The sequence below is a fragment of the Bufo bufo genome, chromosome 2 (assembly GCF_905171765.1).
Source record: "Bufo bufo chromosome 2, aBufBuf1.1, whole genome shotgun sequence".
Lineage (NCBI taxonomy): Eukaryota > Metazoa > Chordata > Amphibia > Anura > Bufonidae > Bufo > Bufo bufo.
In genome coordinates this window covers 343,579,249-343,651,337 of record NC_053390.1, presented here as the reverse complement: position 1 = coordinate 343,651,337, position 72,089 = coordinate 343,579,249, and positions in this window count along the sequence as shown.

The window sequence follows — 72,089 nt, the reverse complement described above, 5'->3', positions numbered from 1 at the left end:
AAATCTAGTTTCCTCTGACATCATGCTCTTTACCAGGTTTCAGGCCTGAGCTATGGAAGGGATGCCAATTTTGCTGTGGATGGGGCCAGTACTATCCCTGTCACTGGGCAAACAGCATGGGTAAACTTCTGAATCAACCTCACCTGCACATGCACCACAGAGGGATAGTTCTTGACTTGTTCACTTTAGAAGTGACATTCTATCCATATCCCAAACTGGAAACCTGGTAAAGGATGCAACATTGGTGGAAGCTGGATTTTAAGAAGACGTGTCATGTGACTGGATTCCCGAGAGGCCGATCCATGCAACTTCGAAACAGTAAGTTTATTATAAATGTCCTCCTATAAGTGTCTTTTGTGTAATTAATGTGGCTTTGTGGAACCAACTGGGTCTAGGAAAACCCCTTTAAGTATAATTTGAATTTAGTATGTATTAGAGCAACTGGTAAATTAATATCTTTTGATATATACACTCACCTAAAGAATTATTAGGAACACCATACTAATACGGTGTTGGACCCCCTTTTGCCTTCAGAACTGCCTTAATTCTACGTGACATTGATTCAACAAGGTGCTGATAGCATTCTTTAGAATTGTTGGCCCATATTGATAGGATAGCATCTTGCAGTTGATGGAGATTTGAGGGATGCACATCCAGGGCACAAAGCTCCCGTTCCACCACATCCCAAAGATGCTCTATTGGCTTGAGATCTGGTGACTGTGGGGGCCATTTTACTACAGTGAACTCATTGGCATGTTCAAGAAACCAATTTGAAATGATTTGAGCTTTGTGACATGGTGCATTATCCTGCTGGAAGTAGCCATCAGAGGAAGAATACATGTTCTCATTCTGTTTGCGCCAAATTCGGACTATACCATTTGAATGTCTCAAAAGAAATCGAGACTCATCAGACCAGGCAACATTTTTCCAGTCTTTAAAAGTCCAATTTTGGTGAGCTCGTGCAAATTGTAGCCTCTTTTTCCTATTTGTAGTGGAGATGAGTGGTACCCGGTGGGGTCTACTGCTGTTGTAGCCCATCCGCCTCAAGGTTGTGCATGTTGTGGCTTCACAAATGCTTTGCTGCATACCTCGGTTGTAACGAGTGGTTATTTCAGTCAACGTTGCTCTTCTATCAGCTTGAATCAGTCGGCCCATTCTCCTCTGACCTCTAGCATCCACAAGGCATTTTTGCCCACAGGACTGCCGCATACTGGATGTTTTTCCCTTTTCCCACCATTCTTTGTAAACCCTAGAAATGGTTGTGCGTGAAAATCCCAGTAACTAAGCAGATTGTGAAATACTCAGACCGGCCCGTCTGACACCAACAACCATGCCACGCTCAAAATTGCTTAAATCACCTTTCTTTCCCATTCTGACATTCAGTTTGGAGTTCAGGAGATTGTCTTGACCAGGACCACCCCCCTAAATGCATTGAAGCAACTGCCATGTGATTGGTTGACTAGATAATTGCATTAATGAGAAATAGAACAGGTGTTCCTAATAATTCTTTAGGTGAGTGTATATATATATTTATTTAATGCATCTTCAGAACATTGTGTAATTGCTGTGTTCTTGATTTTATGACATGTTTGACCCTTTTATACTGTATTGTATTACATCAAACTTTGACTATAGTTATTTTTGTAAATATTATGCAGGTTGTCATTGCTTTAACACGTGTGCTGCATTACAAGAATAATTTCTAGGGCACTCTAATTTTCAAATATTTCCATTTGTCTTAAACTATACTCAAGAGTCCTTTGATATTCCCAGTACTTGACCGGACTGCACTTTAGCAGTAAATTGTGATATTGTTATGTATCTTTGGATTTCTAGTTTTCTGAAATGCACATTTTAAATTGCTTACTGGTATTTATTTCTTAAAATATTCTTGATTTCCTCAAATACTTGAATTTATATTTCAGTCAAAGAATTGTTTCATATGCGCCTAATCATAATTACTGAAATGATATCAATTAACCACTTAATATATTTTATTTGTGTGTAGTTAAAATCCATATTGCCAATTAACTAAATGGTGACAATGTGCCTATGCGACAGCAGGATGGAAGCAGTGGGAGATCTGCAGCCAAATGCAAAGGGGTACACTGTCTGCTAGTCAGGAAACCACCTGTGAGGAACACACTAGCAGTGCACGGGTTCATAAAAGCAGCAACAGGCAGGCATCATGCAGTGCCCTACTCGACAGTGTGGAAATTTTCTACCAAGTCATGGGGGATGTTAGCGTAGCGGTATGCAGGATGTGTAGAAGTTGAGGCGCGCACCCCACAGCCCCTCTCCAGCAGTCAGGGCTCGTCAACATCAGCAGAAGGAAGCTGTTGTTCCTTCCCATCAACTACATTGTCATATATTGCTTCTGATGTTCCTTCTCCTCATCACTTGTTTTGACAGAAATCGATCACCAAGGTGATTGCAAAAAGAGAACAGTATCTGTGCACTCATCCAATGGTGCAGAAGCTGAACCTGCACCTGGCCAAGTTGCTGGTACCACAGACCCTCCCTTTCCATAGAAGTAGTATGTAGTAGAAAATGGAAATCATTCTTTTTTTATTCACCCCTTAGGGGGGCCAGGTGTCAATGATGACCATCCTTATCATTTGCTGGCTTTACTTCTTCCAAATCACCCTTTACAGTCTCCATGTCTGAGAAAAGTCAGCGAGATGCAGAGAGGAGGAGCTGGATTTTTCTGATGACATATCATCAGTGTTAGATGCTGTGGGAAAGTAGGAAACGCAGATGGCAGAAGAATGGTCTTCCACCTGTAGGGTTGGAGAGCGTTTGGAGTTGGTGAAGTGGTGGTTCACAACTAGGTGTGGGGGGCTTTCTTCTTCTTTCACTCCAGGAATGCCCCATGACTAGGGTTGAGCGAACCCGAACTGTAAAGTTCGGGTTCGTACCGAACTTTAGGATTTTTGGACCCCGAACCCGAACATTTTCGTAAAAGTTCAGGTTCGGGTTTGGTGTTCGCCGCTTTCTTTGCGCTTTTTGAAAGGCTGCACAGCAGCCAATCAACAAGCGTCATACTACTTGCCCCAAGAAGCCATCACAGCCATGCCTACTAATGGCATGGCTGTGATTGGCCAGAGCAGCATGTGACCCAGGCTCTATATAAGCTTGGGTCACGTAGTGCTGCACGTCACTCTGCTGTTACAAGTGTAGGGAGAGTATGCTGCTGGACTTGTGATTTCAGGGAGAGCATAGGAGAGAATCTAACTCAGCGATCTACACATAAATAGTTGTGTTGGTGCAGGGCACTATCGTTTTACCCTGCCCTGAGCTCATTGACCAAAAATACAAACTTTTAGAATTCTGTTAGTTAGGTGGGTGGCGGCGGTGGCCATTTTATGCATGCTCAGTGCACCAGCACTGCATCTGAGCTTTTGGGACATTGCAAATCACAATTTTTGGGGGGCAAACTACAACATCTGTATTAGTCAGTGTGCAATTTAAGCTAGAAATACACCCATCATTTTCTGGGGTTTGAAAAACACACTTTCTTTTTCAAAAAACAGTATTTGCCAGATCTGTAAGTGTTAAATTCAAGTTAAATATATGCAGCATTCATATTCTGTTAGCAAAAAAAACACTTTTTGGGCAATCTACAACATTTGTATTAGTCAGTGTGCAATTTAAGCTAGTAATACACCCATCATTTTCTGGGGTTTGAAAAATACACTTTTTTTTCCAAAAAACTGTATTTGCCAGATCTGCAAGTGTTAAATTCAAGTTAAATATATACAGCATTTATATTCTATTAGCAAAAAAAAAAAAGACTTTTTGGGCAATCTACAATATCTGTATTAGGCCTCATGCACACGACCGTATTTTTTCACGGTCCGCAAAACGGGGGTCCGTTGGTCCGTGATCCGTGACCGTTTTTTCGTCCGTGGGTATTCCTTGATTTTTGGAGGATCATGAAAAAAAAGTCGTTTTGGTGTCCGCCTGGCTGTGCGGAGCCAAACGGATCCGTCCTTAATTACAATGCAAGTCAATGGGGACGGATCTGTTTGACGTTGACACAATATGGTGCAATTTCAAACGGATCCGTCCCCCATTGACTTTCAATGTAAAGTCAGGAGTCCCTATTATACCATCGGATCAGAGTTTTCTCCAATCCGATGGTATATTTTAACTTGAAGCGTCCCCATCACCATGGGAACGCCTCTATGTTAGAATATACTGTCGGATATGAGTTAGATCGTGAAACTCATATCCGACAGTATATTCTAACACAGAGGCATTCCCATAGTCATGGGGACGCTTCTAGTTAGAATATACTACGAACTGTGTACATGACTGCCCCCTGCTGCCTGGCAGCACCCTATCTCTTACAGGGGGCTGTGATCCGCACAATTAACCCCTCAGGTGCTGCACCTGAGGAATTAATTGTGCATATCATAGCCCCCTATAAGAGATCAGGGGCTGCCAGGCAGCAGGGGGCAGACTCCCCTCCCTCCCCAGTTTTAATTTCATTGGTGGCCAGTGCGGCCCCCCCGGCCCCCCCTCCCTCTATTGTAATATCATTGGTGGCCAGTGTGTGGCTTGCCGGCCCCCTCCTCCCTCCCTTTATTGTATTTTCATTGGTGGCCAGTGTGCGACCCCCCCGGCCCCCCCCTCCCTCCCTCTATTGTATTATCATTGGTGGCCAGTGTGCGCCCCCCCCAGCCCCCCCTCTATTGGATTAATATCATTTGTGGCCAGTGTGCAGCCTCCCCTCCCCCGATCATTGGTGGCAGCAGAGATTCCGATCGGAGTCCCAGTTTAATCGCTCTGGGGCTCCGATCGGTAACCATGGCAACCAGGACGCTACTGCAGGCCTGGTTTCCATGGTTACTTAGCAATATTACAATATTAGAAGCATCATACTTACCTGCTGCGCTGTCTGTGACCGGCCGGGAGCTCCTCCTACTGGTAAGTGACAGGTCTGTGCGGCGCATTGCTTAATGATCTGTCAGTAGGAGGAGCTCCCGGCCGGTCACAGACAGCACAGCAGGTAAGTATGATGCTTCTAATATTGTAATATTGCTAAGTAACCATGGCAACCAGGCCTGCAGTAGCGTCCTGATTGCCATGGTTAACGATCGGAGCCCCAGTGCGATTAAACTGGGACTCCGATCGGAATCTCCGCTGCCACCAATGATCGGAGGGGGGGGGGGGAAGAGGGGAGGCCGCACACTGGCCACCAATGATATTAATACAATAGAGGGGGGGCCGGGGGGGCCGCACACTGGCCACCAATAATAATACAATAGAGGGAGGGAGGGGGGGCCGGGGGGGCCACACACTGGCCACCAATGATAATACAATAAAGGGAGGGAGGGGAGTGGGGGAGGCCGCACACTGGCCACCAATGATATTACAATAGAGGGAGGAGAGCCGGGGGGGCCGCACTGGCCACCAATGAAATTAAAACTGGGGAGGGAGGGGGGTCTGCCCCCTGCTGCCTGGCAGCCCCTGATCTCTTATAGGGGGCTATGATATGCACAATTGACCCCTCAGGTGCAGCACCTGAGGGGTTAATTGTGCGGATCACAGCCCCCTGTAAGAGATCGGGTGCTTCCAGGCAGCAGGGGGCAGTCATGTACACAGTTCGTAGTATATTCTAACTAGAAGCGTCCCCATCACTATGGGAACGCCTCTGTGTTAGAATATACTGTCGGATATGAGTTTTCACGAAGTGAAAACTCATCTCTGAAAAAGCTTTTATGCAGACGGATCTTCAGATCCGTCTGTATGAAAGTAACCTACGGCCACGGATGCCAATCTTGTGTGCATCAGTGTTCTTTCACGTACCCATTGACTTGAATGGGTCCGTGAACCGTTGTCCGTCAAAAAAATAGGACAGGTCATATTTTTTTGACGGACAGGAAACACGGATCACGGATGCGGCTGCAAAACGGTGCATTTTCTGATTTTTCCACGGACCCATTGAAAGTCAATGGGTCCGCGAAAAAAGACGGAAAACGGCACAACGGCCACGGATGCACACAACGGTCGTGTGCATGAGGCCTTAGTCAGTGTGCAATTTAAGCTAGAAATACACCCATCATTTTCTGGGGTTTGAAAAACACACTTTTTTTTTCAAAAAACGATATTTTCCAGATCTGCAAGTGTTAAATTCAAGTTTAATATATACAGCATTCATATTCTGTTAGCAAAAAAAGACTTTTGGGGCAATCTACAACATCTTTATTAATCAGTGTGCAATTTAAGCTAGAAATACACCCATCATTTTCTGGGGTTTGAAAAACACACTTATTTGACAAAAAACACTATTTTCAGGCCTTGCAGCATCAGCACGTGTAAAATTACAGGCTTATATACTGCTGTCAAATTCAGTTGTTAAACAAACAGTCGTTTGGGTTCCAAAAATTTAGTTGGTAGCCATTGATGCGGATGTCATTGTGAGATACACCCTTAATACATTTTGGTTACATTCAGAGATTTTAAATACCGCCATTTGGTGCACCAATATTGAAGTCAGGCCTACAGAGGTTCAGGCCCTGTAAGATACCACCTCTACATACAGGGGTTTGAATTAGGCATTTGAAATACAACCATTTTAAATACCGCCTTTTTGTGCAAAGATATATTTACTTTAGGCCTACACAGGTTCAGACCGTGTGAGATACCCCCCTACATACAGGTGTTTGAATTTGGCATTTGAAATACAGCCATATGAAATACTGCCTTTTTGTGCAAAGATATACACTGCTCAAAAAAATAAAGGGAACACTTAAACAACACAATGTAACTCCAAGTCAATCACACTTCTGTGAAATCAAACAGTCCACTTAGGAAGAAACACTGAGTGACAATCAATTTCATATGCTGTTGTGCAAATGGGATAGACAACAGGTGGAAATTATAGGCAATTAGCAAGACACCCCCAATAAAGGAGTGGTTCTGCAGGTGGTGACCTGACCACTTCTCAGTTCCTATGCTTCCTGGCTGATGTTTTGGTCACTTTTGAATGCTGCCGGTGCTTTCACTCTAGTGGTAGCATGAGACGGAGTCTACAACCCACACAAGTGGCTCAGGTAGTGCAGCTTATCCAGGATGGCACATCAATGCGAGCTGTGGCAAGAAGGTTTGCTGTGTCTGTCAGCGTAGTGTCCAGAGCATGGAGGTGCTACCAGGAGACAGGCCAGTACATCAGGAGACGTGGAGGAGGCTGTAGGAGGGCAACAACCCAGCAGCAGGACCGCTATCTCCGCCTTTGTGCAAGGAGGAACAGGAGGAGCACTGCCAGAGCCCTGCAAAATGACCTCCAGCAGGCCACAAATGTGCATGTGTCTGCTCAAACGGTCAGAAACAGACTCCATGAGGGTGATATGAGGGTCCGACGTTCACAGGTGGGGGTTGTGCTTACAGCCCAACACCGTGCAGGACGTTTGGCATTTGCCAGAAAACACCAAGATTGGCAAATTCGCCACTGGCGCCCTGTGCTCTTCACAGATGAAATCAGGTTCACACTGAGCACATGTGACAGACGTGACAGAGTCTGGAGACGCCGTGGAGAACGTTCTGCTGCCTGCAACATCCTCCAGCATGACCAGTTTGGCATTGGGTCAGTAATGGTGTGGGGTGGCATTTCTTTGGAGGACCGCACAGCCCTCCATGTGCTCGCCAGAGGTAGCCTGACTGCCATTAGGTACCGAGATGAGATCCTCAGACCCCTTGTGAGACCATATGCTGGTGCGGTTGGCCCTGGGCTCCTCCTAATGCAAGACAATGCTAGACCTCATGTGGCTGGAGTGTGTCAGCAGTTCCTGCAAGACGAAGGCATTGATGCTATGGACTGGCCCGCCCGTTCCCCAGACCTGAATCCAATTAAGCACATCTGGGACATCATGTCTCGCTCTATCCACCAACGTCACGTTGCACCACAGACTGTCCAGGAGTTGGCAGATGCTTTAGTCCAGGTCTGGGAGGAGATCCCTCAGGAGACCGTCTGCCACCTCATCAGGAGCATGCACAAGCGTTGTAGGGAGGTCATACAGGCACGTGGAGGCCACACACACTACTGAGCCTCATTTTGACTTGTTTTAAGGACATTACATCAAAGTTGGATCAGCCTGTAGTGTGTTTTTCTACTTTAATTTTGAGGGTGACTCCAAATCCAGACCTCCATGGGTTAAAAAATGTGATTTCCATATTTTTTTTTTGTGTGATTTTGTTGTCAGCACATTCAACTATGTAAAGAACAAAGTATTTCAGAAGAATATTTAATTAATTCAGATCTAGGATGTGTTATTTTTGTGTTCCATTTATTTTTTTGAGCAGTGTATTTACTTCAGGCCTACACAGGTTCAGATCGTGTGAGATACCCCCTTACATACAGGGGTTTGAATCAGGCATTTGAAATACAGCCATTTAAAATACAGCCTTTTTGTGCAAAAATATATTTACTTCAGGCCTACACAGGTTCAGACCGTGTGAGATACCCCCCTACATACAGGGGTTTGAATCCGGCATTTGAAATACATTTTTTTTTTTTTCAAAGCTTTATTGAAGACGTAATTCAGCAGTACAAGTAATTTCACTTCAAAGGACAGTAGTGGGCAGTATACAGACGTATACATTAACATTGTACTACTTAGCTATCAATAAAATAACCAAGTTAACAAATTTAACATAGTAGATGTCATTTCCAGTCATATTGCATAGGTTTAGCATAGACAACATAGAATGCAGATGAGAAACAATATATCCTAAAACCATTAATGGACCTCGTTAAAGTGCCTGAAATCAGTCCAGGGTTTCCAAAGGGCGGTGAATTTGTCATGAGAACGGTTTTCCCAAGTGTACAGCACTTCAAATTTGTATATGAAGTCCACCTTGTTTACCCAGTAGTCAAGTGGTGGGAGATCTGATGAGAGCCAGAATCTGGGGATTAAGAGGCGTGCTGCTGATAACAATTTCTTAAACAGTGGAGTGACACCGGTGAATGTGTGGGAGGGGGGGAGGCCTAAGAGAGCAAGTTGAGGAGAAAGCATAATCTTGGATTTGCAGATTGTGTTGCATTGTTTAAAGATCTCGGACCACCAATTATACAAAGGTGAGCAGGACCACCAAATGTGAAGGAATTTACCACCCCCCTCACCACACCTCCAGCCTACGTCAGAACCAGTACTGTTATATCTACAGGTGATATCAGGCGTAGTTTCGGGAAAAAGGGAGACAAAGTGATCTTTATGGATCACGTTGCCGTCCTCCCCAAAAAGAGAGAGAGCCGGAGTGGAGAGGGAAGTGGGATTCCATTATCAGATCTTTGGAATTTATCCCATGCTTCCAGAGTGGCTGTTATAGTTGGGCTAGTGTTCTTATATTTAACTTTGGTTAAACCTTTGGTTAAACCTTAGCAAGGTTTTGCTGAGGATGAATCAGAAGGGTTCTGAATGAGACGTTAGCTAGGGCAGCTTCCATACTAGGCCAAGATTTGTATGTAGGATTTCTGAACCAATCAACAGCCCTGGTTAATAAGGTAGCTAAGTTATATAGAGAGGGATTCGGCAGGTTGATGCCGCCGAAGGTTTTGGGGTTCTGTAGTATAGAGAAACGTACGCGGGCTTTCTTACGACTCCATATAAAGGAGCGAATTTCCTTATCAAGGGATTGGAAGAAGGATCTGGGAATAGGGAGGGGGAGGACTTGTTGCAGATAGTTTAGTTTAGGGAGGACTAATGAGGTAAATATATTTTTACGGCCAAACCAGGATAGTGTGTGAAGGTTGGAGGTTGTTTAGTTGGTCTAGCATGTTTTGTAGCAGTGGGGCAAAATTAAGTTGAAATAATTTGGAAAGATCAGTGCCAATTTTAACTCCTAAATATGTTATGAAAGGGATATCCCAGTTAAACGGGGATTGGGCTGCTAGGTCTAATTTAGTACGAGCATTTAGGCCTATACTCAAGATATGGGACTTTTTCATATTTATTTTGAGGTTAGATAGGGGACTAATTTTTTCAAGGGTCTCATATATTAATGGGAGGGATGTTTTCGGATTAGAGGTAAGGAGAAGGAGGTCGTCCGCAAATGCTGCAACTTTATGTTCGCGATTTCCAAGTTTAATACCTTTGATTTTGTCATTTTGGCGAAAGGATTGTAGGAGTAGTTCCATAGTTAATACGAAAACCAGGGGGGAAAGTGGACATCCCTGGCGCGTACCATTTCTAATGGGGAAGGAAGGGGAGGTAGTTTCATTCACCAGCACCGACGCCGAGGCATTGGAATACATGAAGAAGACTGCTTCTATAAAAGATATTGGTAATCCAAATTTAATCAATGTAAGGCGCAGAAAGTCCAAACTGATCCTGTCAAAAGCCTTTTCGGCATCAGTGCTGAGGAGAACTAGGGGATGAGAGAACTTGGTGGCAAATTGGATAGCATTGAGGATTCTGACCGAGTTGTCTTTACCCTCTCTACCAATCACAAAGCCTGTTTGGTCGCCATGAACCAATGATGGGAGAATAAGGGAGAAGCGGTTTGCTAACATCTTAGCTAGAAGTTTTAGGTCGAGGTTCAGCAGAGAGATGGGACGATAATTTGCGCAGTGTGCTTGGTCTTTACCTTCCTTAGGTATGATGGTTATTAAAGCTCTCGTCATGTCTATGGTGAGAGGAGTGCCCTTGAGTGATTGATTACAAATATTAAGAAGGTAAGGAGAGATAGATTCTCTGAATGTGTTATAGTAAAGGGCTGTGAGACCATCAGGGCCTGGAGCTTTATTTTTTGGGAGCTGTTTGATGGCATTTTTCAGTTCATCTATAGAGAAGGGGGATTCTAATATTTTTTTATTAGAAGTATTGAGCTTAGGGAGGGAGACAGAATCCAGGAATCTGCTGATGGCTTCTATAGTGGATGGGGCACTGGTTGAGGGAGTAGGTTGGGGTAGATTATAAAGGGATTGGTAGAAGGCTTGAAATTCGGAGGCTATTTCTTTGGACGTTGTGACAGTTTCTCCTTTGTTATTATGGATCTTACAAATATAGTTGTGATTTCTCCTTTTTTTTATCCTATTCATGACAAATTTGGACGCTTTATCGCCATGGGCAAAATATTTGAATTGGGAATTGAGAAAGTATTTGGCCGATATGGAGTTTAAGTTATTTTTAAGTTCAGAGTGAAGTGAGTTGAGTTTAGGGAGGTGCTGGTCAGAAAGGGATTTTTTGTGGATCGCTTCAATTTTCCGAATTTCAGATAGAAGGCCATCAATTCGGGCTTTTCTCAATTTTTTAAGATGGGCGCCTAGGCTGATGAATTTGCCCCTTATGTATGCCTTGTGGGTGTCCCATAGGATGTGGGGGAAGGTTTCTGGAAGGGCATTTAGGGAAAAGAAATCGTTGAGGGATTTCTGAATTTTGGCTTTGTTTTCTTTTGAGGAGATCAATTGTTCATTGAGTCTCCAGTTAGTTGTTTTGGGAGCTAGTTGGGGGATGGAGATAGTGACAAATATTGGAGAGTGATCGGATAAATGAATGGAGTCTATGTGGGTTTTGGAGCATAACTGGAGATGTGGTTTAGAGATAAATAGGTAATCTAACCTTTGGTATGAGCCATGAACGTTTGAAAAAAAGGTGTAGTCCCTTTCAGTGGGATTAAATGTTCTCCAGGTGTCAACCAGGTTTAGATTGTGAAATTTGTTGCATAGGAAGTTAAGCTTTTTCCGTGAGAGGACAGATTTTTTTGTTGAGGAATCTAGAGCGGGATTTAGGGCGACATTAAAGTCCCCTCCCATGATAATTGTACCTTCTTGGAAAGATTCTATGATTGGGCAGATATTATCAAACCAAGAAGCCTGGTTAACATTAGGGGCGTATATGTTTATCAATGTATAAATATGGTTAGCTATAGTTCCCTTTAGCATTATGTACCTTCCTTCTGTATCTTGAATATGTGAAACATATTGGAAAAATGTGTTTTTGTTAAATCTGATGCTAACCTTCCTGGAAGCGGAGGAGTCTGAGCCGCAGTGGAACCACATTGGAAAGCTGGAATGGGAAAGGTCTGGGTAGTGATTGAACTTAAAATGGGTTTCTTGTAAAAATAATATGGAGGTATTTCTTTTTTTTTAAAGTGAAAAAATTTGGCATCTTTTAAAAGGGGCATTGGAGCCTCTAACATTAAATGATGCTACTGTGAGATCTGCCATAACTTTTTAATTTGTGGGGTGGACCACTGCGATTCAGGCTTCCCCTCGCAAGAAGTAAACATAAGATATAAGGTATCTATTGGTTTGTGCATTGGTAGTAGGAGCATAGATATACGGTGTCTTGACTGAGAAAAGGCTAGGTCACAATATGACAGGCATCTACAGAACAAATATGAATAGCAAAACCTTAAACATAAAAATAAACTTATATAAGAGAATAATTGCGCCAGTGCGCAAGAAACTTGTTGGTGGATTAGAGGGGGAATTTCAAATATGTGAAAAATATCACCCTATTTTGAAATATATATCCAGAACATTGCAGAATAATTATAGATGTAAGAATGGAGGAGGGGATGAAGGGGTTAAGTAGTAGGTACAGGTATAAGGGTGGGAGGTTGAAGGTAGAGGTAGTGATGAGAGGGATAAAGCTTGGAGAGAGGGAGTGATAATGGAAGGCAAGTAGATGACTGTCCAGCTCACTCTCCTAATGGAAGTCTTCTTGGTGTGGACTGTGAGACATCCCTTCTGGTCCTAGTAGATCTTGGGGTGCGTTGTTTTTCCCATGGAACCGGTATAGGTAGATCCGGTAAGGAAGATAAGTTCTGAACTAGGTCCCAGTTTTGAATGTTCATAGGTTCGATGTTGAGGTGGTCAAAGACTTGGTTGAGGTCTGTGAAGGTAGATGTATTCATTCTACGACCTTCGTGAAAGAAAGACAGGCCAAAAGGAAATGTCCATCTATATGGGATATTGTGTGATCTAAGCCAGTCTGTTAATGGCTTCAAAGATCTCCTCTTCTTTAGTGTGGATTGGGAAAGATCCTGATATATGGTAATGTTGTATCCATCCCAAGAGATCTCTCCTGCAGAACGAGCTTTAATCATGATGGCTTTTTTAACTTGGAAGCTTAGGAATCTACAGATAATGTCCCTTGGTGGGTCTGTTGCGGCTGGTTTGGGTCTTAGAGCTCTGTGCGCTCTTTCAATTAACACTTCGTGGGCTGAGTCAGGGCCCAAAATGGAGAGGCAAATTTGGGTGATGACGTGGGGAATATCGCTTGTGACAATCGTTTCCGGCACCCCCCTGAAATCGCAAATTATTGCGCCTGCCGCGATTTTCTTGGTCTTCAAGAGCACAATAGAGGGTGTTTAGATTGCTTTGTATGAAGACCAGATTATTGGTTACCCCCATTTGGTGACTCACCAGGGCTGCTTGTGATTCTTCTAGGATCTCGACTCTTCTGCCGATTTGCCGAACGTCCTGCTTGATCGCTGTGAGGTCCGTGCTCAGAGGCTCCAGAGCTGCTGTTAGAGAGGAGGTAAGAATATCCTTGAGATACGATCTTGAGATAGGTAAGTTGTCTGTCTCTATTTCTGCATCTTGGGACGAATCAGACGGGTCTTTCTGTGGGCGGCCTGCAGTGCGTGGTGAGGCCGGCGCCATCTTGCTTTCCCTCGCCACATAAGCAGAAGCTGCTTTTTTGATGAATTTGTCCATGTCCCCTTTGCAGACAGGGGTTTTGTGTTGATCGGCGGTGTCATCGGCCTTGGATCCTCCGATTTTGACCATGGCTGGATCTTCAGGCGTTAAATCCAAGCTAGTTAGGGTGATTTGTGTACGGAGCTATTCACTCATGCAGCCATCTCCTGCCGGCGCTAGCTCCGCCCCCATGAAATACAGCCATTTTAAATGCTGCCTTTTTGTGCAAAGATATATTTACTTCAGGCCTACACAGGTTCAGACCGTGTGAGATACCCCCCTACATACAGGGGTTTGAATTAGGCATTTTAAATACAGCCATTTCAAATACCGCCATTTTGTGCAAAGATATATTTACTTCAGGCCTACAGAGGTTCAGGCCCTCTGAGATACTACCTCTACATACAGGGGCTTGAATTAGCCATTTGAACTACAGCCAATTGAAAAACAGCCTTTTTGTGCAAAGATATATTTACTTCAGGCCTACACGGGTGCAGACCATGTGAGATACGCCCCTACATACAGGGGTTTGAATTAGGCATTTGAAATACAGCCATTTGAAATACAGCCTTTTTGTGCAAAGATATATTTATTTCAGACCTACACAGGTTCAGACCGTGTGAGATCCCCACTATACATACAGGGGTTTGAATTAGGCATTTTAAATACTGCCTTTTTGTCCAAAGATATATTTACTTCAGGCCTACACAGGTTCAGACCGTGTGAGATCCCCTCTATACATACAGGGGTTTGAATTAGGCATTTGAAATACAGCCATTTGAAATACAGCCTTTTTGTGCAAATATGTATTTACTTCAGGCCTACACAGGTTCAGACGATCTGAGAGCCCCTCTATACATACAGGGGTTTGAATTAGCAATTTGAAATACAGCCATTTGAAATACAGACATTTTGTGCAAAGATATATTTACTTCAGGCCTACAGAGGTTCAGGCCCTCTGATATACTACCTCTACATACAGGGGTTTGAATTATCCATTTGAAATACAGCCATTTGAATTACAGCCTTTTTGTGCAAAGATATATTTACTTCAGGCCTACACAGGTTCAGACCGTGTGAGATACCCCTCTACATACAGGGGTTTGATTTAGGCATTTGAAATACAGCCATTTGAAATACCGCCATTTTGTGCAAAGATATATTTACTTCAGGCCTACAGAGGTTCAGACCGTGTGAGATCCCCTCTATACATACAGGGGTTTGAATTAGGCATTTGAAATACAGCCATTTGAAATACAGCCTTTTTGTGCAAAGATGTATTTACTTCAGGCCTACACAGGTTCAGACGATCTGAGATCCCCTCTATACATACAGGGGTTTGAATTAGCAATTTGAAATACAGCCATTTGAAATACAGACATTTTGTGCAAAGATATATTTACTTCAGGCCTACAGAGGTTCAGGCCCTCTGAGATACTACCTCTACATACAGGGGTTTGAATTAGGCATTTGAAATACAGCCATTTGAAATACTGCCTTTTTGTGCAAAGATATATTTACTTCAGGCCTACACAGGTTCAGACCGTGTGAGATACCCCCCTACATACAGGGGTTTGAATCAGGCATTTAAAATACAGCCTTTTTGTGCAAAGATATATTTAGTTCAGGCCTACACAGGTTCAGACCGTGTGAGATCCCCTCTATACATACAGGGGTTTGAATTAAGCATTTGAAATACAGCCATTTAAAATACAGCCTTTTTGTGCAAAGATGTATTTACTTCAGGCCTACACAGGTTCAGACGGTCTGAGATCCCCTCTATACATACAGGGGTTTGAATTAGCCATTTGAAATACAGCCATTGTATAGAGATACAATAGATAGAATGATGCCAGTATAGAGATATACCCAGACTTCTCTAAGGTTACGCAAGATAAAAGAAGGGAATATAAAGATGTTAAAAAGAGATTGATACAAGCGCAATTAAAGTACTCCATGATGTACCCCGCGAAATTACGGGTCATATATAAAGAAACCGTTCAATTCTTCGTCAATCCAAGCGATGCAGCAGACTGGATGGACTCAAAGGGCATTAAATAATATGTCAGCGATGCATTGAGGGGAGGTTGGGGGGGTCGACGGCGGGGGGGAGGGGGGTGATAGCCTAAGGTTTGAGTCCTATGAGTCACATTCTGCGACTCATGGGTCAGAATGGGAGTAGGGTTTGGGGAGAGGGTAGGGGGGTTTTCTTTCCGCGGGGGACTGTTGAGGTATTGAGGGTGCTCGTTTGGGGAGCCCCTGCCCCTTCGCCCAGTGCCGCTTTAATGCTAGGTGGGATCAATAAAAAAAATAAATAAATAAATAAATAAAAAAAATGTCAAGAATAATGAGTTGGAATATCCCCGGTTTTGCGGATAAAATCAAGAGGTGCATAGTGTTTGATTTGGTCTCTAGACATCTACCAGCAATAGTGGCCCTGCTAGAAACACACCTTACAGGTGAAAAAGTGTCGGCGCTCGGCGGAAGGAGATGGGCCTCCCATGAATACCACTCATGTTATTCAATATACTCTAGGGGGGTTAGTGTCTATGTTCATAGAGAGGTAGACTATGAGCCAATAGAACAATTAATTGATCAAGAGGGACGGTTAATTTTTCTTCACTGTTACTGGCAAGGACAAAGGAGAATTATTGCCTTTAAATACAATCCACCCCCCTTCACGACAACGGTACTATGCAGACGGATGGATTACATCTCAGCACGAGAGGAGTGCCCGGTGCTGGTGATGGGCGATTTTAACTCGGTCATGGACATTAAAAAAGATAGGATCTCCACAAAAACCAATTACGAATTAAATCCTGGTTCAAGCACTCTGCTATCCAGAATGTGTAAAGAAATGGCGTTGGTTGATATATGGCGATCGCTTTATGGAAATAAGCAAGTATAGTCATGCTTTAGCAATACACATAGGTCCATGTCGCGAGTTGATCTGGCCCTCGCCAGCCCCGGGCTTATGAACAGGGTTAAAAAAATGAATTACGAACGCCATGGTGTTTCCGATCACAGCCCTGTTATGGTAATACTGGATAGCCACACTAAACCAAACCAAAACAGGATTTTTATACTCAATCCCCACTGGATGACATTAATAAGGGATCTGGATAAGATCAATGAGGAAATAAAGCTCTTTTGGAGTGACAATGTTAACTCAACACACATTCATATGGATTGGGACGCGCTCAAGGCATACCTTTGGGGTATATATTCACAACGAATCAGGAAACAGAAAAATGCCTTCGCCCAAACCCAAAAAGAAATAGAAGATTTACTTGGCCAGATAATGAATGAGATCATATATGCAAATACCCCAGAAAAACAACTCCAACTCCAAAAAGTGCAAGATGACTATAAACAATATCTATACAAAAAAGCACAGAATAAAATGTTCTTTTCAGGGTTGAGAACCTTTAGCGAGTCCGGTAAACCAAGCAGACTGCTATCCATGATAGTTAAAAATCAAAGGGGGAGTAATAACATTGCCGGCATTAGGACAGAGGCAGGAAATATTCTACGGGACTCTGGTGATATTTTAAGGGAATTCACCCGATATTTTTCATTACTTTACAAAGCGGGGACTAAAAATCAAGGAGGACAAATAGATCAATATCTAGACAATATCAAGATCCCTGAATTCGACCAACAAGACATTGATTGGTTAAATAGACCTATCCAATTGATCGAGTTGCAAAATACGTTAAAATCTATTAAGGGTAATACATCCCCCGGGGTGGACGGTTTCCCATTTGAACTGTATCGGAAACACGAAGGAACTGTACTCCCCCTAATGCTAGAGGTATTGAACCAATCATGGATAACAGGCTCCCTACCCCCTTCATGGATGGAAGCCATCATTACATTAATCCCTAAAAAAGGGCATGACCCGCTGTTAGTTACATCTTACCGCCCCATCTCTCTGTTGAACACAGATTACAAAATTCTTGCTAAACTATTAGCGAACAGATTAAAAACAACTATCCACAAAGTTGTCCATGCAGATCAAACTGGGTTTATTCCTAAAAGGAATATACAGGATAATGTGAGGAGGGCCTTCTTGAACGTCCAGGTAGGGGAAGGGGAGGACTGCTCCATCCTGTCCCTGGACGCCGCTAAGGCCTTTGACAGGGTGGAGTGGCCTTTCCTTTGGAGAGTAATGTCCCGGGTTAAAATAGGCGAATACTTTTCCAGATGGGTCCGTATTCTGTATCAAGGGCCGGTATCCAGGGTTCGAATCAATGGTGAATACTCAGTCCCCTTCCCCTTCACCCGAGGAACACGGAAAGGATGTCCCCTCTCCCCCCTGCTCTTCTCGCTGTTTCTGGAGCCAATGGCATGTAAAATTAGAGAGGATAAGGAGATACTAGGCTTTGGGTGCGAGGGAGAGGTGGACAAAATAAGTCTCTACGCGGATGATATGCTACTGTTTTTGGGGAAAGGATACATGAACCTGCCTAGGGTCATGGATAGCCTGGATGAATTTGGATCCCTGTCTGGATATGAGATAAACTGGGGAAAATCAAAATTTCTCCCGTTAAGATGTCCGGTCCCGCCTGACTATAAATTTCAGGTTAGTATATTGACCCCAGGAGACTCCCTACCATATCTGGGTATCCAGATAGGGACCAAGTTGGAACATTATACGGAATTAAATATGCTGCCAATAATAGATAGAGTTAAAGAAAAAAATAGAATATGGCTAAAACTCCCCTTGTCACAAATTAATCGTATAGCACTTATTAAAATGTATAAAACAATATACTGGGCACTCACACTAGACGTGGAAACATACGACAATATAGTAATTTAAACAGTTTATTAATAAAGCTTGATGTGAATAATAAAATACAATACAATATACTGGGCTATTTAAAAGTCAAAAATGGAATACATTAGTATAAAAACCGTGAGATAACGATAGACTAAAATTGATAATAAATAAACAATTGGCAAGGAATTAATAATGCAGTTGAAATGTAAAATAACAGAGATGATATTTCATAAGTAATGTCTCATTCCAGTTTGGGAATAGATAATAGGTTGGAAAAAGTCTCAGATTATTTCAAAGGACAAAAAGCAGTACTCTGTTGTAGTGAGTGTTTGGTTGCGGCGTCCCGCTTTTACTCACTGTTCAGTAGTTGCTGATGTTAATTTCACTGCTGTGGTTCCGGTTCTCTGTGTTTCCGACTGCTCGCCTTCTGGTTATCTCCGCCTCCGGGCTATGTGGCTCTGGGCACCGCTCCGTGCGATTTCAAGAGCCGATGTCCTCCAAGCCTCTATTTGCCTGCTTCCACACTGGTATGACTCTGCGGAAAAAGAGCTTGTTCTCTGGATATGAGAAGCTCCTCGTGAGTCAGCGTGCCAGGTCCTCTTTGCTTAAGAAGCGTTCCGGATTTATAGCGCCAACCTAGAATGACTGCGGCAATGGGTACAACAGGAGTTCGTGTGCAGGTAAGCTGGGGGTCTTGGATCAAACGCGTTTCGGGGCTTCACGTTGCCCCTTCCTCGTGAAGCCCCGAAACGCGTTTGATCCAAGACCCCCAGCTTACCTGCACACGAACTCCTGTTGTACCCATTGCCGCAGTCATTCTAGGTTGGCGCTATAAATCCGGAACGCTTCTTAAGCAAAGAGGACCTGGCACGCTGACTCACGAGGAGCTTCTCATATCCAGAGAACAAGCTCTTTTTCCGCAGAGTCATACCAGTGTGGAAGCAGGCAAATAGAGGCTTGGAGGACATCGGCTCTTGAAATCGCACGGAGCGGTGCCCAGAGCCACATAGCCCGGAGGCGGAGATAACCAGAAGGCGAGCAGTCGGAAACACAGAGAACCGGAACCACAGCAGTGAAATTAACATCAGCAACTACTGAACAGTGAGTAAAAGCGGGACGCCGCAACCAAACACTCACTACAACAGAGTACTGCTTTTTGTCCTTTGAAATAATCGGAGACTTTTTCCAACCTATTATCTATTCCCAAACTGGAATGAGACATTACTTATGAAATATCATCTCTGTTATTTTACATTTCAACTGCATTATTAATTCCTTGCCAATTGTTTATTTATTATCAATTTTAGTCTATCGTTATCTCACGGTTTTTATACTAATGTATTCCATTTTTGACTTTTAAATAGCCCAGTATATTGTATTGTATTTTATTATTCACATCAAGCTTTATTAATAAACTGTTTAAATTACTATATTGTCGTATGTTTCCACGTCTAGTGTGAGTGCCCAGTATATTGTTTTATATTGTTTATTTGTTAAAGGAAGGGCGAATCCTTTATTACTGAGAGCACCTCCCTCTGTGGTTTCACTCACTCCTGTGCGTCTCATATCAGCTACTCACTTATTAAAATGTCACTACTTCCAATGTTATTATAGATAATCAATGCCAGTCCAATAACGATAGAAGATACGTTTTTTAATAAATTAGAGACTCTCTTCAATGAACTAATATGGGGGCGCAAACGAGTCAGAATCAAGATACAATATTTGCATAAAGATGAGGGCGGAATCTCTATCCCTTTTTTGAAAGGATACTATATAGCTGCCCAACTGAGATGGTGTGTGAGGAATCGAAAGAATAAATGCATTTGGCTTATTTTGGGGCGATGCTGTAGACCTTGGGAGGATCTTTTCCACATCCTTGAAGCTGGTATCATGGAGAAGAGAAGAACACAGAACCCATTCAGTAGAATGCTTAGGCACATTTGGCAACAAATCAGATTGATGGTTGGAGTCTCCCAAGCAGTCCAGTACACCCCACTATGGGGGAATGCTCATCTTCCACAAGTTACGGAACCGGGTGATGTAGATTACTGGGAAAAATACGGGATTAATTTAATTACACAGGTTTTTCACAGAGGACAGTTGAAGCCCCTTAATGAAATCCTACCAGATATTACACTAGGATTTATGGATAAATTCCGATACGAACAATTACGACACGCCATACACTACACGGAGAATAAGAATTATTTGAATGTTGTACGGAACACTTTTTTAGATTTCTGTCAGGATATGACTCTTAACACATCTATATCGCACATCTACGCAAAGTTTAAACTTGAATACACAAAAAAAAATCACATTTAGAGGTGAGGTTAAATGGGAAAAGGACTTGCCAAATGGGGAATCTATTCCGTGGAACATTGTCTACAGGAATATTAAAAGATCGACGGTCTCCCCTGCTCATGCATGGATTCTTTTGAAAATCATACACCGTCTCTATTACACTCCGGTATTACTACACACCATTTACAACGACAGAAAACAGAATTGTTATAAATGTAGTAAAGACAGAGGAGACTATAAACATCTGCTGTGGGAATGCCCAGGGATAAAAGATTACTGGATTAAAATATCCCGGAAACTACGAGATAGCTCCCCTATGAAATATGTAATGTGTATTGAATATGTCATCCTGGGCACTCTCCCAGAGACAGATAAAAACAAAATTGATCAGATACTCTGGCTCCGGGGCATAGCCCTGGCCAAAATAATAATAGTTAAATATTGGGGTTCCACGAAATACCCTAGTTTTCAGGAGTGGAGGGAACGGATGAACAGGGTTAAGCAATATGAATACAAGAGTGCGATCACATTTGTATTCTCCGTTTGTATATGTATTTTGCCATAGTGATCTGCACCTATATGCAGGTTGTGCTGACTCAATTCCCCAAAAATATGAATACATCCTTGCCCAAACAGCAGGGAAAAAGGTAGCTTGGTTGCGGACATGGGGCAATTGGGAGTGATAATACTGGGTATAATGAAAAGGTAATGACGGTAGCTCCGCGAAAAGAAAAGGGGGTTGGAGGGTGGGGGTTAACAAAATAAGAGGGAAATTATTTATTATATGAGATGAGCATAAATGTCTTTCTCTTTTTGTAATATTGAAATGGAAGACTGTACATCTTTGTATTTTTGAAAATAAAAAGATATAAAAAAAAATAAAATAATAAATACAGCCATTTGAAATACAGCCATTTTGTGCAAAGAAATCTTTAATTACGGCCTAGTCTGGTTCAGGCCGTGTGAGATACACCGTTTACATACTGTCGTTCTTTTTTACTATTAATTAAACACCCATTTAGGGCAAGATCCTAAATTCTAAAAATATGAGGAGAGCGTCAAATAAGGGACGTGGCCCAGGTCGTGGGGCTGCTGGTGGAGCTCCTGTTGCAGGGAGAGGACGTGGTCGATCTGTGCCAGCTACACGCACAAGTGAAACCCCTTCCTCAGGTGCGAGTAGGCGACAAAACCTGCAGCGGTATTTGGTTGGGCCTAATGCTGCTCTACGAATGGTGAGGCCTGAACAAGTACAGGCGTTTGTAGATTGGGTTGCTAACAGTGGATCCAGTTCCTTCACATTGTCTCCCACCCAGTCTTCTGCTGAAAGACCACAGTTGGCACCTGCAGTCGATGTCCATCAGTCTTTCACCTTACCCCCTTGCAAATCAGCCAAGCAGTCTGAGCCCCAAGTTTCCCAGGGCCACCCACCTAGCCCCAGAAGTGGAAGAGATTGAGTGCACCGATGCCCAACCACTTTTTTTTCAAGATGAGTACATGGGAGGACCATCGCAGAACGTCTCGGATGATGACGAAACACAGGTGCCAACTGCTGGGGCTTTCGAAAGCGTGCAGACTGACAAGGAAGTCAGGGGTGAAGACTGGGTGGAAGATGATGTGGAGGACGATGAGGTCCTCGACCCCACATGGAATCAAGGTCATGCGAGTGACCGATGTAGTTCTGAGGAAGAGGCGGTGGTCGCACAGAGCCACCAGCACAGCATAAGAGGGAGCAGGGTGCAAAAGCGGAGTGGCCGTCCTCTAGACAGTACGCCTCCTACTGCCCACCGCAACAAGGGACTGAGCACACCAAAGCCAGCTCCAAGGAGTTCCCTGGCGTGGCAGTTTTTCAGACAATGTGCTGACGACAAGACACGAGTGGTTTGCACGCTGTGCAATCAGAGCCTGAAGCGAGGCAAAAACGTTCTCAACCTGAGCACAACCTGCATGACCAGGCATTTAAGTGCAAAGCACGCGCTGCAGTGGAGTAGACACCTCAAAAAACAAGAAAGGTCTCTGGCTCCTACTGCTTCCTCTTCTGCTGCAGTCGCGGCCTCTTCATCCACCTATGGAGTGACAGTGCTACCTGGCACCCCACAAACAGAGGATCTGCCAGCAACACCAACACCTGGGTCACCAAGCATCTCCACAATGTCACACGGAAGCGTTCAGCTCTCCATATCCCAAACGCTGGAGAGGAAGAGGAAGCACCCCCCCTACCCACTCGCGATCCCTAGCCCTGAATGTCAGCATTTCCAAATTACTTGCCTTTGAAATGCTGTCATTCCGTCTGGTGGAGACGGATAGTTTTAAAGGCCTTATGGCGGTGGCTGTCCCACAGTACGTCGTGCCCAGCCGCCACTACTTTTCAAGTTGAGCCATCCCTTCCCTTCACAACCAATTAGGGGACAAAACCAGGTGTGCACTGCGCTACGCCATCTGTGGCAAGGTGCACCTGACTACGTATACGTGGACCAGTAAGCACGGTCAGGGCTGTTATATCTCCATAACAGCACACTGGGTAAATGCAGTGGCGGCTGTGCCTGAGGCGGATAGCAGTTTGGCGCATGTCCTTCCACCACCGAGGATTGCAGGGCGCTTCAGTTTGCCTCCTCCTACTCCGCTTCCTCATCCTCTACCAGCTCCTCATCCGGTCAGCGTCACCACCAACTTCAGCACAGCCAGGGGTAAACGACAGAAGGCAGTTAAAAAAATTATCTGTTTGGGGTAAAGCCCCACACCGTGCAGGAGCTGTGGACGGACCTTGAACAACAGACCGATGAGTGGTTTGTGCGAGTCAGCCCGGCCTGGTGGTGTGCGATAATGGGCGAAATCTCGTAGCAGCTTTGGGACTAGCCGGTTTGACGCACATCCCTTGTCTGGCGCATATGCTGAATTTGGTGGTGCAGAGATTACTTAAAAATTACCCCAACATGTCAGAGCTGCTGCATAAAGTGCGGGCCGTCTGTGCGCGCTTTCGGCGTTCTCACCCTGCTGCTGCTCGCCTGTCAGCGCTGCAGCGTAACTTCGGCCTTCCCGCTCACCGCCTCATATGCGACTGGCCCACAAGGTGGAACTCCACCTTGCACATGCTGACCAGACTGTGCGAGCAGCAGCAGTGGAGGTTCAGCTGCAGCACGCACGGGTGAGTCGCTTGGCGGAACAGCACCACTTCACCACCAATGACTGGGCCTCCATGCGAGACCTGTGTTCCTTGTTGCGCTGTTTCGAGCACTCCACCAACATGGCCAGTGCCGATAATGCCGTTTTCAGCGTTACTATCCCACTTCTATGCCTCCTTGAAAAAACGCTCCTGGCGATGATGGAAGAGGATGTGGCACAGGAGGAGGAGGAGGAAGAGGGATCATTTCGTAGGGTTTCCAGACAGTCATTCCCAAGTGGCTCCGATGGTGGGTTCCTGTTAGTGATGTCGCGAACATAAAATTTTCAGTTCGCGAACAGCGAACGAGAACTTCCGCAAATGTTCGCGAACTGGCGAACCGGGCGAACCGCCATAGACTTCAATAGACAGGCGAATTTTAAAACCCACAGGGACTCTTTCTGGCCACAATAGTGATGAGAAAGTTGTTTCAAGGGGTCTAACACCTGGACTGTGGCATGCCGGAGGGGGATCTATGGCAAAACTCCCATGGAAAATTACGTAGTGGACGCAGAGTCGGGTTTTAATCCATAAAGGGCATAAATCAACTAACATTCCTAAATTGTTTGGAATAACGTGCTTTAAAACATCCAGTGTGTGTATACGATCAGGTATGATGTTGTATCGATCAGGTAGTGTAAGGGTTACGCCCGCATCACAGACATTGACAGACCAAACTCCCCTTTTAATGCACCGCAAACAGTTCATTTGCACAACCGCAAACTCCCCATTTGCACAAGGTTGGATACCAAGCTAGCCACGTCCCGGTGATGTCATTGAAGGTTTCTTCCTCCACCCAGCCACGTACAACACCAAGGGTCCCCGAAAGGTCAATTGAATTGATTTTTCGAACGGTGAGATGGTTAAAAAAACGCTGGCTCCCTCCCCTTTGTTTTTATCCACGGTGACTGCGTCTGCGCCGTGCAATTTACTGTCACACCCGATATGAGTGGTATTTTCTGTAGTACTATTCTCATCAGTTTAATCCCTCTAACGTCCCCAATCTGGGTGCCATTTATTGAATAGATTTTTCGAACGGGGAGATGGTATCAGTGGTTGGCACTGGCAGTGGGCACACTACAGTCAGTAGAAGCGGGCCTGACACACACTGGCAGCAGGCAAGCAACTGAAATTACACTAAAGTGTAAAAATTAAATGCCTTATTTATCGGCAAGCTACTGTGCCACCCGGTATGAGTGGTTGGCACTGGCAGTGGGCACACTACAGTCAGTGGAAGAGGGCCTGACACACACTGGCAGCAGGCAAGCAACTGAATTTAGACTACTGTCTAAAAATTAAATGCCTTATTTATCGGCAAGCTACTGTGCCACCCGGTATCAGTGGTTGGCACTGGCAGTGGGCACACTACAGTCAGTGGAAGCGGGCCTGACACACACTGGCAGCAGGCAAGCAACTGAATTTAGACTACTGTCTAAAAATTAAATGCCTTATTTATCGGCAAGCTACTGTGCCACCCGGTATCAGTGGTTGGCACTGGCAGTGGGCACACTACAGTCAGTTGAAGTCGGCCTGACACACACTAGCAGCAGGCAAGCAGCTGAAATTACACTAAAGTGTAAAAATTAAATGCCTTTTTTATGCAAAGTCCTGTGCCAGCCGGTATGAGTGGTGGGCACTGGCAGTGGGCACACTACAGTCAGTGGAAGTCAGCCTGACACACACTGGCAGGCAACTAACCTTAGATTAAAGTGTAAAAATTAAGTGCCTATTTTTTAAGCAAAGTCCTGTGCCACTCGGTATGACAGGGGTGGGCACTGGCAGTGGGCACACTACAGTCAGTGGAAGTCAGCCTGACACACACTGGCAGGCAACTAACCTTAGATTAAAGTGTAAAAATTAAGTGCCTATTTTTTAAGCAAAGTCCTGTGCCACTCGGTATGACAGGGGTGGGCACTGGCAGTGGGCACACTACAGTCAGTTGAAGTCGGCCTGACACACACTAGCAGCAGGCAAGCAGCTGAAATTACATTAAAGTGTAAAAATTAAATGCCTTTTTTAAGCAAAGTCCTGTGCCAGCCGGTATGAGTGGTGGGCACTGGCAGTGGGCACACTACAGTCAGTGGAAGTCAGCCTGACACACACTGGCAGGCAACTAACCTTAGATTAAAGTGTAAAAATTAAGTGCCTATTTTTTAAGCAAAGTCCTGTGCCACTCGGTATGACAGGGGTGGGCACTGGCAGTGGGCACACTACAGTCAGTTGAAGTCGGCCTGACACACACTGGCAGGCAACTAACCTTAGATTAAAGTGTAAAAATGAAGTGCCTTTTTTTTAAGCAAAGTCCTGTGCCACACGGGATGACAGGGGTGGGCACTGGCAGTGGGCACACTACAGTCAGTTGAAGTCGGCCTGACACACACTAGCAGCAGGCAAGCAGCTGAAATTACACTAAAGTGTAAAAATTAAATGCCTTTTTTATGCAAAGTCCTGTGCCAGCCGGTATGAGTGGTGGGCACTGGCAGTGGGCACACTACAGTCAGTGGAAGTCAGCCTGACACACACTGGCAGGCAACTAACCTTAGATTAAAGTGTAAAAATTAAGTGCCTATTTTTTAAGCAAAGTCCTGTGCCACTCGGGATGACAGGGGTGGGCACTGGCAGTGGGCACACTACAGTCAGTTGAAGTCGGCCTGACACACACTGGCAGGCAACTAACCTTAGATTAAAGTGTAAAAATGAAGTGCCTTTTTTTTAAGCAAAGTCCTGTGCCACACGGGATGACAGGGGTGGGCACTGGCAGTGGGCACACTACAGTCAGTTGAAGTCGGCCTGACACACACTGGCAGGCAACTAACCTTAGATTAAAGTGTAAAAATGAAGTGCCTTTTTTTTAAGCAAAGTCCTGTGCCACACGGGATGACAGGGGTGGGCACTGGCAGTGGGCACACTACAGTCAGTTGAAGTCGGCCTGACACACACTAGCAGCAGGCAAGCAGCTGAAAATACACTAAAGTGTAAAAATTAAATGCCTTTTTTATGCAAAGTCCTGTGCCAGCCGGTATGAGTGGTGGGCACTGGCAGTGGGCACACTACAGTCAGTGGAAGTCAGCCTGACACACACTGGCAGGCAACTAACCTTAGATTAAAGTGTAAAAATTAAGTGCCTATTTTTTAAGCAAAGTCCTGTGCCACTCGGGATGACAGGGGTGGGCACTGGCAGTGGGCACACTACAGTCAGTTGAAGTCGGCCTGACACACACTGGCAGGCAACTAACCTTAGATTAAAGTGTAAAAATGAAGTGCCTTTTTTTTAAGCAAAGTCCTGTGCCACACGGGATGACAGGGGTGGGCACTGGCAGTGGGCACACTACAGTCAGTTGAAGTCGGCCTGACACACACTAGCAGCAGGCAAGCAGCTGAAATTACACTAAAGTGTAAAAATTAAATGCCTTTTTTATGCAAAGTCCTGTGCCAGCCGGTATGAGTGGTGGGCACTGGCAGTGGGCACACTACAGTCAGTGGAAGTCAGCCTGACACACACTGGCAGGCAACTAACCTTAGATTAAAGTGTAAAAATTAAGTGCCTATTTTTTAAGCAAAGTCCTGTGCCACACGGGATGACAGGGGTGGGCACTGGCAGTGGGCACACTACAGTCAGTTGAAGTCGGCCTGACACACACTAGCAGCAGGCAAGCAGCTGAAATTACACTAAAGTGTAAAAATTAAATGCCTTTTTTATGCAAAGTCCTGTGCCAGCCGGTATGATTGGTGGGCACTGGCAGTGGGCACACTACAGTCAGTGGAAGTCAGCCTGACACACACTGGCAGGCAACTAACCTTAGATTAAAGTGTAAAAATTAAGTGCCTTTTTTTAAGCAAAGTCCTGTGCCACACGGAATGACAGGGGTGAGCACTGGCAGTGGGCACACTACAGTCTGTGGGCCTGCAGCTCCTCACACACAGGCAGGCCAGGCAACTGCAATATGTATATAAAGGAAAAAAAAAAAGCAGACTAATGTTGCAGCCCTAAAAAGGGCTTTTTGGGGTGCTGTCAGGACGCTGTCCTTACAGCAGAGATCAGATGAGTCTTTCAGGACTGGAGTGGACACTGAATTCACTAGCCTAGCTATCGATTTCCCAATTAAATCAGCAGCAGTTACAGTCTCCCTCCTCTCACTAAGACTGCAGCTTCAGAATGAATCTAAAATGGATGCTGTGCAGGAGGTGGGAGGGTCTGGGAGGGAGGGTATGCTGCTGATTGGCTGGAATGTGTCTGCTGACTGTGAGGTACAGGGTCAAAGTTTGCTCAATGATGATGTATAGGGGGCGGACCGAACATCGCATGTGTTCGCCCGGCAGAGGCGAACGCGAACAAGCTATGTTCGCCGGGAACTGTTCGCCGTCGGATAGTTCGGGCCATCTCTAGTTCCTGTACCCACAAACCCAAGGTACACAATTGTCCAGCCAGAGCACAGTTCTGGAGGATGAGGAGGTGGAGGATGAGGAGGAGGAGATGCAGGAGGAGGAACCATGTTCACAGCAGGGTAGCACCCAGACCAGCTCATGGCCATCACTGGTGCGTGTATGGAGGCATACAGAGGACACAGACAATACACCTCACACAGAGGACAGCTTTTCGTTGCCTCTGGGCAGCCTTGCACACATGAGTGATTACATGCTGCAGTGTCTCCGCAACGACCGCAGAGTTGCCCAACATTCTGACTTGTGCTAATTACTGGGTGGCCACGCTGCTGGATCCCCGTTACAAGGACAACGTACCGTCCTTAATTCCGTCACTGGAGCTTGATCGTAAGATGAGCGAGTACAAGCGCACGCTGGTAGATGCGCTGCTGGTGGCATTCCCACCTGACAGTGGGGGTACAGTGGAAGCACAAGGCGAAGGCAGAGGAGGAGGAAGAGGTCGCCAATGCAGCTGGGGCACCTCCAGCACCTCAGAAGGCAGGGTTAGCATGGCCGACATGTGGAAAAGCTTTGTCAGCACGCCACAACAACCAGCACCACCAGCTGATATGGAACGTCTTAGCAGGAGGCGGCATTTCACCAACATGGTGGAGCAGTATGTGTGCACACGCCTACACGTACTGAATGACTGGTCTGCCCCCTTCCTTTTCTGGGTCTCCAAATTGGGCACATGGCCTGAGCTTGCCCTTTACGCCTTGGAGGTGCTGGCCTACCCTGCAGCCAGTGTATTATCTAAACATGTGTTTAACACGGCAGGGGACGTCATTACAGACAAGTGCAGCCGCCTGTCCACAGCCAACGTGGACAAGCTCACGTTCATTAAAATGAACCAGGCTTGGATCCCACAAGACTTGTCTGTACCTTGTGCAGAATAGACATTTATACCACCATCAAACATACATTCTTGTACTCAAGTCAAGTGCAATGATTCTTTGTTTACTTTTTTTTATTTGTCACAATATTTTGGGGGCTACCTACCCCAATAATAAATTTTAAAAAAACATTGTTGGCTACCTCCTCCTCCTCCATTGCTGCCTCCACCTACAACACCACATTCACTGCCTCCTCAACCTCCGACTCCATATCCACCTCCTTCTCTGAGTTGCAGGTTAATAATTAGTAATTTTTAGATATTTTAATTCATTTTAAGTTATTTCCCGATCCACATTTGTTTGCAGAGCAGTTGCCATGCTCTTAAGCACATTTTACTGCCTTTTACATCCCTCTAGCCTTTTCAAGGACTATTTTATAGCGATTTTAATGCCAAAAAGTGCAAATTTTCTGTGCCCTAAATTGAAAAAAATCTCTTATTTTCAATTGTCGGGTGACATTTTACCATTTTTGGTTTACACAAGGCTGAGCCTGGGTGACAGGGGCCTAAATCTCTCAAAATCCTCTGTTCTATTGCTGGGCGACATGAACCCCCTTTTGCCGTGAATAAACCCCTGCTGTGCCTGGGTGACAGGGGACTAAATCTATCAAAATCGTCTGTTGTATTGCAGGGTGGCAAGAACCCCCTTTTGCCGTAAATGAACCCCTGCTGTGCCTGGGTGACATGGGCCTAAATCTCTCAAAATCCTCTGTTCTATTGCTGGGTGACATGAACCCCCTTTTGCTGTGAATAAACCCCTGCTGTGCCTGGGTGACAGGAGCCAAATCCTCTCAAAATCGTCTGTTCTATTGCTGGGTGACATGAACCCCCTTTTACCGTGAATAAACCCCTGCTGTGCCTGGGTGACAAGGGCCTAAATCTCTCAAAATTGTCTGTTCTATTGCTGGGTGACAAGATCCCCCTTTTGCCGTGAATGAACCCCTGCTGTGCCTGGGTGACAAGGGCCTAAATCTCTCAAAATCGTCTGTTGTATTGCTGTATGACATGAACCCCCTTTTGCCGTGAATAAACCCCTGTTGTGCCTGGGTGACAGGGGCCTAAATCTCTCAAAATCGTCTGTTGTATTGCTGGGTGATATGAACCCCCTTTTGCCGTGAATGAGCCCCTGCTGTGCCTGGGTGACAGGGGCCCAAATCTCTCAAAATCGTCTGTTGTATTGCTGGGTGACATGAACCCCCTTTTGCCGTGAATGAACCCCTGCTGTGCCTGGGTGACAGGGGCCTAAATCTCTCAAAATCCTCTGTTCTATTGCCGGGTGACAAGAACCCCCTTTTGCCATGAATGAACCCCTGCTGTGCCTGGGTGACAGTGGCCTAAATCTCTCAAAATCCTCTGTTGTATTGCTGGGTGACATGAACCCCCTTTTGCCGTGAATGAACCCCTGCTCTGCATTGCTGACAGGGAACTAAATTTAGTGAAAACATCTGTTACTGATCGGAAGATGCACGACTACAAGCGCACGCTGATGATAGCATTCTCACCTGACAGCGGGAGCACAGTGGAAGCACAAGGTGAAGGCAGAGGAGGAGGAAGAGGTCGCCAACGCAGCTGGGGCACCACCAGCACCTGAGAAGGCAGGGATAGCATGGCCAAAATGTGGAAATGCTTTGTCAGCCTTGGAGGTGCTGACCTGCCCTGCAGCCAGTGTATAGTGTGAACGTGTGTTTAGCACGGCAGAGAGCATTATCACAGGCCGCAGCCAATGTGGACAAGCTTACGTTTATTAAAATGAACCAGGCATGGATCCCACATCATTTGTCCGTACCTTGTGCAGAATAGACATTTATACCAACCTCAACCATCCATTCTTGTACTCAAGTGTACTTATTCTTTCTTTTATTTTGTTAAATGTCCCAATATTTTGGGGGATACCCCAATTTAAAAATAAAAAATAACACAAATCAGTGTTGGCTACCTATTCCTCCTTCACCGCAGCTTCCACCTACACCGCCACATCAACCTACACCGCCACATCCACCCATCCATCCTCTCCTCAACCTCCTACTCCTAGATCCAGATTGTTATCTTTTATTTTTCTGTATTTTATGTTATTTTAAGTCATTTTCCTATCCACATTTGTTTGCAGAACAGTTGCCATGCTCTTTAGCACATTTTGATGCCTTTTGCAGCCCTCTAGCCCTTTCCAGGACTATTTTAGAGCCATTTTAATGCCCAAAAGTTCGGGTCCCCATTGACTTCAATGGGGTTCGGGGTCAAGTTCGGGTGCCGAACTCGAACTTTTTTTTCAAGTTTGGCCGAACTCGCCGAACCCGAACATCCAGGTGTCAACTCTACCCATGACCTCTCTCCTCTTTTATCAGTTTGTTGGATGCAACTGCCAGTCACATGCTGCACCACGAGGTACTCTTCATACGCAGTTTAAGGATGCAAGGGTTAAAGGTAAATGTAACTTTAATTATTAGGTAAAATGTATATAGTGGTCAACTATTGGCCCCTTTATGTAATTCTCAAGCAAAAGGGGCATTTTCAGGAGATGCATATTGTGCAATGCACCAAACCAGCCAACCCCCATACCAGCAACAGCCCCTGTTTGGTGAACATATTATATGGCAGCTACTGGTTTTTAAGCTCCTGTTCCTTATGGCAATAATCCTGCAGCCATATTTGAGCCAGCCACCATATTCGGCCCATCTGGTTTTAATCCTAATACATTTTTAAAGAGAAATACCACCTGGTTCATAGTATATATTTGTGTAGTTTTTTATTTTGCACTTGGAATACCGAAATCATAATTTTGTTAAAAATAATTTCTGTTCTTTAAGTAGTTTTCAATTTAACAGAACAGAGCAATTAGCAATTTTAATGTGTACATTTTTATATTTATTCTCAGTTTATTTTTGAAAGTTCTTTATTGTTTGTATTGTTTTCAGAGCATATAGTACAGGGCCCATTTTAGGTTTCGCATTTTCGTTCCTCTCTTCCTCCAATAGCCATAACTTTTTTACATTTTCCTTTCATATGGCTATATCAGAACTTATTTTTGGGGGATATGTTGTACTATTTAAGGAAAATGGTAAAAATTTATTTGTGGGGTTAAATTGAAAAAAAAATGTAAATACTATTCCACCAAGGTTTTTGTGGTTTTTAGACCACGATGTTCACTGTGCGCTAAAAAATTCTGCATCTCAATACGAATATGGTGATACAAACTTGTATATTTTTTTTGTTTTACTACTTTAAAAAAAATAAAAACCTTTGAAACAAAATCCAAATTTTCTTTGCATTGCCATATTCTGACAGCCATAACTTTTTTATATTTTAGTCTACAGAGATGTATGAGGGGTTGTTTTTTGCGAGCAAAACTTAGATTTTGTTGGTACCATGTATGTGGTAGATACGACTTTCTGATCACTGTTATTCAATTTTTTTTGGGGGGAGGCAATCAGTACACATGAAATTTGTATTAATGTTTTAATAGTTCAGACATTTTCGGATGGGGCGATACCTAATTATTATTTTTTGTTTATATATTTTTACATGTAAAATTGGGAAAGGGGTGATTTAAACTTTAAATATTAAAATTTTTATTTTTTTACTTTTAAAGTGAGAAATTTCCTTAGGGTGCTAGAACCTGAGATCTTTTGATCCCTTGTCCTATTCACCCTAATAGAGAACTATTAGGGTGAATAGCATTTTGACGCTCTCTTTGCTGAGCTGTGTCTTGTGCACAGCGCAGCAGGGAGGTTACCATGGCAGCCATGGAAAGCTTCAAAAGCATCCAGGCTGCCATAGTAAATGATTGGACCCCTGCGATTTCACTGCGGGGGCTCCAATCAGAAGGCAGAGGGAGCCATATCCTTCTGCCTTAACTCCCGGATGCCACAATCAGTGTTCATCACTGCATCTGATGGTTTAAATAATGTGGTTTGGTGGGATCGCCATTCCCATCATTGCAGCCGGATGTCTGCTGTATGATACAACCAGCACCCACCGCATATGGAGCAGGCTCACTGCAGCAGCCCACTCCATACATTCCCTCAGCCACCTTGACATACAGGTATACCTGATTTACAGCGATTCGTGATTAATTAATTAGTTAGTAACTAATTAAATTTCTTGTCCAAGTTAGGCAAATTGGCCACATCAAATTTTTCTAAATATCGCTCATCTCTACTTGCCACAAAAAGATGGCTGAAATGCGGAAACAGTTTCCTGGACATGGCCAGAATCCTCTGTAAACCAATGTACTTTTTTAAAAAGTGTTGCCTGACTAGATTTATAACATGCACCATGCAGGGAGCATGTTTTATTTACCCTAAATGCACGATGTTCCTGTCATTGTCACTGACCAATTTTCCTAGTTAGAGTTGGTGGGGAGACAGCCAGCGGGATGTTTACTGCTTGATTCAGGTAAGCTAGTGATCGATTGTGTGGCTACTCTCGCCCAGGCCAATCAGCTCTGACACGGCATGGCAAGGTTGCACTTTATACATATTTGGGAGAGGGAATAACACTCTGCCCTGCTGCTATTTATAGACAGGAAGATGTCCATGAAGTAGGACATGGAGGAAGCGGATAAGCACCTGGTGTGGGAACCAGGCCGACAAGCGTAAAGGTTTCAATAGGAACTGGCCTTTTTGCTGCGGTGCTGCCTCACCTTGAAAAACATTGACCCAGTTGGACATGAAAGAAATGTACTGTTCCTGCCTGTAACAGCTGCTGCAGGTGTCCATGGTCGAGTGCACCTTACTGCACAGTGAGAATTGAAAAGAGCAGCCCACATTCTCTGCCACATGACAATACAAGGCAAAGATCTTTTCTAGAGAAATAATGCTGGCTATGTATCTTCCAGTGACGCTGAGAGCATGCCATCAGCTTCCTACAGGCAGCAGAATCTACAAAGTGGTACAGCAGTGACAGTACTTGGCCAGATGGGAGTTAAGCTTGCACACCTGTGGATTGCATGGCATTTAGAATTGTTTGCTGGCCACACATTCCATTATCAATTGCTGACAACAGAGCTGAGTAGGAGGAGTCTGAGCAGGTAAACCAGTAAGTGATTATGACGATGACAAGGACACTGTACTGCAGCCTGGCTGCCACAAAGGAGACCAGGAGAAGGAGGACACTCTTGTTGTGCTAGCTGGTGGCCACTTCCATTTTCCCACTGGATTGGGTGATGCCACTTCAGGTGCTGCAATAGAGCTGTGGTGCCTACTTTCATGTTTGAATGCCCATGACTTATTTTAGTACTGCAGATCTTGCACTAGCATTGTGGAGAAAAACTGCCAGATGGGAGATACTCGCTCACACTGCATTTATTATCTGTCCTGTAAATAGGGGATACATTTCTAACTTGGCAAAACCCCTTTACATTAAAGGGTTTTTCTGTTTTTAACTATTTATGGCATATTCACATAAATGACTGATATATCCATGTTACACCTGTGGGACCCACACAAATCTCTGAAGGTCTCACTATTTTACATTTATTTAGGGGTGAGCACCAGGTAAATTTTAAGGGAAAAGAGCACCAAATGAATCTTTGCCACAGGAGAAGGAAAGACTAACTATACCTCTGCCCGATAACACCCATTAAAACTACAAGAAGTATGCTACAGTGCAACATTCTTCACAACGGTATACACATTGGGATGTGTTTCATCAGAATAGAAACGCTCCCATTAATTTCTTCCTGAGCTGACATGCAATACAAAAAACATTTTTAAGCCAAAACATGCTATTTACTAGTCCTTGGGTGTTTTTTCTTACATTGTGTGTTAAAGCTATTTTAAATAAGAAACCAATCAAATTGCATACATCGGACATGTAAGCAAATCACTTTAGATGTCTTGTTTCACACATGTAGCTCCATTGCTTTCAACTGAATGGCACCCCGGGTGAACACATGTCAAGCAAAGCAAAGCTTGTTATGGCCAGTGACAGCAATTAGTTGACAAGCTAGGATGATACAAGTCTGTTGATCTCTTCTAATAAGTCAGCTGGGAACCAGGTAAAAGTATTCTGCAACTCCTACTCCTGGATTAGAGACCAATAATTGGCTAATATATAATGTAGCTTCTTATAAGGATGAAACACAATACATATAACTAAGACCATTGCATTTGTATTACAATATAAAATATAAGAACATATTCAGTTTTATGGCTACACAAGCAAGGAAAGACAGATGCATACCCCAGGAGCATACTACCCACTATGCATATTTCCGTAACATAAAACATAAAAGCAGCAATAGAAATATTATATAGTTACAGTACATACACATTTCTGCTCTTTTTTTTCCTTCCATTAATATAATTATAAATGAACCAGTCATTGATTAAATATGAAATTGTAATAAAAAGAGTTGGATTTGGACGGATTGACAAGTGTGTATATTATATAATATACAGTGCATTCGGAAACTCTTCAGACCCTTACACTTTTTTTTTACATTTCGTTATGTTGCAGCCCTTTGCTAAACTTAAAATAAGCTCAAATACCCCATAATGAGAAAGTGAAAACAGAAATTTAGGGCTCTTTGCTAATTTATAAAAAAACTAAAATCTTGCATTGACATAAGTATTCAGACCCTATACTCAGTACTTAGTTGAAGCACCTTTGCCAGCAAATACAGCCTCCAGTCTTCTTTGGTATGATGCCATAAAGTTTCCAGTCCTGGATTTGGTGATTATCTGTTATTCTTCTCTGCAGATCCTCTCAAGCTCTGTCAGGTTGGAAGGGGAGTATCAGTAGCAACCTTTTTTCAGGTCTCTCCAGAGATGTTCGATTAGGTTCAAGACAAGTCAAGGCTTTGGCTGGGTCACTGAAGCCTATTCACAGTTGTCCATAAGCCACTCCTGTGTTGTTTTGGTTGTTTATTTAGAGTAACTGTATCGTTGGACAGTAAACCTTCAGCCCAGTCTGAGGTCCAGAGCACTCTGGATCAAGTTTTCATTAAGAATATCTCTGTTTGCTCTATTCTGCTTTCCCTCAACTCTGATCGGTCTCTCTGTGACAAAAAAACAAACAAAAAAAACACCACATAAGGCCTATTGCACATGACCGTATGGCTTTTTCAGTGTTTTGCGGTCCGTTTTTCATGGATCCGTTGTTCCGTTTTTTGTTTCCGTTGTGTCTCCGTTTGTTTCCAATAGTGTTTGTAACTCTGTGTAAATGCAGTAACTAGTGATGGCCGAACATCTGCCGGGATGGTTCGCGAATGCGATCGCGCAAAAGCGATAATGTTCGCGAACCGCAAGTTCACGGCGGGTCCCACTCATTTTAATGGCAGGCGAACCTAAAAAACCTTCAGCTCATATTTGCAGCCAAGAAATAATTACTATAAGTGCACAAATAGTCCCACAACATGGACAGTAACATACTAGATGTATTATTCGAATTTGCGATCTCCATTTATTATTTTTTTCAATGCGAAATATCGCCAATATAATTTTTGAGTACGCGCATGCGCAAATGCACTATACAGTACCCAAATGCACTATAAAGAAAGTATATTGGTATATAACACCCCGCTTCAATCATTTTTTTGAGAGACGACTGGTATATCACACCAGTAGAAATTATTTGTCCCAATAACGTTTGTCCCACTATGTACCTGCAGTATCGCAGCAGAACCGCACACAACTGCCGCACAATACAAATGCACTATAATATACTTTCTAACATAGAAAGTATATTATAACATTGTACACAGAAGGCAATCTATTAGAATGTACATATAGATAAAACGTAACCTTTAATAATTTTACTATGAGGGTCCATTCACACATCCGTAAGTGTTTTGCGGATCCGCAAAACACGGAGACCGGCAATGTGCTCTCCGGCAATTTCGAGGACCGATCATCGCTGTCACTATAATAGAAAATGCCTAATCTTGTCCGCAATTGCGGACAACAATAGAACATGTTCTCTTTTTTTGCGGAAACGAAAGCACAGATGCGGAAGTGCGGATCCGGAAATGCGGATGTGGATCCGCAAATGCGGATGCGGACAGCACATTCCGGCCCCATTGAACATAAATGGGTCTGCACCCGTTCCGCAAAATTGCGGAACGGATGTGGACCCATTTTGCGGACGTGTGAATGGAAAAGATATCCCTCAAAATGAAAATAAATTAAATTATTAAAGTTTAAGGGGTTCAGCTCTTTGTTTTAACTGATAATCTATCCTCTGGATAGATCATCAGCATCTGATCGGCGGGGGTCCGACACCCAGGACCCCCGCCGATCGCTGTTTGAGAAGGCAGCGGCGCTCCAGCAGCGGCGTGGCCTTATCACTGTTTACCGCTGGCCCAGTGATGTCACGACTAGTATCAACTAGAGTGGGCGGGGCTAAGCTCCATTCAAGTGAACAGAGTTTAGCCCCGCCCACGCTAGTTGATACTAGTCGTGACGTCACTCCCGCCGATCAGATGCTGATGATCTATCCAGAGGATAGATCATCAGTTGAAACAAAGTGCAGAACCCCTTTAAGCAAAAAGCATAGATGTGGTAGGCAATAACAAGTGCTCGGCGGCACTAAATCAGGTGCTCGGCGGCACCAAATCAGAAACCATATTTCCTACCACAATCCGGGGGGTTCCAGTGCACATCCATGAATCCCGGAGGGAAAGCAAAAACCATCTATCCCTGGGCTAGATGATGATGTGGTATTGAAGGACAGGGTGGGCAAAGAACTGTCCCTGATATTTCCCTACAGGGGGGTGCTATTCTGGCCCTGATAGCCTAACTACAGAGCACCCGCCCTGATAAAAGCAACCCCGTCCGGAACCTTACCCTATATAAAAATGGCCCTAGTAAGCCCCTAGCCCCTAGGCCCCTGACTTCCAGTTGATCACTATATAGATCTATGTGTTTTTGACTCATTATAAAAGTATAAGAATATTGCACCCCTCTGTGTATCACACATATAGATAGCACACCTATACCAGTCCTTAAAATGACTATTGTGGCCCTATTAGCGAGCGTTTGGTGTCCCTAACAGTCTGTCCCTTCTCCACACATCAACCTCTCCGTACACTGGCAAAACACTGAATGTAAAATGGCGTCCAGATCGGGTTTATTTATAAGGTAGGGGGTATGTCCATGTGCTGAAACGTCTAAATTGGCTGTCCTGTACCACCTGATGGATGTGTCATGGGTCAAAGTTCTTCACAATGTAAAAGAATATGGCGGGCGCAAATTTCTCCATATGTTCGCATGTTCGGCGAATTGCGAACACGCAAAGTTCGCCACGAAATGACCGCTGGGCGAACCGCTAGGCCATCTCTAGAGGTAACACAGAAAAACTGCAAACAAATGCTGCACTACCTAAATAACACCCCTGCTTCAATCAGTTTTTTGGGGGGGCAACTGGTAAATGACACCATAAGAAATTATTGGTTCCAATGTCGTTTGTCACTCTGTGCAGCTGCGGTAACGCAGCAAAACCGCAAACGAATGCTGCACTACCTAAATGCACTATAAAAAAAATATATTTTATTGGTATATAACACCTCTGATTCAATCATTTTTTTGGGGGGGGAAACTGGTAAATAACACCAGTAGAAATTATTTGTTCCAATAGCGTTTGTCACTCTGTGTAGTTGCGCTAACACAGCAAAACCGCAAACAAATGCTGCACTATCTAAATGCACAATATAAAAAGTATACTATTGGTATATAACACCCCTGCCTCAATCATTTTTTTGGGGGGGGGGGGGGAAACTGGTATATCACACCAGTAGAAATAATTTGTTTCAATAGCGTTTGTCACTCTGTGTAGCTGCAGTATCGCAGCAGAACTGCACACAACTGCTGAACAATACAAATCCACTATAATATACTTTCTATGTTAGAAAGTATATTATAAGTATATTACACCCCTCAATAAGTCACACCTATCGATAGCACACCTGTACCAGTCCTTAAAAAGGACTTTTGTGGCCCTATTAGCTAGTGTTTTGTGTCCCTAGCAGCCTGTCCCTGCTCCACACAGCAACCTCTCCCTACACTGGCAAAAGACTGAATGTAAAATGTCCGCCAGCTAGTTTTTTTTAGAGGGTGGGGGTATGTCCATGTGCTGAAACATCTCAATTGGCTGTCCTGTACCACCTGATAGATGTGTCATGGGTCAAAGTTCTTCACAATGTAAAAGAATATAGCAGGCGCGAATATCACCAGATGTTCACATGTTCGGCGAATCGAGAACACGCAAAATTCGCCGCGAAATGACCACCGGGCGAAACGCAAGGCCATCTCTAATTAACAATAATTCCTATACAGTGGTATCTTTATACACCGCAAACAAAAAACAAATAATGTTTCTCTGCTCCTTGCTTAAAAAAATGTGCAGATAGAGTTCGGAATATCTTATTATTAAAAGGGATTTTAACCTTATAATATAGCCATCCCCAGTACTCAATGCCCAGAACCCACTGCTTTTTTTTCCCCTGACCTCTTCCTATAGCGTGCACGATATGTGGTGTATACAACATCCCACAGACAAAGACATTACTTTTTTTTCCTGCACTCATCGGACATACTTTTGCATAGATTTTACCTAGAGATGAGCGAATCGAAGCATCATAAGTGGAATTCGATCCGAACTTTAGGAAAAATTCAATTCACAACGAATCCGAATTTCTTTGTGCTTCGTGGTAACAAATAGTTTTTTTCACTAACATGTTACAAATTTAAAGTAAGAAGCCCTGAAATGCAATATGACCCATAATGCCGTGCAGATTCCCTGTCACAGCCCTATAAAAGCCTCATCCCGTGCGGTCTCCATCATTTCACTGTGAGCTGACCATAGGGAGAGACGTGGCAAGAGCTAGGGACTGTGTTTCAGAAAGCTTTTAATTGTAGAATATTGGATAGGAAGAGTGCAGGGAAAGTGTAGGGAAATTGTAAGAAGAGTTTTTACACACTGTAGGATGAGCATAGGGAGACTGCAGGAACAGTGCAGGCTGAGTGTAATCGCCCTGTGCATCTTGTTCACTTGCTGCACCATTCCTACTTAATCTGTTCTGTTATAGACAGATTTACTTTGTGTCAGACTCAGTGTCAAAAGGCAGTCTAATATATAGGCACATTTATCTAATTCACCTGTTGCGCCATTAACCCATTCAGGACCAGAGTGTTTTTTATTTATTTTTTTTGTTTTTTTCGTTTTGCGCTCCCTGCTTTCCCAGAGCCATAAAATGTTTATTTGTCTGTTCACATAGCCATATGCGGGACAAGTTGTACTTTCCAACGTCACCATTTAATATTGCATATGATGTAGTGGGAAGCGGGAAAAAAATCCAAACGGGTTGAAATTGCGGGGGAAAAAAGCAATTCCACCAGTTTTACTTTTTTTTTTATTTGCGATGTACGATAAAACTGACTGGTTACTTTTATTCTACAGGTCAGTATGAATCCGGCGATACCTTATATGTATAGTTTTTCTTGCGTTTTGATAGTGATAAAAAAAATTAAAAGTGGGAATTGTTTTTTATTTTTTTTTGTCACCATATAGTAACCCCTATAACTTTTTTGTAATTATGTGTACGGAGCTGTATGGGGCTCATTTTTTGCGGGGCGATCTGAACTTTTCATTGATACCATTCTGGTGTGTATATGACTTTTTGATCACTTTTTATTAAATTGTTTTGTATAAAATGAAGCGACCAAAAACTGTGAATCGGCCATTTAGATGCTTTTTTCTATTTTGCCGTATGGGGAAAATATGTTAATATTTTTATACTATGGGAGTTTTCGCACAATTCGACACCCATGATGTGTATTTTTTATTTTTTTTAATACTTTTTTTTATTTTGGGAAAAGGGGGGTGATTTGAATTTTTATGTTTTTTTAAAAAAAAAAAATTTTTTTACACTTTTATAGTTCCCATAGGGAACTACAGTCAGGTCCATAAATATTGGGACATTGACACAATTCTAACATTTTTAGCTCTATACACCACCACAATGGATTTGAAATGAAACGAACAAGATGTGCTTTAACTGCAGACTGTCAGCTTTAATTTGAGGGTATTTACATCCAAATCAAGTGAACGGTGTAGAAATGACAACAGTTTGCCTCCCACTTGTTAAGGAACCAAAGGTAATGGGACAATTGGCTTCTCAGCTGTTTCATGGCCAGGTGTGTGTTATTTCCTCATTATCCCAATTACAATGAGCAGATTAAAGGTCCAGAGTTCATTTCAAGTGTGCTATTTGAATTTGGAATCTGTTGCTGTCAACTCTCAAGATGAGATCCAAAGAGCTGTCACTAATAGTGAAGCAAGCCATCATTAGGCTGAAAAAAAATAAAACAAACCCATCAGAGAGATAGCAAAAACATTAGGCGTGGCCAAAACAACTGTTTGGAACATTCTTAAAAAGAAGGAACTTACCGGTGAGCTCAGCAACACCAAAAGATCCGGAAGACCACGGAAAACAACTGTGGTGGATGACCGAAGAATTATTTCCCTGGTGAAGAAAACCTTCACAACAGTTGGCCAGATCAAAAACACTCTCCAGGAGGTAGGTGTATGTGTGTCAAAGTCAACAACCAAGAGAAGACTTCACACAGAGGGTTCACTACAAGATGTAAACCATTGGTGAGCCTCAAATACAGGAAGGCCAGATTAGAGTTTGCCAAACGACATCTAAAAAAGCGTTCGCAGTTCTGGAACAACATCCTATGGACAGATGAGACCAAGATCAACTTGTACCAGAGTGATGGGAAGAGAAGAGTATGGAGAAGGAAAGAAACTGCTCATGATCCTAAGCATACCACCTCATCAGTGAAGCATGGTGGTGGTAGTGTCATGGCATAGGCATGTATGGCTGCCAATGGAACTGGTTCTCTTGTATTTATTGATGATGTGACTGCTGACAAAAGCAGCAGGATGAATTCTGAAGTGTTTTGGGCAATATTATTTGCTCATATTCAGCCAAATGCTTCAAAACTCATTGGACAGCGCTTCACAGTGCAGATGGACAATGACCCAAAGCATACTGCAAAAGCAACCAAAGAGTTTTTTAAGGGAAAGAAGTGGAATGTTATGCAATGGCCAAGTCAATCACCTGACCTGTATCCGATTGAGCATGCATTTCACTTGCTGAAGACAAAAGGGAAAATGCCCCAAGAACAAGCAGGAACTGAAGACAGTTGCAGTAGAGGCCTGGCAGAGCATCACCAGGGATGAAACCCAGCGTCTGGTGATGTCTATGCGTTCCAGACTTCGGGCTGTAATTGACTGCAAAGGATTTGCAACCAAGTATTAAAAAGTGAAAGTTTGATTTATGATTATTATTCTGTCCCATTACTTTTGGTCCCTTAATAAGTGGAAGGCACATATGCAAACTGTTGTAATTCCTACACCGTTCACCTGATTTGGATGTAAATACCCTCAAATTATAGCTGACAGTCTGCAGTTAAAGCACATCTTATTCGTTTCATTTCAAATCCACTGTGGTGGTGTATAGAGCCAAAAATGTTAGAATTGTGTCAATGTCCCAATATTTATGGACATGACTGTATAACATGCAATCATTAGATTGCTATTATCATAGACTCCAATGCACTTGCATTGGAATCTATGATGATTTCACTACTTTCCTTTGGAGCCCTATTACAGGCAAGTTCTCCATAGGAAATACTATGCAGCAGCCTCCTGTCATTCACATAGACAGGGGCTGCTGCATACACACTCCGGCTCATCTGATCGCCACACGAGGGAGCCGAAGCATAACCAAAAGTACGCGCTTTTGTTTTTTTAGCACGCTCAGATGCCGTGGTCAGGATTGACCACGGCATCTGAGGGGTTAAATGTCCGCGATTGGCATTACTGCTGGTTACGGACATGAGCTGCGGGTGTCTGCTATAATAAGCAGACGGCAACCCGCAGCTATGGTGCCCGCAGCGCTCAGGAGCGGGCACCATCTTTAAAGACCCGACCAGCGCTGGTCATTAAGGGGTTACTACTTAATCTGTTCTTTTATAGATAGACACATTTATTAATAGATAAGCAATTCCATTAGGCCCTGATTCACAAAGTGGGGTGATATATCTGTCTCATTCTACTGTTTGTGGCGTGTCCACATTGATTAATACAAGGAGGCCCACGAAAAATTAGCCCACCTCTAATGTCTCCAAATTAAACTGCCTAATAGTACATCTTTCTTAGTTGTCCATAGCAACCAATCAGAGCTCAGCTTTCATTTCCTACAGAGCTCTGAAAAATAAAAGCTGTGATTGGTTGCTATGGACAACTAAGACAGATTTACTATTAGGCAGTTTGATTTGGAAATATTGGAGGTGGGCCACCCTGTAGACAAGCAATTCTATTAGGCTTTGATTCACAAATTGGAGGTGTTACACCTGTCTCATTCTACTGTTTGTGGCATGTACACATTGATTAATAGATAAGCAATTCTATTAGTCCCTGATTTACAAATTGGGGTGATACACCTGTCTCATTCTACTGCTTGGGGCGTGTCCACATTTATATTTAACCGCTTTTGTTAGCCAGTTACTGTGATTTAGTGTTATAGAACGGTCTTATACAACACGCAGTGTAAATAAATTGATTCTTCACAAAGCAGTGTTGCCCACGAGAAGTTGTTTTTTGTCTGAAAAATTATTCTTTTAGCGAAAGCATTAGTCTTTTAACAAATAAATTAGTCTTTTACCAAATAAATGATTCTGCTCCAGTTTTACAATCCCCGATTCTATGATGAACGTTGTTGAGCAGGTAACCCACACCTGTCGGAAAAAGGTAGACAAACAGCGATCTCTTTAGTGTAGTGCATGTGCAGCCCTGGACAAGTAAGGGCATGACAGAACAGTTAGGCTGGGTTCACACTTGAGCGTTTTACAGCGCGTTCAAATGCGCTGTAAAACGCTCAACACATGAAAACCAATGCTTCCCTATGGCCCTGGTTCTCACTTGAGCGTTTTACAGCGCTGAAAAACGCACTGTAAAACGCTCTACGCTCAAACAAGTACTTGAGCTTCTTTGGGGCGTTTTGACGCGCGTTTGTGGCCATAGGACATTGCAGTCAATCACACAAACGCGCGTCAAACGCGCGTTTACTATTGCAAAAAACGCTCGTCAAAAACGCGCGTCAAAAACGCGCGTCAAAAACGCGCGTTAAACGCGCATATCAAAGACGCTCAGGTTTGAACCCAGCCTTAGTGCTGAATGCTACTTGGCCCTCCAGGAAGTTTGGCACAGACCACTTGGGGTCAAATAACTTCTTGTATTTGGGTTAAAACCAGATGGGATAAACTTGCTGGATGGATAAAACATGGATTATTGCCGTAAGGGAGTAGTCTTGTTGGTTATCAGAATGAACCACACAAATTGCTTCACCAACTCAACCCAAATTCATTGTATCTAATACATTCTTTTAGCGTTAAAATTAGTCTGAATCAGAATTTGTAAGCCAAAAGCAGGAGTGGGTCCAAAACACCGATGATCTGCAAATAAATCCATTACATTTTATCTCTGTTTTGTCTCCTTTCCCCGGTTGCCTAAGGAAGTACGAACTCTGCCTTCAGCGTTGTCAGATGGAAAAGTCCTGAGCAATCTCTCAACAAGTAACTTCTGGTATTGCACCATTTTACTCATCCTCTCCACCACAGGAATGAGTGATAAGAAGTTTTCTTTGTAGCGGGGGTCGAGAAGGGTAAACACCCAGTAATCCGTGTTATCTAAAATGCGTATAACGCGAGGGTCGCGGGTAAGGCAGCCTAACATGAATTCAGCCATGTGTTCCAGAGTACCAACAGGCAAGATGTTGACATTAGGATGACTCTCCATCTCCTCTTCCTCCTCCTCCTCTTCCTCTTCGGCCCATCCACGCTGAACAGATGGAATTAAAGTTCCATGTGTACTAGCCTCAGTAGCAGAGGCAACAGTCTCCATCTCCTCCTCCTCTTCACGGTCCAATTCGTGCTGAGAAGACGAACTGTGGGTGGTCTGGGTATCACTCTGTGAGATGTCCTCCCCCGGTTCCTCGTCTGACACATTTAGAGCGTCGTCCTTAATTGTGAGCAGCAATTGTTTGAGTAGACACAGCAGTGGGATGGTTACGCTGATAATAGCGTTATCGCCACTAACCATCTGTGTGGATTCTTCAAAGTTTTAAAAAATCTCACATAGGTCTGACACCAATGCCCACTCCTCGCTTGTGAATAGTGGCAGTTGACTTAAAAGGCGACGACCATGTTGCAACTGGTATTCCACAACTGCCCTCTGCTGCTCACAAAGCCTGGCCAACATATAGAACGTAGAGTTCCAGTGCGTGCTCGCGTCGCACAACAGTCGGTGAGCTGGAAACAGCAAGCGCTGCTGCAGCATTAACAGGCCGGCTGAAGCTGTGGATGACTTACGGAAATGGGCACACACGCGGCGTGCCTTTACTAGTAGCTCTGGCAAATTGGGGTATGTTTTGATAAACTGCTAAACCACTAAGTTTAAGACGTGGGCTAGGCATGGGATGTGTGTTGCCAAGCTTCAAAGCCTCCACCAGGTTATGGCCATTGTCAGACACAACCATGCCTGGTTGTAGGTTGAGTGGAGAGAGCGACAGCTCGGTCTGTTCCCTTATACCCTGCCAAAGCTCTGCGGCAGTGTGCTGTTTGTTCCCTAAGCAGATCAACTTCAGCACGGCCTGTTGACACTTACCCACAGCAGTGCTACACTTCTTCCAGCTAGCGACTGATGGCTGATGGCTGCTGTAGGTGGAAGTGGAGGAGGATGAGGCAGAAGAGGAGGAGAACTGGGGGTTGGAGCCAGTAACATAGCTGCTTGTGGAGACCCTAATGGACGTAGGGCCCGCAATCCTGGGCGCGGGTAGCACCTGTGCCATCCCAGGGTACGACTCACTCCCGGCCTCCACCACATTCACCCAGTGTGCGGTCAGGGAAATGTAGCATCCCTGGCCACCAGCACTTGTCCATGTGTCCGTGGTTAAGTTGACCTTCCCAGTTACTGCGTTGGTCAGGGCATGGGTGATGTTCTGGGACACATGCTGGTGTAAGGCTGGCAAGGCACACTGTGAAAAATAGTGGCAGCTGGGGACTGCATACCGAGGGACTGCGGCCGACATCAGGCTGTGGAAGGCCTCAGTGTCCACAAGCCTATATGGCAACATTTCAAGGGCCAGTAATTTTGAAAGCTGGCAATTAAGTGCTATGGCCTCTGGGTGGGTGGGTATTTGCGCTTGCGTTCAAATGACTGTGGTATGGACATTTGGACGCTGCACTGGGACAGGAAAGTGGATGTTGTTGCTGCTGGTTCATTCGAAGGTCCAGGTGCAGGGCGAGAGGCATCCGGGCCTGCGTCTTGGACAAGGGATTAGACAGCATGTAACACAGGGGAATAGGAGGCAGTGGTGTGACCCGCAGACCCAGATTGTGGACCCAGGCGTTCGGCCCACTTAGTAGGGTGCTTGGATGCCATGTGGCGGATCATGCTGGTGGTGGTGAGGTTGCTAGTGTTCATTTGGTTGCAAACTACCACTCTTTTGTCCTCTGCACTTTCCTCAAAAAAGTGCCATACTGCGGAACACCTACCCCTTGCTAAGGTTGATTTACGCATGGGGGTTATCGGTGTAATAGTTGCGGGCCTGTTTGGTGTGGGCCGACTTCTCCCTTTTGCAACCCCACTGCCTCTTCCAGCCTGTTGCGGTGCTGCAGATCCCTCCTCCACTCTACTGCTGTCCTCGCTCGACTTTTCACCTTCCCATGTTGGGTCAATGACCTCATCGTCCAACACTTCCTCTTCCACTTCCTCACACTGATCATCCTTCTGTCTTAACCTAACCACAACCTCAGTCATTGACAACTGTGTCTCATCGTCATCCACTTCGTGAACTAATGATTGACGTTCACCACCATCATCTTCTTGAGACTGTGAAGGCTCAAGAGGTTGGGAACCAGGGCACAATATCTCAGTTCCCTATTCAAGCATGCTGGCCGCGAGGGCAAAATCTAATAATGGAGCTGAAAAGAGTTCCTGGGAATATCCGAGTGTGGGATCACTCGTTTAGCAGGCCTCTCCATGGTGGGAGGAAGGATGATCTGAGCGAGGAGTTGGCTGACCAAACTCTTGGCTACAACGACTGGACTTGTTGGAAGAGAGAGTGGTGCTTACTGCTTAGCCGACTGGAAGCATTATCGTCAGCAAGACAACCGACCAACTGTTCGCACTGGTCTGACTTGGACAGTGTTGTCGTGCGCCGCCTAGCTAAGTTGGACATGAAGCTGGGTATGGTTTTATAACTTTTTTTTTGGTGCACTGGCAGCAGGCACAGTTCAATTGTGCCCAGTGCCATGACCTCTGCCTGAACCATCAGCATAACGCCCACTTCCCCGTCCTTTAGTGCTGGCCTTCTTCATATTTATGGATTTTTTACTGGTTGTGACGCTGTTTTTTTTACTGTCCACAAAAGACAGTTTACAGATACAGGGCAGTATATGACACAGAACAGCACAGATTTTGGACAGTATTTTAGCCACAGATTATTGTAATCTGTAATACAGACACTGTTTTATGATGTTGTTTATATTTATGACTATATTATTCCCAATATATGGGCCTGAAGCGCACAGACGGTACAGAAATGCAATGCACTGCGATTAACGTTTTAAACCGCAGACAAGAAAACTGTGTGCTGATTTAGTGAAATGTGTATATATACAAATTTTCAATTTCTCCAAATATATGGGCCTGAAGCACTCATACGGTATAGAAATGCAATGCGCTGCGATAAACGGTTTCTGCTGCAGACAAGAAAACTGAGTGTAAATTCATTGAAATTTGTATATGTGTAAAGGCCGATTCATTGGCCTGTATTTGTGGGAGGGGCTTGGCCACCTACCTCAACGGCCGGCGCCCTCCCACATGTGTACGACGTGCAGAGTTTCGCAGGAAGCGTGCGCTCGTACCTGGCAGTCCGAGTCAGCTGGCAAGGTGAGTGGACGTCCGTGCGGCGGTCGGCCCTTTGGTAAGCAGGGGCCCCCATGCGCCGGACCACTGCGTTGCTACATTAGGCACAGCGGGGGGTGGGGCCTCGACAGGACGAGGGATCCCTCCTGCCCGTTCGGCAGCGGTACCCCTTCAGCCTCCGGCGGGGGGGGTGGAGCCCCACGGAGACAGCGCTCCCCTCCTCCGCCGCCCAGGTCACGAACGCGGCGTTGCTCTCCGGTGGGGGGCGGGGCCCATGGTCACGAGAGGACCTCCCCCCGCCCGCCTCCTCCGCCCGCCTCCGCCCCAAATGTTCAGCCAGTGCTGCCCCGCTCCCTCACGTGGTGGGCGTGCGCTATCAGCGGTGGGCCGGGCCCCCTAGCGAGGGGAGGCACCCCTGCAACGAGCGCCCTGCCGGGGAGCGGGGCGGCACCACGTGGCTCCTCCTCCCACGACGTAGGGGTGGGGCTGAGCCACACAGGCTTCCCCTATCCCAGGTTTTGCCAGGGGGCAGCGCCGTTTCCCCACGTGGTGGAGGTGCCCAGCCGGCGGTGGGTCGGCCCCTCAAGGAAAGGGGGGCACCCCCGCACTGGGCACCCCACCAGGGAGCGGTGGGGCCCCCCACGTGGCACGTCCTCAATTGGTAAAGGGGGGGAGGCTATGTCTTATAAGGCCTCCCCCTATCCCAGTTCATGCCAGGGGGCAGCGCCGTTTCCCCACGTGGTGGAGATGCCCAGCCGGCGGTGGGTCGGCCCCTCAAGCGAAGGGGGGCACCCCCGCACTGAGCACTCCATCAGGGACCGGTGAGGCCCCCCACGCGGCATTTCTAGTTTATCGGCAAGGTTGGGCCCTCGCTGCCGGGGGTCCCCCCTCTGTCGGTTTCATGCCAGAGGGCTGCGCTGCTCCCCACGCGTAGGAGTGCTCAGCCGGCGGGCGGGCCAGCCCTTGGACGGAGGGGGCCCCCCCCGCACTGAGCACCCTATCAGGGACACGCGTTAGCTCTCCACGTGGCGCCCAAATCGTGTTTGCGTGGGGCGTCAGCCGTTGCCCAAAGGTCTCCCCCCACTTGGTTCACGGTGCCAGGGAGCTCTGCGCTCCCCACGCGGTTACCGTGGAGCACGGTGGGGGATGCAATGGCCCGCTCCTCGCCCACACCTAAAGTCTGGCACGGGCCGCCGTGCCGCTTAGATAGGTAGGGGTTCATCACTGACGCCAGGTAGAGCCAGGGGGTGGTCAACGTCGATCAACACCTACTCCCATCCATCGGTTAAACCTTCAACTCACAGCTCACGTTCCATTAGTTGAGCCTTACGCATTGACTGGTTTCTTTTGTGTTGTTTTGTTGTTGTTTTCCAGGTTCGAAAGAGTTTATAAAACAGAGAGAAGTTGTTTTGGATCTCATTTGATTTTTTCCTTGTCAAACAAGGTAGTGGGGGTACACGTTGGGGGACGGGGAGGTGCTGGCCGTTAGCAGGGTTGTGTCTCATGCACTATTTTACGTACAGGTTGTTCTATTTTTCATTAAACTTCCGTGGGGGTCAGAGTATAGAGTTTCTCAGTTGGTAAGTACGTCAGGTCTCCTTGCATGGACTTCCGGGTGGCGGTTCCTGGCCACTCCTTCACGGCTCTTCTGGTGTTAGTGTGCGTACCTCACAGGGACAGTGCACCCTTTCCATTACGTTGTTAAAACAGCTTCACGGATACTGGTGGTCATCCAGGTTAGTCGGTCACCTTACGTTACTGTTTTCACAGCTGTGATGTCGCACGCGTCAGACATTGTCGAAGCGTCAGTGGACGAGAACGTAGCAGGGACATCCGAAGGGGGCAGTATACCATCCCTGCGTGCTTGGACCATCCCCAGGCTTATGGCGGAGCTGACAAGGCGGGGCGTCCCTTTCCCGGCATCTGCCAGAAAAGCGGAGCTATATCGGCTATGGAAAGACTCCCTGGTGCCCAGTAGTAATGATCCCCCTGCGACCACGATGCAAACGTCGCTGACTCAGATACATGTCATGCTGAACAGTCTGACGTCTGCCGTCACTTCCATGCAGGCGAGATTGGAGTCAATCGAGGCTCGCAGCTCAGTCTTACCAGTTTCCTCCACAGAGGTTCCGGTCGCCTCCACCTCTGCCATAGCGGACATTCGTACTGTCCAGTCCGTCCCCAACGTGACTCCATCCCATTTTGTCCTGATCAACATCAGGAAAGACATCCTAGAGGGTAGGGATGTCAATCTCGCATCACTACTGATAGCCTCCAGGGACCTGTCTGACAACAAGGTCATAGCTTGCGGGGAAGTGTCGGTGATGCTAAGAAGCCGCGACCACCGGCTCAACCGAAAATTAATGGCGTTTAGCCTTTTCAGGGATGTTATTTGCACTGCCAGGCCGGACAGGAGGGAGGAACTAGACCTGTATCTCTTTCGGGTCACAGAATTGGGTCATAGGTATGGAGGGAACGCATTCTATGATTATCACTGTTCATTCTCAGCCAAAGCGGCAGCAGCTCTCTCCCAATTCCAACACGTCGCAGACTGGTCCAACCTAGACACCGAGTTATTCTGCAGACACTTTGCAGGCCTGAAAGCTCCCTCCTGTTCCGCCTGTCAGTCTATCTTCCACTCTGTTGAGTGGTGCCATAAGTCCGCTGTCAGCACGGCGTCTTACCCCTCCAGCTCTGCAGCTGGACCACTCGACGTCTTCAGACCCCCCAATTCGGTAGATAAGCTGGGCCGACCCATCGTTCAGTTAGGAAGGGCCCAGATATGTAACAATTTTAATTACGCGTCTTGTCATTTCGGGCAATGCCGTCTGTTACATATCTGTACCAACTGTTTCAGGGCCCACCCCCGAGTAGCATTCTCATTAAAATCGGTGAAGAATTACATGAGTGTGGTCAATACTAGCTGTTTACAAGAGTACTTGCGAGGTCACCACAATCCAGGGTTTGTACAGTTCCTGGTGTCAGGGTTTCACGAGGGCTTCCATACGGGGTTGATCACGACTCCAGAGTTCACATATGAGTGCAAGAACCTTCAGTCAGCCGAAAGGAATCCCGGTTCTGTAGACGTACTAATAGAGTCCGAGTTAAACAAAGGGTTCTTAATCGGTCCTTTTGGAGTGCCCCCTTTTCAACGGTGGAGGGTCAGTCCCGTGGGGGTAGTCACAGGCAAGTTCAGCAAAAAGGAGAGACTCATTATTGACTTGTCTGCCCCACACGGCTCCCAGGTCCCCAGCCTTAACTCCCTCATTCCTTCGGAGGAAGTTGGCATGAGATATTCTTCGATCGACCAGGCTATCGCCATCATCATGAAAACGGGTCCAGGGTCCATGTTGTCCAAAGCCGACATATCGGATGCCTTTAAGTTGCTTCCCATCATGCCAGCTCTCTGGCAGTGGCACGGCATCAAGTGGAAAGGCCTGTATTATTTCTCCACCAAACTCACCTTCGGTTCCAAGAGCAGCCCGTGTCTCTTCGATCAGTTGGCTCAGGCCCTCCACTGGGTTTTGGTACACAAGGTCCACTGTGAATTTGTCATCCACTACTTAGATGACTTCCTACTGATTGAGAGGCCAGGGGCAGATCCCCCTAGGGCTGGGGAAGTTGCTGAGGTGTTTTTCCCAGTTAGGTGTCCCGGTTTCCCCCAAGAAAGTAGAAGGCCCGTCCACAGTGATCACCTTTTTGGGCATCGAGTTAGACTCCCAGCACATGTTAGCTAGGTTGCCTGCGGATAAGTTAACAAGAATTAGAGAAGTCATCCATACAGGGAGTGCAGAATTATTAGGCAAGTTGTATTTTTGAGGATTAATTTTATTATTGAACAACAACCATGTTCTCAATGAACCCAAAAAACTCATTAATATCAAAGCTGAATATTTTTGGAAGTAGTTTTTAGTTTGTTTTTAGTTTTAGCTATTTTAGGGGGATATCTGTGTGTGCAGGTGACTATAACTGTGCATAATTATTAGGCAACTTAACAAAAAACAAATATATACCCATTTCAATTATTTATTTTTACCAGTGAAACCAATATAACATCTCAACATTCACAAATATACATTTCTGACATTCAAAAACAAAACAAAAACAAATCAGTGACCAATATAGCCACCTTTCTTTGCAAAGACACTCAAAAGCCTGCCATCCATGGATTCTGTCAGTGTTTTGATCTGTTCACCATCAACATTGCGTGCAGCAGCAACCACAGCCTCCCAGACACTGTTCAGAGAGGTGTACTGTTTTCCCTCCTTGTAAATCTCACATTTGATGATGGACCACAGGTTCTCAATGGGGTTCAGATCAGGTGAACAAGGAGGCCATGTCATTAGATTTTCTTCTTTTATACCCTTTCTTGCCAGCCACGCTGTGGAGTACTTGGACGCGTGTGATGGAGCCTTGTCCTGCATGAAAATCATGTTTTTCTTGAAGGATGCAGACTTCTTCCTGTACCACTGCTTGAAGAAGGTGTCTTCCAGAAACTGGCAGTAGGACTGGGAGTTGAGCTTGACTCCATCCTCAACCCAAAAAGGCCCCACAAGCTCATCTTTGATGATACCAGCCCAAACCAGTACTCCACCTCCACCTTGCTGGCGTCTGAGTCGGACTGGAGCTCTCTGCCCTTTACTAATCCAGCCACGGGCCCATCCATCTGGCCCATCAAGACTCACTCTCATTTCATCAGTCCATAAAACCTTAGAAAAATCAGTCTTGAGATATTTCTTGGCCCAGTCTTGACGTTTCAGCTTGTGTGTCTTGTTCAGTGGTGGTCGTCTTTCAGCCTTTCTTACCTTGGCCATGTCTCTGAGTATTGCACACCTTGTGCTTTTGGGCACTCCAGTGATGTTGCAGCTCTGAAATATGGCCAAACTGGTGGCAAGTGGCATCTTGGCAGCTGCACGCTTGACTTTTCTCAGTTCATGGGCAGTTAATTTGCGCCTTGGTTTTTCCACACGCTCTTGCGACCCTGTTGACTATTTTGAATGAAACGCTTGATTGTTCGATGATCACGCTTCAGAAGCTTTGCAATTTTAAGAGTGCTGCATCCCTCTGCAAGATATCTCACTATTTTTGACTTTTCTGAGCCTGTCAATTCCTTCTTTTGACCCATTTTGCCAAAGGAAAGGAAGTTGCCTAATAATTATGCACACCTGATATAGGGTGTTGATGTCATTAGACCACACCCCTTCTCATTACAGAGATGCACATCACCTAATATGCTTAATTGGTAGTAGGCTTTCGAGCCTATACAGCTTGGAGTAAGACAACATGCATAAAGAGGATGATGTGGTCAAAATACTCATTTGCCTAATAATTCTGCACGCAGTGTAGGTTTACAGTCACAACCGTGGTCACTAAGGCTGACCTTCAGTCTCTAGTGGGCATGTTAAATTTCGCCATGCGCATCATCCCGCAGGGCAGAGCATTCATATCCCGCCTGCTGGCGCTCTTGAGTACCGCCCCGGAGCAGGACAGCCCAGTGTGCCTGGACAGTCAGGCCTTAGCGGATCTCCACATGTGGGACCATTTTCTGAGCTGGTGGAACGGGGTGTCCCTATTCGTACCCGAGCTGTCGAGTCGGTCTCCTATAGTCTTCTCAGATGCGGCTGCAAGCTCAGGGTTTGCCGCCATTTTTCGGCACCCACTGGGTTGCGGACGGATGGCCTGCCGAGGTGGGACAAATTCCGGGGTTCCTCCAAACCTCGGCACTGTTCGAGCTGTACCCCATTGTGGTAGCCGCCCACATATGGGGCAGTCTTTGGGCGAATCAGTCTGTTCTATTTGTGACTGACAATACAGCCGTGGTAGACATCGTTAACAGTGGGCTGTCAAAATCAAACCACGTCATGTGTTTCCTCAGACGGTTAGTACAGCTCTCCCTACGTCACCATTTCCATATTTATAGTGCGCATGTGCCAGGTGCGCAAAACTTGGCTGCTGACGCCTTGTCGAGGGCTAACTTCTCCCGTTTCTTACAGATCATGCCAGAGGCAGATGTGACAGGCGCCACCATCCCTCCTCACGAGTCCTTAATGCTAGCGTAACCAACCACCTTGAGACGGCCCACGCTTTGATACACAATTCCCTCTCGCCTAACACAACCAGAGCATACAACACCGGGTGGAAGACGTTCTGCAGGTTCCAAGGGGAATGTCCTCAAGGGGACTCCAGTTTTCCAGAGTACATCCTGGCGTTCATTGGTTACTGCCACTCAGTGCGCAAGCTCTCCCACAGTACAGTGAGGTCGTACCTGGCGGGAGTGCAACATTTCCTCTCTGTTAGTCATCCCGAACAAGGGTCAGTGTTCACCATGCATGCTGTCAAAGCCGCACTCAAGGGTTTGAGCAAGTGCGGACCTCAAGGCCAAGTGCGCAAACAAGCGGTCACCGGCCCCCTTTTCCGTAGACTATCCGACGTCCTGGACAGTAATCCTTTCGGGGTTTTGCCCAGCTTGGTACTTAAATCCGCCATCTATCTAGCCTTTTACGGCTTCCTGAGACCTGGGGAGTTCACTTGTTCTCCTGGCAGTAGCAGGTTCCTCACGGTCAGCCAGCTGGTCCAGAACTCCGACGGGTTCGTACTACTGCTCAAGACGTCTAAGACCTCCCAGGTGGGCCCCCCTGTCCCGGTATCCTTCTTTCCCACATCGCACCAATGGTGCCCCGTCACGGTGCTCCGTCAGCTACGATCTGCCTTGTCAGGGGCCGGACCAAATAGTCCATTGTTGCCCTTCGGGGTGGTTCCACTCACCACCCACCAGTTCATATCCCACGTAAGGTCACTGGTGGCCAGCTTGGGCGGTGACCCTGCCACAATTTCAGGACATTCGTTCCGCATAGGTGCTGCGTCCGCGGCATCCAAAAATCGAGTGCCTGCGCATGTCATTCAGAAACTAGGGCGTTGGCACTCGTCATGTTTCAACCGTTATATACCTCACCCCAAAACTAAAATGTCAGCAGCCTTTCAGACTTTGGCTTTGTAATGACGTTGTAATAAATTACTTCTGCCTATCAGTATGTCTTTTGCCCTCTTTCAGGCGTCCCTCCACGACGCGGTTGCGGCACAACTCTGACCGCTTAGGGGTAGGGTATCCCAGGTAGGGTTAGGTACGTACTTGGTTGCCACGACCACAAGTGTAAAGGCCGATTCATTGGCCTGTATTTGTGGGAGGGGCTTGGCCACCTACTTCAACGGCCGGCGCCCTCCCACATGTGTACGACGTGCAGAGTTCTCCCTCCCACCCACCCTTTTCACCTGTTACTCTCAAAGGGGATGCCCTCTTTCAGGCGTCCCTCCACGACGCGGTTGCGGCACAACTCTGACCGCTTAGGGGTAGGGTATCCCAGGTAGGGTTAGGTACGTACTTGGTTGCCACGACCACAAATATTGATTTTCACTTTTTCCCAATATATGGGATTGAAGCACTCAGACGGTATAGAAATGCAATGCACTGCGATAAACGGTTTCTGCTGCAGACAAGAAAACTGGGTGTAAATTCATTGAAATTTGTATATATATTGATTTTCACTTTTTCCCAATATATGGGATTAAACACTCAGATGGTATAGAAATGCAATGCTCTGCAATGAACAGTTTCTGCCATAGACGATAAAACTGTGTGCAGATTAAGTGAAATTTGGATATATATTGATTTTCACTTTTTCCCAATATATGGGATTGAAGCACTCAGACGATATAGAAATGCAATGCGCTGCTATAAACGGTTTCTGCCGCAGACAATAAAACTGTGTGCAGAATCTGTGAAATTTGTATATATATTGATTTTCACTTTTTCCCTATATATGGGATTGAAGAACTCAGATGGTATAGAAATGCAATGCGATGTGATAAACGGTTTCTAGCGCAGACAAGAAAACTGTGTGCAGAATCAGTGAAATTTGTATATATATTGATTTTCACTTTTTCCCAATATATGGCCCTGAAGTGCACAGATGGTATTCTAATGCAGAGCACTGAGATTAATGGGTTAAACAGCTGACAGCAAAAATGTGGTCAGATTCTGGGACAAAAAAATATTGTTTTCACTGATGTTCTTCCTATCTATGCCCCTGATGCACAGAAGGTATTGCACAGATGTCAGAAGTCACTACAGACACCTTCTATTAAAAAAAAATAATAATAATTGCTGCCAACACACACAGTAGTCCTTAAAAGGACTTTTGGGTCTTTGAAACGTCTTGAGATAGAGTAATTTGCTATCACAATCTCCCTACACTGTCTGTCTCTTCCTAACAGCAGCTCTCCCTGACTCACAATGAGCCGAACCCGCGTGACCGGGTGCTATATAACACCCGATGACATGTTCCGGCCAGCCAATCACTGTAATGCCAGTAGAAAACATAGCTAATGGCATTACAGTGATGGCAATACTTACCAGAATGTTTATTGACTGCTTAGAAGGCGCCAAACGTGCGGGGAGGAGACTCGAGCATGGCGCTCGAGCACATGTGGTACTCGGCCAAGCGCTTTGATCTGCCGAGCATAGTGATGCTTGAGCCGAACCGGTACTCGGCGGAGCATGCTCGCTCATCACTACTTATAACTCCATACTTAAGTAGACTTTTTAATGAAGCATCTGCAGTGGGTACATTTCCCACCGAAATGTTGGAAGATTTGTTCATTACATTACCTAATCCAGGGAAATCCCCTTATGGAGCCTTTTGCCCAATATTTTAGAGTAGATATTGGTATATCTGGCATTTGAGTCCGGTGGATCATTGTAGCAGCTTATTTGCTGAAGACGTTATTGTGTTCTTAGCTGCTCCTGAACTCTCCCTGCACTCAGTAGTGGCCCTACTGGATAGATTTAGCAAAGTCAGCTATTACAAAGTTAACTCCACCAAATCCCTTATGTTAGTTATGAATTTAACTGACGTAGTTAGAAGCTCTATCAGCTCTACTTTTCTTTTCCAGTTGGCCACCGTTAGCATCCTGTACCTAGGCATCACTCTCTCTTATCCTCCCTCCAGGTTGCAACATACCAACTGAACCCTACTTATGACTCAGCACCAAAATTATATTAAAACATTCACTCACTATCCCATATCATGGATGGGTCGCATAGCAGCTGTAAAAAATGCTCCTTCTTAGCAAGGGAGGTTATGGTGCATGTGTCTCTTGACATACTATAGAGCCAGACTCCTGGATCAAACTAGGTTTTGGTGGCATAATGATTTAACTAAACTGTGGGTCAGTCTGGAATCTAACCTAATGGGCTGCTCTTCAATGAAAAAAATTCTGCACCAGACAATACTTACCTGTCATGCTTCGGTGTGGGAGGGAAACACCACACCAAGCATAGGAGGGAAAGGGGAAACAGGGAATCACGCCTGAGAACTAAGAAAGGAAGATGAAAACCTCCTAGTGAAAACCCTAACCAAAATCCTGACTGACTACCAGTATGAACATACTCTTTTCCCCTTCTCTAGAATTATGGCAGATTTCTCAGTGCATAAGCAGGATTTATTATAAATATCTCCAATTGAGATATTCTTCTGTTATCAGGCCTCGTGAGCTTTGAGACATTTTTGGAAATCACAAACTACCTAAGGATATCTCTTTAGGGTACAGAGCTATCCAACTACTCTCTGTAGAGAAAAAATACTTCTTTCAAACCACATGGTTTGCAGCATAGCTGACTTTTTGACTTTTAATGGCATTTTGTATTTTCATTAAGCCCTTGTGTCAACCGTCTTGAATCCACACGTAAACTACTGTACCGCTGGTATTACACACCTTATCAGCTATGCTGAATTTTTCCACAAACATCAGCCCTTTGCTGGCATTGTTCTCAAGACACCCCTACTTGTGTGGTGGACATCCCTTTCAATACGGCAATTTTGGGGTAGTATTAGATCCCTTCATATCACTAGAAAAATCCAGTGGGGGTCAGGAATCGTGCTGCTGTCCCTGTCACGTTCGGGTGTGGGAGGAAAACACAAAGTCCTTACTAACTACCAGAATGAACAGTTCCCAGAGTCAGGACTGAGACAACCTGTTCTTCCAAAAGGAAGGACAAACAGGAGTCTCCCTCAGGCCTTAATAAGAATGACAGGGAAATGCAACACACGCAAAAAAAAAATACAGAAGGGAAAGAAAACACAACTTCAAGTGGCTATGGCAGCACTAGGAACTCATCCGAGATCCATACACCAGCTATCCACAACTCCAACATAAGATATAAACCGCATAGCATAGTGGGAGAAACAACAATAAATAGAGAAGGTTAAATGACCATAATAGCCACACCTGGGGAAGGAAGGTGTGGCAAGCACCAGAAACAACACAGACGTCATTTGATCCAAACATGTAAGATCAAACCACGTGTTGCCAGTCTCACCGATCTCCTTCCATCTGTCGCGTCCATGACAGTTGCCTACCTCTGATATTACTATTGTTTTTTATGTTCTTACTGTCACAAGAACTGCTATTGCTAAACACTGGAAATGCACTGATTTACCTAGTATTCCTAAAATACTATTGAAGGTACACTACAACTATACAATGGAACTACTTATAGCAGATAGATTAGGTTAGGGGATATGCGCAACCACCCTATGGTCTAAATGGCGTACCTAATCTCATACTAGGTGATTGCTCTTCTCATATCTCACTACGTATCTCATTATTGTGTAGCAGAAAATGAAGAAATATACAGCTCCAAGGTAGCGAAGAATCGTAACTTTATTTGCGGTTTAAAATCTTCAAATGACAGGATAAGTTCAGTTACGCATTTCAGACCATAGGTAATTTGTGGTCCTTCCTCATGACACATAGAACTTCCAAATGTTTGCACCATATATGCCATTAACACACCTGGCCAGGTAATCAGAGAGTCACATGACCAAGAGCAGCACAGATGGTGCAATCAATACAACTAGCCACCTCAAAAAAAATTACTTAGTGTGCATATAACAAAAGACACATAATAAAAAAAACATATACATGTGTGCAACATACAAAAAAAACTTCTCTAAAAACAATAGCAAAAATTACTCTCCTAATAATGTTATATAAGGTCATGTCTTTTGTTTAAACCTGTAGGTTGTCTAGAACCAAGTCGGAATATCCAATACGCTTCCCTGTTTAAAAGTTTCCTTGTGTGATCCCACCCCTCTAATAGGAAAGCTAACTCTTTCTATTCCCTGCACAATTAATCCAGAGGTGTCACCCCGTGCATAACCGCACAATGTAAACTGACAGCAGATACATTGCAGTTTTTAAAATGCGGGACATCAGAGATGTGCTTGCGTATCCTTGTTTTTATTTCATTTGTGGTGCAACCCACATATTGTAGCTTACACCTCTCACATGTTATTAGGTACACTGAAAACTTAGTATTACAATGGATGTAAAACTGTATAGCATACTCCTTGTTGTTTGCAGTGGACCTAAAATTCCTATCAGTTTTAGTGTGGTCACAGCAGATATACTTGCCGTGGCCGCATTTGTAGCTCCCCTTGCTCACAAGCCAAATCGGCCTCTGTACTTTTCTTTTTTTTTCCTGATAAAGGCTGGCACTTAACATACTGCCAAATGTCGGAGCTTTTCTAGCCATGCACTTCACCCCATTTGTCACAATATCCATCCACTGTTTGTCACAGGACAACAATGGTAGATATTTCCTGATGATCCTACAAATCACATCAAATTCCACACTAAATTGTGGCACAAATTAGGTGAAAGTGAGCTTACATTCAGATGTATCCCCACGTTGGGCCAGTGGTATTTTTCTAGGGAAAACCAGAGTTTCCCTGCATATTGCTGATGCCTCGTTGATCGTAGATGATATGCGCCTCTGTGGGTATGACCTACTGGTTAATCTATTCATTAAACTTTTAGCCTCTTGGGTGAATGTGAGCATATCGGAACAATTACGGCAAACCCTGATCAGTTCACCTTTGGGAATGTTACCTATGGTGTGGGGCAGAGGACAGGAGGTAGCATGTAAAATAGTGTTCCCAGCAAGTTCTGTCCTGTACGTGGCAGTAATGACTCGGGAGGTGGCAGAGTCCCCCCTCAAACACAAATCCCAAAAATAAATTAGTAAACTGTCATGCTGGAGACTGAATGAAATGGAATCCACGCAAGAGTTTAAGTAATCCGAAAACAGTGGAATGGCCACCACATCACCAGACCATACAAACAACAGGTCATCAATGTAGCTACCATACCACTGTATCAGACCACTAAAAGGGGGGTGTTAATGAGGAGAAAGCATCCCTCCAACAACGCCATGAAAATATTGGCTATGGAGGGAGAGAACTTAACCCTCATCGACAACCCAGCAACCTGAAGGTAAAAAACATTTCCATTCAAAGACCGAAAAGGCTTGCAATACAGACCTTGTGTCCTTTAGGAAGCCTGGAATCTGGGAAATCAAGGGTTGGCGTAGTGTATCAATCCACTCAGACAGCCTTTCCAAAAAGGAGTCAATCCCTGCTACAATTGGTCATAGTGGGGGAGCGAAAAAACCCTTGTGAACTTTAGGGAGTGCATGAAAAATAGATATAACTGTGTGCTGTACATAAATATAATTAATCTCTTTTTTAGTGAGAAAACCAGCTTCCAGGCCCATTGTGAGAATACTGAGCATTTTTGTCTGAAAAGGGAGGAGGGGGTTGCCATCCAGGAGCCTATAAGGGTTAGTGTCCTTGAGCATAGCAAAGATCTGCGATTAGTAGACCCCACTATCCAGGATGACAACCGCTCCTCCCTTGTCAGCCTCTTTTATGATGATATTGTCCCTATCCCTTAAATCCCGCAATGCCCTCCGCTCATTGTGTGCTAAATTCCTATCTCTAGAGTATTGTACTACGTATTCAGCAGTCTCAGTAGAATCATACAGCAAGCAGAGATCCTTCTCCACAAGCTCCTGAGAACGATCTAAGGGAAGAGACCTCGATTGAATCGGATAAAAGTCTTTGTTAGAGACTTTGAGTTCAGACACTCTAGTAACTATATGGTCATCTTGCCTTGTCCGCAGGTCCTTCAGAGAATTACTGTGGACTAGTTCTAAAAAAGTCATACTGTTTTGTAACATTATACCGCTATATTCAGATGAGACAGGATCAGAAGAACAGGTACTCATCATAAACATCAAATATATAATTATTGTCATTCTCTGAAACAAAATCACAAAAATGTCTCTTGAGTGTTAAACTTCGAGCAAACCTGTTGACATCGAGAATAGTCTGGTATAAGTCAAAGTGGTGTGTGGGTGAAAAGGATAACCCCTTTTTTTACCACACCTACCTGGTTTCCTGTAATAATCGATGCCACCAGATTATTGACCTGGATATCAGTTACTCTTTCTTGTTGCGGGACGGATATCAGCGGGCCCCTCCTATGCCGCCTACCTTCCCTCCGTTTTTTGCAATTTTTTTATGTTGTGCCTTCTTCCTTATCGGAGCTTCACTATGGTGGGAGCAACTTGTATCCACAGAAAACTTTGAACCAAAAGAATTTGGGAATCCCAGCAGACGCACCAGGTGTATGCTGTAATCAAGTCCGTGGTTGAGCCCTGTGTAACAGCGTGTGAGCGTGCATCTTCCCTGCGGAGAACCAACCAGTTTACAGAGGATATCTGTGATACGCTTGATATTGGTGGAGTGCCGTGTAAGTACAATCTGTCCACCACAGGGCAGTTTAAACCTACTGATCTACCCTATTGTTTTTCTTTGTAACTTGCAGGATATCCATCACTAGGAGATCTGCAGACCTTGGTAACTTTGTGAAGGGAGGAAGAAAAAATAATCAGTTTTATACCGTATATTTATGATACGCGCGGTCCGAATCTTTATGTACATTCGGAGAGAATGGTTTGCCACTGAGTTAAGAAGGATTCGGAGTATAGAGTGGTGGGTTTCTTTTTGATTCTTAATCCTCTAGGTATCATTTGTTTGTCCAGATATTTTTGGAGAGAGGTTGAATCCCACCATGTTCGCAACTCTTTCAAAAGCAATTTCTCCAACGTGGACATGTGTATCTTTAAATTCAGATCATCCTGTACTGTTTGCTCTGGCATGTTGAAAATGGCATTCATCTTTTGTAATCTATTACCCACCTCATCAATGGGGCGCAACGAAACATGTGCCATATGCCGGACAGCAATGAAGATAAAAACGCAGGTGTGAATATAACACCACGGGAAGGAGTGCACGCCAACCAGGTATATAAGCAATCACAAAGAAGGCATAAGGCAGCTCTCACCTTTCCCTCCACTCTCTGAGCCCAGAAGCAATAATTGTGTAGCAGAAAATGAAGAAAAATCCAGCTCCAAGGTAGCGAAGAATCGTAGCTTTATTTGCGGTTTAAAATCTTCAAATGGCATAGGAGGGGCCCGCCAATATCCGTCCCGCAATAAGAAAGAGTAACTAATATCAAGGTCATTAATCTGTCAGCATCGATTATTACAGGGACCAGGTAGGTGTGTTAAAAAAGGGGTTATCCTTTTCCCCCACACACCACTTTGACTTATACCAGACTATTCTCGATGTCAACAGGTTTGCTCGAAGTTTAACACTCAATACATTTTTGTAATTTTGTTTCAGAGAATGACAATAATGATATACAGGTAAAACTTGAAAAATTTCAATATCCTGCAAAAGTCCATTTATTTCAGTAATGCAACTTAAAAGGAGTTGCATTAATGCAGCTTAAAATTTAAATTTTGTGAAAAGGTTCAATATTCTAGGCTCAAAGTGTCACACTCTAGCCAGCTAATTAATCCATACCCCCTGAGCAAAGGGTACCTGAGATTGTGACTTTGGGGTTTTCATAAGCTGTAAGCCATAATCATCCAAATTATAACAAATAAAGGCTTGGAATATCTCGCTTTGCATGTACTGAGTCTATCTCATATATTAGTTTTACCTTTTAAGTTGCATTACTGAAATAAATGAACTTTGCACAATATTAAAATTTTTCGAGTTTCACCTGTATTTGATGTTTCTGATATGAGTACCTGTTCTTCTGATCCTGTCTCATCTGAATATAGCGGTATAATGTTACAAAACAGTATGACTTTTTCAGAACTAGTCCACAGTAATTCTCTGCAGGACCTGCGTACAAGGCAAGATGACCATATAGTTACTAGAGTGTCTGCACTCAAAGTCTCTAAGGCTACTTTCATACTGGCGTTTCCGGGTCCACTTGTGAGATCCGTTTCAGGGCTCTCACAAGCGGCCCAAAACGGATCAGTTTAGCCCCAATGCATTCTGAATGGATAAGGATCCGTTCAGAATGCATCAGTTTGCTTCCGTTCAGACTCCATTCCGCTCTGGAGGCGGACACCAAAACGCTGCTTGCAGCGTTTTGATGTCCGCCTGACGATGCGGAGCGAAACATACAATGCAATACAATGTGAGTCAATGGGGACGGATCCATTTTCACTGACAAAATATGGTGCAATTGAAAACGGATCCACCTCCCATTGACTTTCACTGTAAGTCAAAATGGATCCGTTTGCATTATCATGAACAAAAAATTAAATAAAAAATGTTGTTCATGGTAATGCAAACGAATCCATTCTAAACGGATACAAGCGTTTGCATTATAGATGCGGATCCGTCTGTACAGATACCAGACAGATCCGCACCTAACGCAGGTGTAAAAGTAGCCTAACAAAGACTTTTATCCGATTCAATCGAGGTCTCTTGCCTTAGACCGTTACCAGGAGCTTGTGGAGAAGGATCTCTGCTTGCTGTATGATTCTACCGAGACTGCTGAATCCATAGTACAATACTCTAGAGATAGGAATTTAGCACACAATGAATGGAGGGCATTGCGGGATTTAAGGGACAGGGACAATATCATCATAAAAGAGGCTGACAAGGGAGGAGCGGTTGTCATCCTGGATAGTGGGGTCTACAAATCGCAGATCTTTGCTATGCTCAAGGACACTAATACTTATAGGCTCCTGGATGGCAACCCCCTCCTCCCTTTTCAGACAAAAATGCTCAGTATTTTCACAATGGGCCTGGAAGCTGGTTTTCTCACTAAAAAAGAGATTTTTATATATTTATGTACAGCACCCAGTTATATCTTTTTTCCATGCACTCCCTAAAGTTCACAAGGGGTTTTTCCCTCCCGCACTATGACTAATTGTAGCAGGAATTGGCTCCTTTTCGGAAATGCTGTCTGAGTGGATTGATACACTACTGCACATCTGTGATTACACGTGCATAAGTCACTGTCACATTTAAAACAGAAATACAGCTTTTTGGTTAGGGTGAAAAAACCCTCTGATATACTGCACATTTGTGATTACACGTGCATAAGTCACTGTCACATTTAGGACAGAAATACAGCTTTTTTATTACTGGGGTGAAAAAAGCCTCTAATATACTGCACATCTGTGATTACACGTGCATAAGTCACTGTCACATTTAGGACAGAAATACAGCTTTTTTCTTACTGGGGTGAAAAAACCCTCTGATATAATGCACATCTGTGATTACACTTGCATAAGTAATTGTCACATTAAGGCCAGAAATCCGGCTTTGGCATACTGGGGTGAAAAACCCTCTGATATACTGCACATCTGTGATTACACGTGCATAAGTCACTGTCACATTTAGGACAGAAATACAGCTTTTTGATTACTTGGGTGAAAAAACCCTCTGATATACTGCACATCTATGATTACACGTGCATAAGTGATTGTCACATTAAGGCCAGAAATACGGCTTTGGCATACTGGGGTGAAAAAACCCTCTGATATACTGCACATCTCTGACTACACATGCATAAGTGATTGTCACATTAAGGCCAGAAATACAGATTTTTTCTTACTGGGGTGAAAAAACCCTCTGATATACTGCACATATGTGATTACACATGCATAAGTCACTGTCACATTTAGGACAGAAATACAGCTTTTTGGTTAGGGTGAAAAAACCCTCTGATATACTGCACATCTGTGATTACACGTGCATAAGTAATTGTCACATTAAGGCCAGAAATCCGGCTTTGGCATACTGGGGTGAAAAAACCCTTTGATATACTGCACATCTCTGATTACACGTGCATAAGTGATTGTCACATTAAGGCCAGAAAAACAGCTTTTGTCTTACTGGGGTGAAAAAACCCTCTAATATACTGCACATCTGTGATTACACGTGCATAAATCACTGTCACATTTAGGACAGAAATACAGCTTTTTGGTTAGGGTGAAAAAACCCTCTGATATACTGCATATCTGTGATTACACGTGCATAAGTGATTGTCACATTAAGGTCAGAAATTCAGCTTTTTTCTTACTGGGGTGAAAAAACCCTCTGATATACTGCACATCTGTGATTACACATGCATAAGTGATTGTCACATTAAGGCCAGAAATTCGGCTTTGGCATACTGGGGTGAAAAAACCCTCTGATGTACTGCACATCTGTGATTACAAGTGCATAAGTGATTGTCACATTAAGGCCAGAAATACAGCTTTTTTCTTACTGGGCTGAAAAAACCCTCTGATATACTGCACATCTGTGATTACCCGTGCATAAGTCACTGTCACATTTAGGGCAGAAATACAGCTTTTTGGTTAAGGTGAAAAAACCCTCTGATATACTGCACATCTGTGATTACACGTGCATAAGTGATTGTCACATTAAGGCCAGAAATTCTGCTTTGGCATATTGGGGTGAAAAAACCCTCTGATATACTGCACATCTCTGATTACACATGCATAAGTGATTGTCACATTAAGGCCAGAAATACAGCTTTTTTCTTACTGGGGTGAAAAAACCCTCTGATATACTGCACATCTGTGATTACACGTGCATAAGTCACTGTCACATTTAGGATAGAAATACAGTTTTGGCATACTGGGGTGAAAAAACCCTCTGATATACTGCACATCTGTGATTACATGTGCATAAGTGATTGTCACATTAAGGCCAGAAATTCAGCTTTTTTCTTACTGGGGTGAAAAAACCCTCCGATATACTGCACATCTGTGATTACACATGCATAAGTCACTGTCACATTTAGGATAGAAATACAGTTTTTTTCTTACTGGGGTGAAAAAACCCTCTGATATACTGCACATCTGTGATTACACGTGCATAATTAATTGTCACATTAAGGCCAAAAATACCGCTGTCATATAGAGTTTTAAAAAAAAAATTGAGTGCAATACCCTATATCAGGGTTTATATTTGCGGTTAATTATTTTTAACATACTTAACCACTTTTTACTTTGCTTTGTAAACGCTAACTATGAGGCAAACATCTAATAAGGGACGCGGTAATGGTCATGGTGGTTCTGTTGGTGGAGCCTCTGGTGCAGGGAGAGGACGTGGCCATTCTGCCACAGATACACGTCCTACTGAACCTACTACCTCAGGTCCCAGTAGCCGCCAGAATCTACAGCGATATTTGGTCGGGCCTAATGCCGTTCTAAGGATGGTAAGGCCTGAGTAAGTACAGGTGCTAGTCAACTGGGTGGCCGACAGCACGTTCACATTATCTCCCACCCAGTCTTCTGCAGAAAGTGCACAGGTGGCGCCTGAAACCCATGACCATCAGTCTGTCACAACACCCCCGTGCATATCGGGGAACCTGTCTGAGCCTCAAGTCATGCAGCAGTCTCTTATGCTGTTTGAAGACTCTGCTGGAAGGGTTTCCCAAGGGCATCCACCTAACCCTTCCCCAGGGGTGGAAGACATAGAACGCACTGACGCACAACCACTTATGTTTCCTGATGAGGACATGGGAATACCACCTCAGCACGTCTCTGATGATGAAGAAACACAGGTGCCAACTGCTGCGTCTTTCTGCAGTGTGCAGACCGAAAAGGAGGTCAGGGAGGAAGACTGGGTGGAAGACGATGCAGAGGACGATGAGGTCCTAGACCCCACATGGAATGAAGGTGGTGCCACTGACTTTCAGAGTTCGGAGGAAGAGGCAGTGGTGAGACCGAGCCAATAGCGTAGCAAAAGCGGGAGCAGGGTGCAAAAGCAGAGCAGCCGTCGCCAAAACAGTTCGCCTGCTACTGGCCACCATCAACAGGGACCGAGCACATTAAAGGCAACTTCAAGGAGTTCCCTGGCATGGCACTTCTTTACACAATGTGCTGACGATAAGACCCGAGTGGTTTGCACGCTGTGCCATCAGAGCCTGAAGTAAGGCATTAACGTTCTGAACCTTAGCACAATCTGCATGACCAGGCATCTACATGCGAGACACGGGCTGCAGTGGAGTAAGCACCTTTAAAACCAAGAAAGTGCTCAGGCCCCTCCTGCTCCCTCTTCTGCTGCTGCCTCGGCCTCTTCCTCCGCCTCTGGAGGAACGTTGGCACCTGCCGCACAGCAAACAGAGGATGTGCCACCAACAACACCACCTCTGTCACCAAGCATCTCCACCATGTCACACGGAAGCGTTCAGCTCTCCATCTCACAAACCTTTGAGAGAAAGCGTAAATTCCCACCTAGCCACCCTCGATCCCTGGCCCTGAATGCCAGCATTTCTAAACTGCTGGCCTTTGAAATGCTGTCATTCAGGCTAGTGGAGACACACAGCTTCAAACAACTCATGTTGCTTGCTGTCCCACAGTACGTCGTTCCCAGCCGCCACTACTTCTCCAGGAGAGCCATGCCCTCCCTGCACAACCAAGTATCGGATATAATCAAGTGTGCACTGCGCAACGCCATCTGTGGCAAGTTCCACCTAACCACACATACGTGGACTAGTAAGCATGGCCAGGGATGCTATATCTCCCTAACCGCACACTGGGTAAATGTAGTGGCGGCTGGGCCCCAGGCGGAGAGCAGTTTGGCGCACGTCCTTCCGCCGGCAAGGATCGCAGGGCATCATTCTTTGCCTCCTGTTGCCTCCTCTTCCTACTCGGCGTCCTCTTCCTCTTCTTCCACCTCCTCATCCGGTCAGCGACAGACCTTCACCACCAACTTCAGCACAGCCAGGGGTAAAAGTCAGCAGGCCGTTCTGAAACTGATGTGCTTGGGGGACAGGCCCCACACTGCGCAGGAGTTGTGGCAGGGTATGGAACATCAGATCGACGAGTGGTTGCTGCCAGTGGGCCTCAAGCCCGGCCTGGTGGTGTGCGATAATGGGCGAAATCTTATTGCAGCTCTGGGACTAGCCGGTTTGACGCACATCCCTTGCCTGGAGCATGTGCTGAAATTGGTGGTGCAGAAATTCATTCACAACTACCCCGACATGTCTGAGCTGCTGCATAAAGTGTGGGCCGTCTGTGCGCTCTCGGCGTTCTCACCCTGCTGCTGCTCGCCTGTTAGCGCTGCAGCGTAACTTCGGCCTTCCCGCTCACCGCCTAATATGCGACGTGCCCACCAGGTGGAACTCCACCTTGCACATGCTGGAGAGACTGTGCGAGCAGCAGCAGGCCATAGTGGAGTTTCAGCTGCAGCACGCACGGGTGAGTCGCACTGCGGAACAGCACCACTTCACCACCAATGACTGGGCCTCCATGCGAGACCTGTGTGCCCTGTTGCGCTGTTTCAAGTAATCCACCAACATGGCCAGTGGCGATGACGCCGTTATCAGCGTTACAATACCACTTCTATGTCTCCTTGAGAAAACACTTAGGATGATGATGGATGTGGCCCAGGACGAGGACGAGGAAGAGGGGTCATCTCTAACACTTTCAGGCCAGTATTTTAGAAGTGGCTCAGAAAGAGGATTTTTGCAACAGCAGAGGCCAGGTACAAATTTCGCCAGGCAGGGCCCACTACTGGAGGACGAGGAGGAGGAGGATGAGGATGGGGATGAAGCATGTTCACAGTGGGGTGGCATCCAACGCAGCTCGGGCCCATCACTGGTGCGTGGCTGGGGGGATATGGAGGACACAGACGATACGCCTCCCACAGAGGACAGCTTGTCCTTACCTCTGGGCAGCCTGGCACACATGAGCGACTACATGCTGCAGTGCCTGCGCAATGACTGCAGAGTTGCCCCCATTTTAACGTGTGCTGACTACTGGGTGGCCACCCTGCTGGATCCCCATTACAAAGACAATGTGCCATCCTTAATTCCCTCACTGGAGCGTGATCGGAAGATGCGCGACTACAGGCGCACGCTGGTAGACGCGCTCCTGAGAGCATTCCCGACTGACGCCGGGGGACAAGTGGAAGCACAAGGCGAAGGCAGGGGAGGAGGAAGAGGTCGCCAACGCAGCTGTGTCAGCGCCAGCACCTCAGAAAGCAGGGTTAGCATGGCCGACATGTGGAAAAGCTTTGTCACCTCGCCGCAACAACCGGCCCCAACTGCTGATATGGCGTGTGTTAGCAGGAGGCAGCATTTGAACAACATGGTGGAACAGTACCTGTGCACACGCCTACACGTACTGACTGATGGTTCTGCCCCTTTCAACTTCTGGGTCTCCAAATTGTCCACATGGCCAGAGCTTGCCCTGTATGCCTTGGAGGTGCTGGCCTGCCCTGCAGCCAGTGTACTCTCTGAACATGTATTTAGCACGGCAGGAGGCGTCATTACAGACAGACGCAGCCGCCTGTCCACAGCCATAGTGGATAAGCTCACGTTCATTAAAATGAACCCACAAGACTTGTCTGTACATTGTGCAGAATAGACATTTATACCACCATCAAACATACATTCTTGTACTCAAGTCAAGTGCAATGATTCTTTGTTTTATTTTTTTTTATTTGTCCCAATATTTTGGAGGCTTTCTACCCAATAAAAAATAAATAAAAAATTGTTGGCTACCTGTTCCTCCTCCATTGCTGTCTCCACCTACAACACCACATTCACCGCATCCTCAACCTCCGACTCCATATCCACCTCCTTCTCTGAGTTGCAGGTTAATAATTTGTCATTTTTAGTTATTTTATTTCATTTTAAGTTATTTCCCTATCCACATTTGTTTGCAGAGCAGTTGCCATGCTCTTAAGCACATTTTACTGCCTTTTACATCCCTCTAGCCTTTTCAAGGATTATTTTAGAGCCATTTTAATTAAAAAAATGTGGCAATTTTAGTGCCCTGAATTGAAAAAATTCTTATTTTCAATTGTCGGGTGACATTTTTCCATTTTTGGCGTATACAAACCACTGCTGTGCCTGGGTGACAGGGGCCTAAATCTCTCAAAATCCTCTGTTGTATTGCTGGGTGACATGAACCCCCTTTTGCCGTGAATGAACCCCTGCTGTGCCTGGGTGACAGGGGCCTAAATCTCTCAAAATCCTCTGTTCTATTGCTGGGTGACATGTACCCCCTTTTGCCGTGAATTAACCCCTGCTCTGCATTGCTGACAGGGGCTTAAATCTCTCAAAATCCTCTGTTGTATTGCTGGGTGACATGAACCCCCTTTTGCCGTGAATGAACCCCTGCTGTGCCTGGGTGACAGGGGCCTAAATCTCTCAAAATCCTCTGTTCTATTGCTGGGTGACATGTACTCCATTTTGCTATGAATGAACCCCTGCTCTGCTGTCACGGATGGTGTACAGGAAACAAGACAATACAATATGAACAATGACTCACTGGATCCACAACTAAGGAACAAAAGGGAGAGCCCTGCAAGAGACCTGCCGCTCTCCCTTATTGCTCAGCCTATGCGACCACCCCTAAGGTGGATGGGCGCATATCCACGTACCTCGATTATCTTACACCTGATGACCCTACAATAGTGAGGGGACACGACCACCGGCTCCCTACACAGACACGGAGGGAGTCAGGGTCATCTGGATCCAGAAAACAGAAAATCATAAATACATAAACAGAACTTATCTTGCAGACGACTGGGGACTGTGGACTGAGAACTAGGAACAGCATGCACACACACTCCAGGAAGTTGTATAAGCCGTACACTACTGCATTCTGGGGAGGAACTTAAAGGGCAGCAATCAGTCCAACTGCATGACAGCTGAGATAGACTAACGAGATGAGGAACTTAACCAAAACAAAGAAACTCAAAGAGGAGGATCTGGAAAGCTCCTGTCAGAGCTTCTCAACTGTCTGGTTGTGACAGTACCCCTCCCTCTACGAGTGGACTCCGGACACTCAGGGCCCACCTTCTCAGGATGGGACCTATGGAAAGCCCTGATGAGACGAGTGGCCTTAATGTCCGTCACTGGGACCCACATCCTCTCCTCAGGACCATAACCCTTCCAATGAACGAGGTACTGGAGGGAACCGCGGACAAGACGAGAATCCACAATCCTAGAGACCTGAAATTCAAGATTTCCATCAACCATAATCGGAGGAGGAGGCAAAGGCGAGGGTACAATAGGTTGAACATAAGGTTTCAATAAGGACTTATGAAAAACATTATGGATCTTCCAAGTCTGAGGAAGATCAAGACGGTAGGCAACAGGATTGATGACAGACAGGATCTTGTAAGGCCCAATAAACATAGGACCCAACTTCCAGGAGGGAACCTTCAATTTGATATTCTTGGTAGACAACCACACCAGATCACCAACATTCAGGTCCGGACCAGGCACACGTCTCTTATCTGCCACACGCTTATATCTCTCACTCATGCTCTTTAGATTATCCTGAATCTTTTGCCAAATAGATGACAAAGACGAGGAGAATCTGTCCTCATCAGGTAAACCAGAAGACCCCTCTCCCGAGAAAGTCCCAAACTGCGGATGAAACCCATATGCACCAAAAAATGGTGACTTATCAGAGGACTCCTGACGACGGTTATTTAAAGCAAACTCAGCAAGGGACAAAAAAGAACACCAATCCTCCTGATTCTCCGCCACAAAACAGCGCAGATATGTCTCCAGATTCTGATTGACGCGCTCTGTCTGGCCATTCGACTGCGGGTGGAAGGCAGAAGAGAATGACAACCGAACCCCCAAGCGAGAACAGAAAGCCTTCCAGAATCTGGAAACAAACTGCGTGCCCCTATCAGAGACTATGTCTGATGGAATACCATGCAATTTGACAATGTGGTCAATAAAT